The sequence below is a fragment of the Oncorhynchus clarkii genome, chromosome 12 (assembly GCF_045791955.1).
Source record: "Oncorhynchus clarkii lewisi isolate Uvic-CL-2024 chromosome 12, UVic_Ocla_1.0, whole genome shotgun sequence".
Taxonomy (NCBI): domain Eukaryota; kingdom Metazoa; phylum Chordata; class Actinopteri; order Salmoniformes; family Salmonidae; genus Oncorhynchus; species Oncorhynchus clarkii.
In genome coordinates, this window is record NC_092158.1 from 45,165,160 (window position 1) to 45,237,248 (window position 72,089).

A 72,089-nucleotide genomic window follows, 5' to 3' on the forward strand; every position below is an offset into this window, starting at 1 on the left:
CAAAACCATTCAGAGCTCCATTTAAACTCTCTCTTTATACTGCTCTCTCTACCCAGTGTCAGAGGCGTGGCAGCAAGTGCTGCGCTCAGTGTGCGTGTCCCGCATCGTGCCTGTGTTCATCCCTTACCGAGGCTGCGAGTACTTCTACATCCTGGGAGGAGGCTGGCAGAAGAGCACCCTCTGCTGGGCCCAGGTCTACAGTCAGTCAGTTAGTTAGTCAAGCAGGCAGGCAGTCTGTCAATTAGTCAAACAATCAATCAACCAGTCAGCCAGTCTGTCCCATTCCTACCATCTCCTCATATTAGGTACAGTATGTAACATGTTATTTCAGATTATTTAGAGAAACTTTAAAGCCTGAAAATCTCTATATCTGCGTTCAAAATGGCACCATATTCCCTAATATACTGTCCTACCAAGCAAAAAGGCAGTAACAGTTCATAACGTGAACTGATAAAAGTGTATTTTATTTACCTTGGTTTCACAGTAACTTTATGCAGTTACTGCTAACATGATCCCAATTTTCTTCAAAACACAATACAATAGAGGCAGGATACTTGTTCACATGATTAAGCATGTATTTAATGTAGCAAAAATGACTAACTAATTTTTGACCAAATTAGCTGTTACTGCCTTTTTGCTTGGTAGGGCAGTATAGTGCACTATGTAGGGAATAGGATGCCATTTTGGATGCACACTATACTTTCAATGTAACAAAGAAGTGTGAGATGTAAGGCATGTAATAGTAAGGCTGTTTCTGATCTTTGCAGATGAGAATTTCCACATTGGCAACATCTTCCCCAAGTATATTCCAAAAGGTATTTTTAGCCCCTCTTGCATGTGTGTTGCATTTGTGACTGAGTTGAGTAGCTTTAAACTCACTCAAGTTGAAGTACCCCCACCTACACCATTTTATTGCTATCTTTTCAGTGGTGCAGCTGGCTAAGAGGTTTCAAGGGGACGGTCACGTGTGTTTGCAAGATCAAGTACCAGTGCGGACTGAATGAGGAAGCTAAACTGTTGAGCGACAGCGTGACACAGTTAACACATTAGAATAATTTATTATATTTTGTGAAATATTAACTTATTTTTAATGAGGATAGTAACTGTGTTTGTGTTTGCCTGTTTGTGTGTGCAGGCAGTGGAGACTCGTTCACGGCGGTGACCAAAACTCAGGAGAACACCACTGTGACTCTGCAGCTGAGGGCTTCATTCTATTCTATTCTATTATATTACTGTCTTTTTGCTACCTAGGGCCATCTACTTTATGTTTTACCTGTCTTCCTCGTAGCCTACAAGGTGTGTGAACTGCTGACTGCTATTAACTTGCAGATGATTGTTGACACATCAACTACGATTAAGGGGCAGGGCAATTTTCAACTGTTGTTGTCTTCGTAATATATGGCTCTATTGGAGGGGGAGTGGTTTCTCCTCTCCTAGGCAATCAGCAATTAGTACCGTGAGGTGTGCTCTCCACCTCTGCAAGGCAATTAGCAATTAGTGTTAGTACATCAGTCTCCCCTGTTTTCTCAGTGCCAGTCTCACTAGCGGTGCAACTTTCCCTGGGGACGCCTCATATTCTTAAATTGCATTTTTGTCCCCACCCAGTTTTATCATTGCACTGTGATACAAAAAGCAGAATTGTGAGCTTTAGGACCATGCGGACGCCTCGGAGCGGTTGGGTCTGGTCGGCTGTTTGGCTGTATCAGCCAGCTGGATTTAGGACTACACGGACACCACAGAGTATGCGAACAGAAGCAGCTGTTGTCTGTGTGTGTTGTGATTTGTGTAAAATAAAAAAGCAAGCAGAGCAGAAACTGGCCACTCTTTATTTGACTGATGTAATTGGCAAGGTAACTGCTGTTCCACTTAACAGAAAAAAAAGTATTTACTCCCGGTGCTGAGTTAGTAGTGTAACTGACATGTAACTTTAGCTAATGCATTACATGTTTCATCCCCTCTCGACTGAAGGAAATGAAATCTAGCTAGTAGCTACCACAGTCAGTTCAGCTCTAGCCTCTAGCTATCTGTCAGGTAGCAGTATCTAACAGCTGTATGTACATATTTTTTTGCCTTTGTTTTGACCCGTTTCAACAGAAGTAAATTAACTTGGCTAGTTTTCACCAGTTGATGTATCTTAGAGCTAGCCAAAAGTTGGCTAATGTTAGCAAGCTAGCTCACAAACTTTAGCTATTATTTTTGCCTCAATCACACTAGATCTGAATTTAATGATGAAACCAGCTAACAATATTCAGACATCTTTTGACAGAGGAATGTGTGTTTTTGTTAGAGTCAGTATAGTCAATGTAACGTTATTGATCCGTCAGTTTCCCTAACTAATTCCCTACTTTTTACACTTACACGGTGTACACATCTCTATAGGCTTCACTCTCATGGTGCACAATCAGTCCACAACACTATGCTCATCATGTCTTTTAGCAGCGCTTGAAAAAGTACCCAATTGTCATACTTTAGTAAAAGTATAGATACCTTAATAGAAAGTTACTTAAGTAAAAGTGAAAGTCAGCCAGTAAAACCAAATAGAGGTGTTTGGTTTTAGATATACTTAAGTATCAAAAGTAAATGTAATTGCTAAAATATACTTAAGTATCAAAATTAAAAGTATAAATCCCTTAAAATTCCTTATATTAAAAAACAAGAACATGGTGCCATCTGGTTTGGTTAAATGGACATATAGCCATGGCCACACTCCAACACTTAGAGATGATTTACAAATTATACATTTGTGCTTAGTGAGTCCACCAAGCTAGAGGCAGTAGGGATGACCACATATTCTCTTGATAAGTGCGTGAATTTAACTGTTTTCCTATCCTGCTAAGCATTCAAAATGTAACGAGTATGTTTGGTTGTCAGGGAAAATGTATGGAGTAAAAAGTATAATATTTTCTTTAGGAATGTAGTGAAGTAAAAGTAAAAGTTGTCAAAAATATAAATAGAAAAATAAAGTAGAAATATCCAAAATGACTACTTAAGTAGTACTTTAAAGTACTTTTACTTAAGTACTTTACACCACTGTCTCATAGCAGGATAAGATGGTGACAGGTGTCTCAGCAGGATCAGACAGCCAGGGAAGACCAGTCTACAAAGCTCAGGTGAATTTTGCAGTATATTATAACAACCAGTGAATAGATACAAAGTTCCATCTTGAGTTGATGGGTAGGCTACAGTCTGGGATCTGGGAATAATGGTCATTTCAATTATTGTATTCTTGGACAATATAATGTATCAGATATATCAGCAGGATCAGATGGTGACAGGGGTCTCAGCAGGGTCAGCCAACCAGGGAAGACCAGCTTGTGATGGCACTAAGGTGAACCTTTGGAGATGCAACACTTTACTCTCTGTGCAGCAAACACTGGACAAGCCAGAAGCTTCAAAGATTGAAACTATTTTAAGGCAGTCTGACAAACCTTAAAGTTTATTTCCAAACTCTATCAATGATTATAGAGGCTAGCAGATGACACAAAACATGTCAATCAAAAATGTGTGGACGACCTGCGAGACTACTGATGATAATATGTTTGAATGCCCAGTCATGTTCATATAATCTGAGACATAAGCTACTGTAGTTTAAGACCATCAATAGAACTTACTATTTGCCAATGAAACTGAATATCATGCACTCAGAAATGTAATTCCTCTGCTGGAGGTGTAAAACACAAAAGAGGACATATTTGCATATGTTATGGTCTTGTGAAGGCTGGCTGAATTCTGGCAAAGAGTAGGTTATTTTATCTCAGCATGTCTACAGATTCTCTCTGTTTTTGTTTGCTTGGAAATGTTGATACTGGAGACTGTTATCAGAAGAAACTGTGTAACCTAGCATTTATAGTGGCTAAGAAATGCATCGCCTTCAATTGGAAGGTTGGTTATCCTCCCACAATGCCACAATGGATGTCAGAACTGTCAAGTTATGTATCACTAGATTTGATTTATTATAAGATTAAAGGTTTACTATGTAACTTTCATAAGATCTGGATGCCTTATATGGAATATTGTACGGCAAAAGGAGTCTGTATTGAAAACATGCTCACTTCAGGGGAGATACTGTACCTACTGTATTTAGGCAATCCTTAGCTGCTGGCCTGCTCAGTCCTAGCCCTGGGTGTCGGCTTTGCTGTTGGTTGTCACTCTGGCCTTGGCCATTGGCCTAACACAACTGAAACCAATAATGAATGTTTCTCTAAGATCCTAAAGCTGAGTGGGGTGTGTTGAGTTGTAGACCCTATAGGGCAGGACAGGTCGATCCAGCTATATTGTGTGCAAGTTAAAAGAGCTCTACAGTACTATTATGCCTACGATATGAATTATAGTGCCCTCCGTAATTATTGGGACAGCAAAGAATTTGTTCTTCTTTTGGCTCTATACTCCAAAAGTTTGGAATTTAAATCAAACAAGGACTATGAAGTTAAAGTGCAGACTGTCAACTTTAATTTGAGGGTATTTTCATCCATATCTGGTGAACTGTTTCGAAATTAGAGTAAATAGTCCACCCATTTTAGGGGAGCAAAAGTATTGGGACAAATTCACTTGTATGTGTAAAACACAGTAGTAAAAAGTTAAGTATTTGGTCCCACATTAATAGAACGCAATTACTACATTGTGACTCTACAAATTTCTTGGATGCATTTGCTGTTTGTTTTGGTTGTGTTACAGATTATTATTATTATTATTGTTTTACTTATTTATTACTTTTTACCCCTTTTTCTCCCCAATTGGTAGTTACAGTCTTGTCCCATCGCTGCAACTCCCGTACGGACTCGGGAGAGGCGAAGGTCGAGAGCCATGCGTCCTCCGAAACACGACCCTGCCAAGCCGCACGGCTTCGTGACACACTTCTTGCTTAACCCGGAAGACAGCCGCACCAATGTGTAGGAGGAAACACCATACAAATGGCAACCGTGTCAGCGTACATGCGCCCGGCCCGCCACAGGAGTCTCTAGTGCGTGATGGGACAAGGATATCCCGGCCGGCCAAACCCTCCCCTAACCTGGACGATGCTGGGCCAATTGTGCGCCGCCTCATGGGTCTCCGGGATCAAACCCGGGTCTGTAGTGATGCCTCAAGCACTGCGATGCAGTGCCTTAGACCGCAGTGCCACTCGGGAGGCTGTTTCAGATTATTTTGTGCCCAATAGAAATTAATGGTATATAATGTATTGTGTCACTTTTGGAGTCACTTTTATTGTAAATAAAAAATATAATATGTTTCTACTGATAATCCTGAATGAATTGTGAATAATGATGAGTGAGAAAGTTGGACGCATAAATACCATACCCCCAAGACATGCAAACCTCTCACTATTATAATAACAGTGGAGGTTTGCATTTTTGGGGGGGTATGATATTTGTGGGGGTATGATATTATCTACAGACTTTCCAAAACACTTGACTGTGCTGTCTCTGACCAACTCTCTCGCTTACTCTTACTCAGAACAATCTTCTTGACCCTAACCAGTCAAGCTTCACAACGGGTCACTCAACCGAGATTGCTCTTCTTTGTGTCACGGATGCTCTCCACACTGTCAAAGCTGACTCTCTCTGTTCTCTGTTCTCATCCTCCTAGATCTATCCACTGCCTTCGACACCGTGAACCATCAGATCCTCCTCTTCACCCTCTCAGGACTCTGCACACTATTGGATTGCATCCTACCTGGCAGGCTGCTCCTACCCGGTGACGTGGAGAAGATCTGTGTCTACACCACATATTCTCACTACTGGTGTCCCCCAGGGCTTGGGTCTAGACCCTCTCCTCTTCTGTCTCGATACACCAATTCACTAGGCTCTGTCATATCCTCACAAGGTCTCTCCTATCATTGCTATGCAGGTGACACTCAACTACTTTTCTCCATCCCCACTTCTGACACCCAGATGGTGACACTCATCTCTGCGTGCCTGGCATATATCTCCACTTGGATGTCGGCCCACCACCTCAAGCTTAACCTTGACAAGACGGAGCTGCTCTTCCTCCCAGGAAAGGCCTGCCCACACCAAGACCTCTCCATCACGGTTGACAACTCCATGGTGTCCTCCTTACAGAGTGCAAAGAACCTTGGCATGACCCTGGACAACACCGTCGTTCTCTGAAAACATCAAAGCAGTGACTCGTTCATGCTCTACAACATCCGTAGAGGACAACCCTACGTCACACAGGAAGTGGCGCAGGTCCTAATCCAGGCATTTGCCATCTTCCGTCTGGACTACTGCAACTCGCTGTTGGCTGGGCTCCCCGCTTGTGCCATCAAACCCTTGCAACGTATCTATCTATAACTTAGCCCACTTGGTGTTCAACCTTCTCAAGTTTTTCCATGTCACCCCTCTCCTCCGCACACTCTACTGGCTTCCAGTCGAAGCTCGCACAATATATCACACACAATTGCTATATCAAATGAGTTGTAAAGCAGTTGTATAACCTGAGTGCGTACTAGGCCTATTTGTTTTCATGAGAATACACAGTAGGTGTTCCTGTGAGAGGTTGAATGTAAACCCTCCCTCGCTCTCTCTGTGGTTAGGTGGTGCACACAGTGGACTGAGGAAAAGGGTTCTGTGGTGAAGAGGAAGCTGACTGTTGGCAAAGATCCTTTCCTATAGCCACTTCTCGACCAACCAGAGTCCCACATGTTTTGAGCCCCACCTTTTTAGCAACACTTTTGGGGGAGGGGTTGCCTGTTTGGCATGTTATTTTGGCATTAATATGTGTCACATATCCGTTTGCAATAAACTATCAAAATAAAGAACGTTGCACACTCCATGTGTAATCTCCCAGCAATTGAATGGGTATTTAACAACGTTTCGGCATCACTGTGCCTTCTTCAGGGTAATGTCATGAATACTTGAACCAGGTTATGTAGAACCACAGTGCAATTAGCGTAACCAATGACATTAGTGAGGGGTGTGTCATAATGATTAAGTTAATTAAAATTAATTTGTGAAACTATTAAAAAATAGTATATGGCAGTATATGGCAAATTACAGACCTCTATATGCTTTGTAAGTAGGAAAACCTGCAAAAACGGCAGTGTATCAAATACTTGTTCTCCCTACTGTATGACAATTTCTAAGATTTTTCTGAGTTACAGTTCATATAAGGAAATCAGTCAATGGAAATTAATTCATTACACCCTAATCTATGGATTTCACATGACTGGGAATACAGAAGGCCTTTTATAAAAAAGGCATGGGCGTGGATCAGAAAACCAGTCAGTATCTGGTGTGACCACCATTTGCGTGACACATCTCCTTTACATAGAGTTGATCAGGCTGTTGATTGTGGCCTCTTCAATGGCTGTGCGAAGTTACTGGATATTGATGGGAACTGGAACACTCTGTCATACACGTCGATTGAGAGCATCCCAAATATGCTCAATGGGTGACAAGTCTGGTTTGTATGCAGGCCACGGAAGAACTGGGACATTTTCAAGCTTCCAGGAATTGTGTACCAGTCTTTGCGACATGGGGCCAAGCATTATCATGCTGAAACATGAGGTAATGGCAGCGGATTAATGGCACAACAATGGGCTTCAGGTCCCGGTCACGGTATCTCTGCATTCAAATTGCCATCAATAAAATACAATTGTGTTCGTTGTCCATAGCTTATGCCTGCCCATAACATAACCCCAGCGCCACCATGGGGCACTCTATTCACAACATTGATATCAGCAAACCTCTCGCCCACATGACACAATACACGTGCTCTGCAGTTGTGAGGCCGGTTGGACGTACTGCCAAACTCTCTAAAACTATGTTGAAAGCGGCTTATGGTAGAGAAATTAGCCTTGAATTATCTGGTAACAGCTCTGGTGGACATTCCTGCTGTCAGCAGGCCCATTGCACACTCCCTCAAAACTTGAGACATCCGTAGCACTGTATTGTGTGACAAAACTGCACATTTTACAGTGGCCTTTTATTTTCCACAGCACAAGGTGCACCTGTGTAATGATGATGCCGTTTAATCAGCTACTTGATATGCCACACCTGTCAGCTGGATGGATTATCTTGACAAAGGAGAAATACACACTAACACTTACAAAAATGTAAGTTTTATATCAACATGACTCAATACATGTCAAACAGCATACTGTAAGCACACATACAGTAAAAATGCAAACATGTAGTAAATATATTTTACATATGCAAAGGAAAGAAAATAGGCCTATTTGTACTACTGTACTGTATGTTAGATTGTACAGAATAGATAAAGAAACTATCAAAATACAGTAAAATCTAAATCATAAGTCAAGAAACAAATACTAAATTGCGAAAAGAAAATCTGTCATATCTGTTGTTTGGTCATGGAAGCAGTTGTGGACCTGAGCAGCCCAATGGAAATTCACGTTGTCCCAAATTAGAACATACATTTGCTTCTCAGGATCGCCTGGCCCTCTCTGCTCTGGCTGAAAAAGATTGTCATGTAAGGTGTTCAGGAAATTAAGGAGATGGGCAGTGTTGTATGGTCCAAGGGTGGCATGGCAGTGGAGGACCCCATCGTGGCTCATAACTGCGCATATGGTGACATTTTCCTCACGCTGGCCAGGTACATCATTGATGGTGCATTGACCAATGATGTTCCTTCCTCTCCTCCTTGTCTTTGCTAAGTTGAATCCAGCCTCATCTATGAATATGAGTTCCTGGGGGATAGGACTTGCATCCAACTCCATGATTCTCTGAAATAACTGTAAATACTGTAATTGCTATATAGTTAGGTTCACTGGCAACATCAATGAGTCTCTAATGTTTCAAAAATGTAATACTACTACATTGCTTACTTGCACATATTCTTACCATTTATCTTTCACTATTTGGGAACTCCATTCAAATGTCACTCTGTAGATTTGCTTCATCCGGAGTTGGTGTTTCTTAAGGATGCTGGCTATGGTTGATAAGCTCGCTCTGATGTTATGGCAGAGTTTTCAATAATCTGTTGTTGGATTTCCCACAGTCTTATGGCATTATTTTCAACTACCATTTGCACAATGGAAGCCTCCTGTTCGTCTGTAAATAGACACTTTCTACCACCACGTACATGGTGGACGTCTTTCAGTTCTACAAAAACTAAATAGCATGCAGTAGAGTAAACACTACAGTAATAAAGTATACAAAATAAACATGTTACAAAGTAGTATAGCTCCCAATTTCATACATACAGTAATACTTAAAACATTTACTTTTTTTCGCCTTACTGTATGTATTGGAATCTACAGTTTTACTGTGCTTTATGTTGTACTACTGTAAAGTAGTAAAAGTAGTAGATAGGTCCAATGTCAGCAGTACATAATGTGGCAGACGGCAGGGAGAGGTGAGGGGAGTGGTTATTGAGGGGAGATAACTTGCAGTCCGCTGGCTCCACCCCTGAGCCTTATATGGACTTCCTGACCCGACGAGGCGAGGCTGTGGATCGTTAAGCCAGGGAATGCTTGAAGTTAAAGGAGGAAGCAGCCTACACAAAGGGGCAGAGCAATGTGTGTTATGAAGAGTGGAAGAAAGAATAATATATGTGAGATTACCTGTTGTGACCTGGACTGTTGGATTACCCCCAACCAGATTGGCGGAGGACCTGAGTTTTAGGATTACCCCTGGAGGAAGGAACGGACAATAAGAACGGCTTGTGGACTGTGAAGTAATTTGTGAATTCTCTCTTTTTCCCCCATGTGTACAAAAATCCCTAATAAACTACCCATTTGCGTTCTAGTTGTGCTACTGCATGTTTTGTTATTGAACTTGGTGATGTGGAAACCCCACACCCTTGAGCCTGCTATAATACTTATTTTGATTTTGGAATGTCCAGATGATGGGTGCTACGGTGAAGCGGCTCAGATTGGGCAGCACTCTCTGCCCAGCCTCTCAAGGTCAAACCATGGTTGACCACATGGTCCACCATAGTTGCCCAAATTTCATCAGAGATTACTCTCCTTGTTCTACCTCCACCTCTCTCTGACAAGTTTGCTTCCATTGTTCTCCAAACACAAGAGTATTCACATGTGGCATTTTGATCCATACCAAAGGTCTGATTGCAAAGTGAACATTTCTGCCATTAGTGTTTGCACATGTGTAGAGAGAATGTGATCAATTGGTAATTGAGCTTAGCTTGTTGAACAGTGTTGCTTTTCATCTAAACACAATATATTTTAGTTGTGAAGGTTGTGCCAAAGAGAATTGTTTGTTTTGCCAAATGTTTGTTATTGAATTGCCATCTGAGTGAAAAGCAAAACGTGCCAGTAGTATTGCAGATCTGGGTCATTGTGCCTCATGAGCCAGTTTTAGTGTGTAAACAATTGGGAAAAACGGTAAGAGACTTGTCACGAAGCGACTCCTGCGTTGTCTTGGCTGTGTGCTTAGGGTCGATGTCCTGTTGGAATGTGAACCTTTGCCCCAGTCGGAGGTACTGAGCGCTCTGGAGCAGGTTTTCATCAAGGATCTCACTACTTTACTCCGTTAATCTTTTCCTCGATCCTGACTAGTCTCCCAGTCCCTGCCACTGGAAAAACATCTCCACAGCATGATGCTGCCACCACCATGCTTCGCCGTAGGGATGGTGCCAGGTTTTCTCCAGATGTGACTTTGGAATTCAGGCAAAAAGAGTTAAATCTTGGTTTCATCAGAACAGAGAATCTTGTTTCTCATGGTCTGAGAGTCTTTAGGTGCCTTTTGGCAAACTCCAAGCGGGCTGTCATGTGCCTTTTACTGAGAAGTGGCTTCCTTCTGGCCACTCTACCATAAAGGCCTGATTGGTGGAGTGCTGCAGAGAAGGTTGTCCTTCTGGAAGGTTCTCCCATCTCCACATAGGAACTCTGGAGCTTTTCAGAGTGACCATCTGGTTCTTGGTCACCTCCCTGACCAAGACCCTTCTCCCCTGATTGCTGTTTGGCCAGGCGGTCAGCTCTAGGAAGAGTCTTGGAGGTTCCAAACTTCTTCCATTTAAAAATGAAGGAGGCCACTGTGTTCTTGGGGACCTTTAATGCTGCAGGCATTTTTTGGTACCCTTCCCCAGATCTGTGCATCGACACAATCTTGTCTCAGAGCTCTACAGACAATTTCTTCAAACTCATGGCTTGATTTTTTGCTCTGACATGCACTGTCAACTGTAAAACCTTATATGTGTATGCCTTTCCAAATCGTGTCCAATCAATTGAATTCACCACAGGTGGACTCCAATCAAGTTGTAGCAACATTTCAAGGATGATCAATGGAAACAGGATGCACCTGAGCTCAATTTCGAATCTCAAAGCAAAGGGTCTGAATACTTATGTAAATAAGGTATTTCTGTTTTTTATTTTTAAAACATTTGCAAAACTTTCTAGAAACCTGTTTTCACTTTGTCATTATGGGATATTGTCTGTAGATTGCTGAGTTGTTTTATTTGATTTCATCAATTATACAATAAGGCTGTAACATAACAAAATGTGGAAAAAGTCACAGGGTCTGAATACTTTCTGAAGGCACTGTACATTATGTGTGCCATTCTTTTGGAATGCACCTGCTCAACGAGGTGTCCATGGCCTTGATGTGAAACCAACTAAACAGGTGGTTTATTTTGAGACTGAATCACCCTTGTTGGCTGGTCTCCCAGACTCTCTGTGAGCTAAAGATAAGTTTGACATTGGGCAAATGAGGAGGGTGGAACCGCTTACGTCACACCTGAGAGCACACAGACACGGCCGAGCCCAGTATCCTCTGAGTTAGGAGACATTGCGGGGGAATTACCCCTGTTCATGCTTTATTGGTAGAAAGCGATATTGTGCCTTGTCCAGCCACTCCCTGTAACAGACACTCCTTCCCGTCCGGAAATCCTCGGGTGATTGCCGTTTTATTTAAGATCTTAGACCAGTTCAAACCTCTTATGGCTGCATCCCTTGTTCTCAATTTCCGCCTGAAGACATACCCTAATCTAACTGCCTGTAGCTCAGCCCCAGAGGCAAGGATATGCATATTCTTTGTATCATTTGAATGGAAACATTCTGAAGTTTGTGGAAATGTTAATTGAATGTAGGATAATAGAACACAGTAGATCTGGTGGAAGAAAAGAGAAAGAAAGAGCATAAGTTTTCTGTTTTTTATTGTTGTAGCATCATCTTTCACATGCACTAGAATAGCCACACAGTCAGATAGGATGCTGGAAATAATTTTGATGGATAACACAAGAGGGCAAAGTTTCAGACTGAATGGAATGGGAATGGGTGAGCTACGTGACATTTAGCATGAAGTCACCCAGGTGTCCCACACAAGTTGCCCAAATGTACCCAAGTGGCCGAATTGGTGAAATGAGCTATAACTATATACAATAGTGCAAATAACTATATACAACATGTCAAAAAGCAATTCTAACAACTCACAAAAAAAGTTTTAAAAAATATTAGAAAATAATTATTTTTAAAAAACAGTACACCCTTTGGAAGTCCTCTACACAATATTTTGCTGCCTGTGCCATGTCCCATAGCAGTCTCTTTCTGATGTAAAGCAGAGGCAAACTGAACAAGTGGTGCAGTTCATGCGACACAGAACACAACGACGCCTCTATGCTGTGCCCTTTTGGCCCTGAGGCACAGTCATGCCTGCAGTAATGAACTGTGGCATATGAACACCACTGGAGGCAGGAGTAGAGGGGGCAGAGGTAGAGCGGGCAGAGGTAGAGCGGGCAGCTTGGCACCGGGGGCTCCCAGTCGGAGTCGCTGTCACTGTGAAAGAAAACATTTAAAAAATATTTGTATTGTATGAGCCTTTTATCATCACATAAAATAAACAGATATGTATTGTATAGAGCAGAGGGAACCGTCACTAAGGTGAAGTGCTGTTCCATTCAACTCCGGCCATTGTTGTGGGCCTGCCCTCCCCTGAACAGCACCCAATGGCTATTTCATATGGAAATGGAGAGGAGTAGCAGGCGCAGTGGCCATGTGTGTGTTTGCTGTTCTACTCCATTCCATTTGAATAAAAAAATTGAAAATATATATATCTGACATATATATATATATATATACATGTATACACACACACACACACCACACATTTCATTGCAAATTGCAAAATATATATATACAGTGCCTTGCGAAAGTATTCGGCCCCCTTGAACTTTGCGACCTTTTGCCACATTTCAGGCTGCAAACATAAAGATATAAAACAGTATTTTTTTGTGAAGAATCAACAACAAGTGGGACACAATCATGAAGTGGAACGACATTTATTGGATATTTCAAACTTTTTTAACAAATCAAAAACTGAAAAATTGGGCGTGCAAAATTATTCAGCCCCTTTACTTTCAGTGCAGCAAACTCTCTCCAGAAGTTCAGTGAGGATCTCTGAATGATCCAATGTTGACCTAAATGACTAATGATGATAAATACAATCCACCTGTGTGTAATCAAGTCTCCGTATAAATGCACCTGCACTGTGATAGTCTCAGAGGTCCATTAAAAGCGCAGAGAGCATCATGAAGAACAAGGAACACACAAGGCAGGTCCGAGATACTGTTGTGAAGAAGTTTAAAGCCGGATTTGGATACAAAAAGATTTCCCAAGCTTTAAACATCCCAAGGAGCACTGTGCAAGTGATAATATTGAAATGGAAGGAGTATCAGACCACTGCAAATCTACCAAGACCTGGCCGTCCCTCTAAACTTTCAGCTCATACAAGGAGAAGACTGATCAGAGATGCAGCCAAGAGGCCCATGATCACTCTGGATGAACTGCAGAGATCTACAGCTGAGGTGGGAGACTCTGTCCATAGGACAACAATCAGTCGTATATTGCACAAATCTGGCCTTTATGGAAGAGTGGCAAGAAGAAAGCCATTTCTTAAAGATATCCATAAAAAGTGCTGTTTAAAGTTTGCCACAAGCCACCTGGGAGACACACCAAACATGTGGAAGAAGGTGCTCTGGTCAGATGAAACCAAAATTGAACTTTTTGGCAACAATGCAAAACGTTATGTTTGGCGTAAAAGCAACACAGCTGAACACACCATCCCCACTGTCAAACATGGTGGTGGCAGCATCATGGTTTGGGCCTGCTTTTCTTCAGCAGGGACAGGGAAGATGGTTAAAATTGATGGGAAGATGGATGGAGCCAAATACAGGACCATTCTGGAAGAAAACCTGATGGAGTCTGCAAAAGACCTGAGACTGGGACGGAGATTTGTCTTCCAACAAGACAATGATCCAAAACATAAAGCAACATCTACAATGGAATGGTCAAAAATAAACATATCCAGGTGTTAGAATGGTCAAGTCATACTCCAGACCTGAATCCAATCGAGAATCTGTCGAAAGAACTGAAAACTGCTGTTCACAAATGCTCTCCATCCAACCTCACTGAGCTCGAGCTGTTTTGCAAGGAGGAATGGGTATCTCGATGTGCAAAACTGATAGAGACATACCCCAAGCAACTTACAGCTGTAATCGCAGCAAAAGGTGGCGCTACAAAGTATTAACTTAAGGGGGCTGAATAATTTTGCACGCCCAATTTTTCAGTTTTTGATTTGTTAAAAAAAGTTTGAAATTTCCAATAAATGTCATTCCACTTCATGATTGTGTCCCACTTGTTGATTCTTCACAAAAAAATACAGTTTTATATCTTTATGTTTGAAGCCTGAAATGTGGCAAAAGGTCGCAAAGTTCAAGGGGGCCGAAAACTTTCGCAAGGCACTGTATCTTCCCTTTCAGTACTGTTGTTTCCTTCCTCCAGATGACCCTGGCCACCGTAGTAGGAATCCTCTTCTGCTTCATTGTGTATACCTGCTGTGGTCCAGGATTGAAGAACCTGTTTAAGGCCTTATATCTACTAACTGAAAAGATCACAGCCCTATAGTTCACCATTCACTTTATTAAAAACAGACAGGCCGTATTAACATGGAATTTTTATTTCAGAATAGGAGCGGTTCTTTTTTCCAAGGTCTAATGTACAGAACAAATCAAATTCAACAATAAGTCAAAAAAATAATAATTCTACATCAAACAATACACTCACTGGTACAAAATCCTGTCCGCAATATTAGCACTTAAGTTAAAGGAAAACACTTGTCGGTCTCATACATTTTGTTTCTGATTCATACAGGGGACTTGTAGTGAAGATGTGAATGCAAAATACACTATGCATGGACACAGAGCATTACAGATTTGTGGGGGGGGGGGGGTGTCAGAGTTCTTTCTAGTTGGCATGCTGCGCAGTTGAGAAACACAGCTTCAGTGTGTAAGGGTACGGACCACCTGGAAGAAAGGGGAGGGGGAGGTTAGCCAACTGGAAAGATTGTGTCAGTCTGGAATAATACATTAACTAGTCTGGGGTGGATTCCCAAAAACAAAGAATCTTTAGCATTAAGATCATAGTTCCTACATTTACACTTGAGCCAAAATCTGCAGCGTTTACCATGAATTTGATCTCTGCGAACATAGTCGGTAGGGTAGTACCGTGGCTTTGAATGAATCCTGGCCTTAAGGTGATCTTAGCGCTGAAGATGATCATGTTTTTGGGAAAGTCACTCCTGAAGGACAGACTAGTGTATTTGCTCACCGTTGGTATCATTAGCGGTGGTGTTGTTATCGCAGTCGGAGTACTTACTGGGGTTCTTCATCTGGTAGTGGTTCATCATGGCCAGAGCCTCCATGGAATCGTTTATAGACTCCCACTCCAGCAGCCCGGATGAGCTCCTCTCACCTGTCGCGCCACCCGAGGCGAGACACACATTCTAATTTATTGACACTGCAACACCTGACCCATGGGAATTCACTCGAATTTAAAGACCAGATATTCATGCAAATAAAGTTCATATCACTCACTCTTTCCAGTGAAGAGTTTGATGCTGGATGGGTTCTTCACACCAAGTTCCTCACAGACCTGAAAGGATCACCCCCCCACACACAAACTAGGTAAGTAAACTTGTAACATTCAAATCTCCAAGAAAACCAACAACCCAATCCAAAGCTCACAGCCCCCGAATCCTCTCCAGTTGTCTTACCCCATTGAAGACCTCCACGGAGATGTCGGGCTGCCCGTTGAAGAAGTGCAGGACGTTGCTGGGATGCTGGATGCGGTTCTTTGCCGCCTGCTCCGGGGAGGTGAAGCGGTTGTTGCGGGAGCCGTGGAAGTCCTTAAAGCTGCTGGAGCCGTCCTCCAGTTCGTAGGACTGACCAGGCATGATGGCCTGCTGCTTGGACACACTGTGGACGGTGGATGGACAACACTAGTATGAGTGTACATTAACACCACAAACCTGTGAGGCGTCTGTTACTAGTCAGTTTCTGTGGATGTCAATGTGCATGCAGAGTTTGAAAGCAGCACTGACCAGACGTTGAGCTTCTGTCCAAACAGGAAGTTGTTGTTGAGGTGGCTGATGGCACGGTCCACAGCGTAGCAGTCGCCCATCTCCACCATGGCTGCCCCCGGCTTACTCTTCATGAACTTCACCTGAGGACAAAGGGGGACAGGGTTCAGAAACACTATCCTACTACCCACCTCCAACATGGCCACAGATCAGATTTTTCACCAGTCTATACCCCCAACAAGAACAGTCTATAACCTCTGCCTCAATAATACACTGCTCCCCTGTCTGGACTCACCCGCTCCACATTGCCGTAGAGACAGAAGACGTTGAAGACCTTGTCGGCATTGATCTTCGCGGGCTCCAGGCCGTACACCATGACAACAGGGGAGTCAGCGTGGGCGGTGTAGTCACCGGGGGGAGGTGGGCCATGTCCGTACCCAGGTCCCCCGTAGCTTCCACCACGTCCGCGGCCACGCCCTCCCATCGGAGGCCCCATGCGGCGCCCGCCCTCATAGTGAGGAGGAGGGGGCCCGTAGCCACTTTCATCATGGTAGCCGTGATAAGCACCAGTCGGCCCGCCTTGTGAGAGGAATGGATAGACGGAGTGGTGGTTACTGGGCAAACCGATTCAAATAGTCACTGGAGTCCTTCTAGACATCCCAACTCCTATACTTACCATACTCTGGAGGGTGGTCTCCTAGTAGAGCTGGCGGCCTCGCACGCTTGTTGGGGTTGGCATTGGGATCTGAGAGCAAGAAATAGCAATAAAGTTAGCCACTGAATGCTGATTTGACAGTGTATCAAAAGAGGCACAGCTACAAGCTATGGGGCAGTGTTGTGACTAACATGCACGAGAAGCTGGGTTAAAATATTTACTGTCTTAAAACCATACGTTACAAGCTTATGCAGGCCCTCATACTATTTGTTACCATAACTAAAACAAAATGTAACATACTGGAGATTTGTATGAGGATTTAACAGCAGCATAGCGAATGGAACAGAGTCACACTAATGTATTTCTATTATTGCTCAATCATTATCATACGAACTCACACACACCTTGTGAATTGTTCCAATTGCCTTCAGCGTCAGCATCTGTGCAGGTACATACACGTCAAAACCAAAACAAATCATGTACAAACTTGAATATTTGTTTATAGTTTAACCAAAAGCAAGAATATCAAATTAACATTTAATCAGTAACATGTTGCAAAACATAAAATGACATCTAGGAAAAACTAGAAACACCTGACAAATAAACTAATTCAAACATTAACGGGCTACATGTATTAAGATTTGTTTTATTTTTTATAAATCAGAACAATTCTATTAAAATGTACAGTCATTACATTGGTTAAAAGGAGCAGCCCTTTTCCCCAGTTAGTAGTAATGTGATATAGCACTAATAATACATTGAATATCACTTAGTAGCTAAGCTTAATGTTTATTTGATTCTAGCATGACTTGAGTTTCATAGCCTGACAAATGCATAGCACCCCACCCATGGACAACAGTCTGAAAAGCATTTGACAAAAACATGGCCTAGAATTGTATACGTGTGAGTAAATATATTACATTGGCTAGCTATAATATGGAGCAACAACCACAGAGACATTTCCTCAAATGTCCAGTGAATTGTGATTTTAGAAACTACTTTAACTTATACATCTAACAGTGGTCTGCATCAAAATATGAGACTAGAAATTCAATTCTTTCTTCCCCTTTTCATAGAAGTTGCTGTGAGACAACACATTTCTAAAGCAATATTACAGAGGATAGCCTAAAGAGCACTAGCAGCAATCTCAGTGAGGAGATTCCAGAACTAATTTGATAAGTCAACGATTTACATATGGGGTTGACAAAGTCAATCACAACAAGCAGACATTTACATTTCAATCATTCTCTATCACCTGGTCAGCCACATCTCTTTACGTGTACTTACAGCACCAGACACGGAGAACACAGGATGCAGAAGGCTGGTCAGTGAGGATCCCACCCACCAAACCTGTGACTCCAGCTTCAACTCACTGTTTCCACATTTCCCCACCAGAGAAAGAGTATACACCAATCTTCCACGCTTTGCTCCAAGTTGGTTGCTTTGTTTTTAAGTGTTGCCATTTGAGGCACATTTCCAGCTTACCGTGCTTTGACCGCAAAGCCAGAGGACATTTGCACCGTTTGAGGCGTGTCTTGTCGTCAGACACAGAGCCAAACCTGCATCACACGGGAGGCGTTAAGAGGCATCACTACAGGCCAGTTCAGAAAGGGAAAAAACAACGTAGTAGAATCAACACAAGAACAGCACAGAGAGAAGAGGGGGAGGGTACAAGGGAAAAAAAACAGAGCACCCAAGTCCATCAATGCAGAGAGAAGTTTGGGAAATGCTGAGGTTTCTATCAGTTTGCCTCTGTGCTTGTATGCTTGGCGGGTGTTTGATGCTTGTGTCTTCGTGGTTCCCGTTTGGGTTTGTGCAGTGCGTCTTCTCATGTAAGGGGCCGCACAGTGTGCTGCTTGTTTTTTTTGTACAATGGATGTGGTCCCCCCAATGGCGACGTGAGGCATCTAGTGCTTGGCAGTAAAATCATCTGGAATGGCATTGTCTGCGTGGTGGTGTGTTGTCATGGCGATTCAACTTGGTGTGTTGTTGCCATGAGTATTCAGCTCGGTGGTGTTTTGTTCAGCACAAGAGGGGAGAGTGATATCAAAAGGAAGCCCACACACCCAAGTCAAGAGACGGGACGGCATAGGGGTAGTTTGAGAAAAAGTGTTCCCGCTGCCTCTGTATATTGTCTCAGTATGTAGTGTCATCTGTTCCCTTCTCGGGCTGTTAAGTGTGTTTTGAAAACTCCTCTGTTGCTCGCTTAGTGGTTGGTGTCTGACAGTCGGATCCCGAGGGCTGGGAGGAGTGGCCTTATCGGCCACACACCAGACTCCTGCCCCCATCAAACAAAATGTGTTGTGTCAATAGGTGAGATCTTCAGCGTTCTGGAGATGGGATATGCTGTACTTGTAAGAGGAGGATGGATGGATATCAATCTATCAGATCAGTCTGTGGTGGTGGATAATGCTGGGTGTCTGCTCACAGACTCTTGGGAGTCTCAGGCCCTCACCATGATCAAAACAGGACGGCTATTTTCCCCAAACCAAAAGTGGGATAAAAAAAGGAACATGGTTTTCCTTGCAGAAGTGGAGAGAGTAGTGGTGGAAATTTGGATTAGGAAGAAAATCAGGTTGTGTGAATTCCAGTGTCTGCTGCCCTCATTGTGTCCGATGTTAACCGAGGAACTGGTTGGTTTGGAATGCCTGTGGGTGGGTGCTGTTGTAGCTGATGTGTCTTAAGCTACAGCATGTGTCTGCTTAGGGCTTTAGGTGAGTCTGTATGACTGTGCACAGTGAGGACACGAGGAGCAGCGCCGGTCGCACTTAACACCTGCACATTAACAGGGGCTGTCTAAACACTGCCGGTATTTTTTCTCTCTTACACCTCCTGAGTGTCAAATGTCTGAAATGAAGATGTGGCCATGGTGTGGATGAAACTACTAAGACCAAAACACATCGTGGCTAAAATATGAGAATCTGATAATCAAATGGACTAACATCTCAAATAGAAATGTGTTCACTTTTGCATAAAGGGATCAGGGCATACAGCTAGAAGCAAGGCAAATGGCATACTGCAATTTTACTGTGTCCCATTGGATGGCAAATATTATCTGCTGTAATTGGTTGAACTAAGAGAGCAATGTTAGATTAATGTATCTACCAAGCTTCATACATTACTGGAACACCATGATTTTATTTTGGCACTCATGGCAGCACACCATATACAAATGGAGAGAAGGCCACAAGAAACCCTGCCTGGATTCAAAACTGCCATCTACAAATAGTCAGAATGAACAACTGATTGACAGGTCGTAAACTGGACTTCTTGAAAGTTCCAGGAATACCATGGATTCCTTTAACACTTGCCTCTGCAATGTTACCATAGAGATTCCTAATGAAATAAACATTTTAATTAAAGGCCACCCCAAAGGCAGGGAAAGCTGGTCCATGCGAGCTACAGGGTCAGAGGTTGCTAACACACACTGGCTGGAACAAAAACCTACTGACACTTTAGCCTCAAGGAACAGATTTTAATGCCAAACCTGACTTTAGCCATGATTGGTCAAACTAAAAAAAGAACCATAAGTGTTATTTTTCAACAACAAAAAAATCTCCAATATGGTTTTGAGATTAATGGGTGCAGGGGCATTCCAAGCAAGACACCTAGGGTGTAACACGGTGCTTGGGTGCAGACAGGAGCTTGACGTGAGGGAGTGAGGTGTGACACACACTGCGGGGAATGTGAACCTGTGTGACGAGAACCTAGGTGCTTCAATTGTGACATAACGAGGCATTCATCAGTTTAGCCAAGAATGCATGCAGTGGTCTGAGATGCAGACGATTCACAGTGCAGGAGCATGTGCTGCAAAATGGCTACCCCTCGAGGTCACTCCTTGTGCCCTTACTGTCTGTCGTGTTGTGAGAGAGCGTGATGCGTCACAGAAGTAGTGCCTCAACCGCATCACTGCTCATCGTGGCCAAAGTCACCATGGAGCAGGGCGTTCAAAGGTACTACGCCCGGAGGCCTGGGACCCTACCCATCCCACAATGCCATAAGAGCAGGAGGGGAAGAGAGAAGGGGATGGGGAGGGATGCGGGGCTGTGTTTATTTTACCGTGGCCACTCGGGTTGGGGTTTGTGTAGTCCCAGGTGTCCTGGTCATTTTTGAACACGTTGAGGCGGGTTGGCTGTAAAGAGAGACATTTGAGCATTTGATTATTTTGCCCGTTGCAGTGTTCCTTCAGTGAAATTACCTTAGTGTTTAGATGGACAATTGAAGATAAGAATGTAACCACTCACCTTGGCATACTCAATCTTCAGTGTGCAGCAGCCAGAGTAGATGTCTGCCCCATTTAGAGAGGCTTTCGCCCTCTGGGCACTTTGTACAGCATCAAATGTATGGGAAGTCAAGGAAACTATGGGTAATAAATGCATACTATGCCTCCTTTCCACATTATGTTTCTCTTGTAATTCAAAGCTCTATTTACGAAACAATGAGCACTTGATACACAATTAGATCTATGTCAAGCACAAATATTTACTAGCCACCACTTGCAAATGACAACAGTCAGTGGTGCTGACAGGAGCTTTAACTGTGGCGTGAAGTAAGGTTGTGTGGCATGCACAGTGGAGAATGTGAACCTGTGTGTGGTGACGAGATCCCCGGCACGATACGACATTTTCAACAATATAAGATTTTGAGCAAAGGATATTCCACCATGGCCTGAACGCCATTCTTCCTGAAGATGACAATCCTTTGGACGGGCCCACAGTTGTTACAGACTGTGTACAGCACATCCTGCAGAGCAAAGAGACAAATGGTATGACTAACAACCCAATGCAGGGAGCCAAACAATTGTGCCTTGTCATGGCAACGAAACAGCTGACTTGCATAATAGTGGGTGTGTTACCGAGGTGATGGGGTAGATGGGGTTCATGATGGTGAGCAGCAACACGTTATTGACGCTGCGCGAGTCGTCTGGGTCTCCGGGCCGGGAGATCTTCTGGCTGGTGGAGTAGTTGATGAAGGCGGGGTGCCCGGCAATGTAGACCTGGTTCTCGGCTGCATAGGTCACAGCATTGCAGGATCCATTCATGTCCTCATACTCCACCAGGGCCTGGCGCTTCTTGGGCATCATGACCACATAACTGTGAAGAGAATGGAAGATGGAATAATTGGGTTTCCATGCACTGCATGATAAACCTACAGTAACAAAATACTTCACCAATGAATTTGGAATGGTGCAAAATAAAAATCTGGTCAAAGAAAAGGATAATTACCTTATGGTCCCAAACTCCTGCAGGGCTTCCACTAGATCTGCCTCCATGATGCCATCGACAAGGCCCCTGATGTGGACCACTGGGGAAGGGAGTGTTTTATGGGGGTCATCATAGCCCTCCTTACAAACAAGACCAAAAAGTTGATTAGAGAAAACCAGTACAGATTACCAATGCAATAAAGACATCCCCAGGGTGTATGTTACCAATTAAAACCAACCTGTATTGATGACAGAGCGACACAGGAACCACCCAAGAGTACAACACAAATCCAAGCTAGCTAAAGTAAACAATGATGGGGTTGGCAAGCAAAGTGTGTACTAAATAGAACACCAAATCATAAACACAATTTAAAGGGTGGTGGGCTTTGTATAAAGTGCCTGATCTTCTTGAAAAGCCAATCCCGTGTATAAGTGAGTAGAATGGATGTCAGCCTGGGGATTGTCAGCTGTCTAACTAACTTAAAGTTAAGTAGAAAATACTCGGAAACAAGTGCACAAAACGGGGTGGGAATAATTTGTGGAACGCTCCAACAGGAATCTGTCCCAAAAACGTTGTAAATAAAGTTGCCAACAAGCAATGCATATAAAGTTGTATATCGGCAGAATAAGATACCAGGTAAGGAGTGGGCAATTTTGTTGAGTTTTTCCACTCACAAACAACGCATACAAAATAGCACGATCAATTCACCTTGCTAACTCGCTGCCGAATAGGCATAACTCACTACGTAGCTTATGCTTCATGTTTGTCCATAGGTTACCAGTGAGGACAGACATTTTTCGGAATAAACGTGGTGAGTGAAAAACTTTGAAAAAGCACACTCCCTCCCTACCCGGTATCTTATTCGGCCGCTTTACAACTTTGTATGCGTTGTTTGTTGGCAACCTTGTTATTTACGAAGTTTTTGGAACAGATTCCTTTTGGAACGTTCCACAAATTATACCCACCCCACAAAATGAATTAAATTGTCACCAAGTATTCCCGCTTGGATAAGGTTGACTAAACTAACCTCCATCATACAACGCTAACTAACGTTCGGAACCTAGTTAGCTAACGCCTACTATCCTCATTAGCCGTACATCTTCGACGATACAATTATGCAAGATAGCAATGTTGGCTACGTTAAATACCGTTTACAAAACTGGAGAAATACATAGCTAACTAGTTTAGCTAGAAAAAAATACCGGTTGTGCGGCTAGCTAGTTACCTTCAGCTAACGTTAGCTAGTTCCGTCTGGCTCAGGCTAGCTAGTGTTCAGCATTCATGTTGTTGCACACTCGAAGTTCCAAAATGCTGGTGGTAGGAAATGTTTTACTGATGCATGCACTTTTCATCCCCAACGAAGTCGCCAGTCAATACTTACCGTCGTCATCCCGTCTTCGGTTTTCTGTCTTTTCGTTGCTCTGCCACCCTCGTTGTAATAGCGACCTGCTGCAGCAGCCATGTTGTCTTCTTCTTCTAGAATATTATGGCAAACATTATAGGTGTATGCCGCCGCCTACTGTACTGGAGTGTTTTGTCATCGGGAGTACACTACACGATCTTGGCCCTATTTTTAAGATCGGAGACAAAATCACCATGTTGTTGCCTACTCCGGACGGGCGCTCGTTAAATGTGAGCGGGTCAAAGACGCAATCAGAGGGCTTCCGATCTCGTATGTGAGCAGGCGCAGATTCCCCGTAGTTTCAAACATGTTTGATTTTATCGGACAAAAATCTGCAAGGATCTTGTGGAGTGAGATGTACAACGACAAGTTTTGAAAACGGCGATCAGAAAAAGTCAAAGAGAGCTTGCCAGAGAAGAGGCCAGTGCAGCGGTCTAAGGCACTCAGTGCATGAGGCATCACTACAGTCCCTGGTTCGAATCCAGCCTGTATCATATCCGGCCGTGATTGGGAGTTCCATAGGGCGGTGCACAATTAACTCAGCATCGTCCCGGTTTGGTAGGGGTAGGCCGTCATTGTAAATAAGAATTTGTTCTTAACTGACTTGCATAGTTAAATAAAAAATAAAATAACCAAAGCATCAAATCGTTACAGCTCTGAAGTGCACAAGCAATGTTATTCAATTCAAAATGTTGACTAGACATTTCAACTCTGTGTGGCAAGCGTAAATGTCTGACTGAAAACGTTAATGAGGCTGCTTTGATCCACAGCTCGTTGTAGCTACGTTAAATCGTATCACATCATTGTTTTAGCGAGACAACGTGCAATCGACAATCCTCACGACTAAGCGAAGAACGTTGTAGTGTGTCATCCCCGTCTGTGCCACATCTTTTAGTGTTGGCAAGACAACAAAAAAATACAGGAAATACGGTCGTTTAATGTGAGAGGCTCAGTGACGTTAGGATTTTGATGGTCATGTTGTGTACACCCGGTTTAAATGTTTTAAGAACCAAACACTAGAGAAACTAAACCCTAATATCTAATCGTATACTACTTGTATTGCACCGACTCAGATGACTGAGGATTGTCTAAAATAAATGGATAATAAGATAATAGTTTGAACTGTATTGTTAGATTTCAGTGCAGCCTTTGAAGTTATTGATCATAATTTGTTATTGAAAAAACTCACTTGTTATGAATTTACATAACCTGCCATCACATGGTTGGAGAGTTGAAGAGAATTTGACTTGTTCTCTTCTTGTCTTTTTAATAAACATTTGTTTGTTGAAAATGCATAACCACTTGTATAATATATTTGCATACACTTCAAACAGACATACATACCCCACCAGACACACCACTATGGGTTTCTTCACTGTACCCAAACCAAAAACAGATTTAATGCATCACTCAGTTATGTATAGAGCCATGCATTGTGGAATGATTTGCCACCAGAGGTTACTCAGGCAAAAAGCAAGCTTTAAAAAATACATTATATCACATCATCTCTTTCTAAAGATCTAATTTAACTGTATATAAGAATATGAATATGTATGAATAGTGTGTAAATAGTATTTTTGTTGTCTCTTGTCTTTCCAATATATAACTCTTACAGTGCCTTGCGAAAGTATTCGGCCCCCTTGAACTTTGCAACCTTTTGCCACATTTCAGGCTTCAAACATAAAGATATAAAACTGTATTTTTTTTTGAAGAAAAGCAGGATGCTGCCACCACCATGTTTGACAGTGGGGATGGTGTGTTCAGCTGTGTTGCTTTTACGCCAAACATAACGTTTTGCATTGTTGCCAACCTTCTTCCACAAGGTGGCTTGTGGCAAACTTTAAACTACACTTTTTATGGATATCTTTAAGAAATGGCTTTCTTCTTGCCACTCTTCCATAAAGGCCAGATTTGTGCAATATACGACTGATTGTTGGGATCTCTGCACATCCAGAGTGATCATGGGCCTCTTGGCTGCATCTCTGATCATGATTTCAATATTATCGCTTGCACAGTGGCTTTAAACTTCTTCACAACAGTATCTCGGACCTGCCTGGTGTGTTCCTTGTTCTTCATGATGCGCTTTTAACGGACCTCTGAGACTATCACAGTGCAGGTGCATTTATACGGAGACTTGATTACACACAGGTGGATTGTATTTATCATCATTAACTGGAGAGAGTTTGCTGCACTGAAAGTAAAGGGGCTGAATAATTTTGCACGCCCAATTTTTCACTTTTTGATTTGTTAAAAAAGTTTGAAATATCCAATAAATGTCGTTCCACTTCATGATTGTGTCCCACTTGTTGTTGATTCTTCACAAAAAAATACAGTTTTATATCTTTGTTTGAAGCCTGAAATGTGGCAAAAGGTCGCAAAGTTCAAGGGGGCCGAATACTTTCGCAAGGCACTGTATATTGTTGATTTTTTAAAATGGTAAATGGTATATATATATTTGAACCATAAACACACATATTTGAATGTAGAAACCCTACCCATAGGCTGTTCATACAAAACAACTGTTTATCAGCCATTTTCATCTTTGAGAAGAACATACAGTAAGACTTTGCCACTGATCATTTAAATCCCTACTCTTTCTGGGGTCCAGAAAAATTAAAGCAGATATATACAATTTTATAAACATTACAATACATTTTTACAACATATTTCACAACACATTGTCAACTCCAAAATCATCATATACACTGTGTCCCATTTGAACTCGAAAGGAACAATTAAATAGAAGGCCAAAACACAGTTAAATAACCTCACACCAATGCCCAATCTTTCCATCTTCATCAGTAGCCCTTCTCGCCACATAGTATTATAGGCCTTTTCAATGTCAAAAAGACAGTAGCCATTACTTCTTTCGTGACCAGTGTTTTTTTTTTTTTTTTTACACTTATTTGCTCACCTTGACTAATACATCCAGGGTAGGTCTACCTTTACAGAAACCACTTTGACAATGACTCTATAAACCTCTGTGCTCCAGGAAATAGCACAATTTATTGACAATCATCTTTCTATCAGTTTACATACAGTGGGGCAAAAAAGTATTTAGTCAGCCACCAATTGTGCAAGTTCTCCCACTTAAAAAGATGAGAGAGGCCTTTTCATCATAGGTACACTTCAACTATGACAGACAAAATGAGACATTTCTTTCTCCAGAAAATCACATTGTAGTATTTTTAATGAATTTATTTGCAAATTATGGTGAAAAATAAGTATTTGGTCAATTACAAACGTTTATCTCAAAACTTTGTTATATACCCTTTGTTGGAGGTCAAACGTTTTCTGTAAGTCTTATTGGGACACAATCATGAAGTGGAACGACATTTACTCCTTCGTTGCCCGGGCGGTGTGTTTGGATATTTCAAACTTTTTTACAAATCAAAAACTGAAAAATTGGGCGTGCAAAATTATTCACCCATAACCCCTTTCCAGTAATCTAATCATTTCAACCTGTTGCATAAAGTCAGTAAAAACAAACCTGTTTAACAAATCTAAAACCTTTAAAAAGTTGGTGCTGTCTCATCAGTGTAATTGTAGAAAAGGCCCATGGAGTTGGTGGAATAATCCTTTAATTCATTGCCATTTACTCAGCTCAGATCTCAACTCCATAAAAGGAGGAAATTGCCATCGCCTGATCTCGCTGCTTTCTCTTCCTTAACTCCATCTGATCCAGAAGTTCTGTGCGTCCATGAATCCACACTACTCAGTAAATATACCACTTTATGGTTAACGGAATTCCTGCCTCAGTCTCATCCATTCCTCTGTCACCTGACACCTGTTCACCTTCACTGTCAGTCATCCTACCTGTCCAGCTACCCACACAGATTCCACTAATCTTTCAGTAATAGTCAAAACTAACTTTTTCCCACTCTTAGCTACAATGTTGGCATGTCCCAAAGTCAATACTGTTCAGCTTGTACATTAATGATCTTCCTTTCTTCTGTCTGTACTGGGTCAGAAGTTCAAATGTATGAAGATGATACAGTGATAAATGCATGCAAATAACAATCAACAAGCTACACAAGAACTCACTACTGTAATGGCCCAGATGACAAAGTTGCTCAGGGACTCATATTTCCATCTCAATGTAAAAAAAACACAGTCTGCATGTTCCTCACAACGAGGACAACTGATGGCACTGAGCCAGATGTCTATGTGTCAGAGGAAAAGCTCCAGGGGGTATCTGATTTTAAGTACCTTGGCATCATACTTAATTAATTCCAACCTCTTTTAAAAAGCAAATGAAAAAGGTAACTCAAATAACCAAATTCAACCTAGCTAATTTCCAATACATATGAAATGTTTGACTACAGAGGTAACAAAACTGTACTTCAAACCTATGATACTCCCCCACTTAACATACTACTTGACTAGTTGGGCCCAAGCTTGCTGCACAACATTAAAACCCATTCTGTCTGCAAACAGGCTCTCACAGTTCTTGATAGGAAGCCAAATAGATATCATCACTGTTACATTCTCAGAAAGCATGAGCTCCTGAGTTGGAAAAATATTGTGCAATACACTGACGCCTGTCTTGTATTCAATATTCTAAATGGCCAGGCTCCCCCTCCACTCAGTATTTTTGTTAAACAGAAAACCCAAACATATGGCAGCAGATCCACAAGGTCCGCCATGAGAGGTGACTGTATAGTTAAGGAAAAGCACCTTTAGTCAATCTGCTTTCTCTGTGAGAGCTTCCCATGTCCGGAATAGCCTGCCATTAGACACACGCAACTGTGATTAATGTGCACTGTCCCTGCAAAAATATAAATAAAATCAAACTCAAACTGCAGTCCACTTTAATGACCTGACATTGTTCCAAGTAATGGAAACAGATTATAATGTTAGAATACATTAACTTCCTGCTCAAATTCCCTGGTGTTACCTAAACAATAAAACCAAGCAACAATAATAACAATCTATCACAAAACGTTTCCGATTCAACTATTCAGACCTGAATCATTTACAGCCCAATACAGTCCAGCGAGCACAAACAACTCTCCTATTCTTACCAGTAGGAAAAAATATAACCCCTACTCAAACAACGTTCTGGTTTACCTCTATCGTAATAACAAACTTTACAACCTTCTCTTCTCTTTCGGCTTCACTTTTATGAAATGTCCAAGACTTTAAAAATAACATGTAATGTGCCAAATTAGTCAATCCTTAAGAATAAAAAAACACATTTCGGTGGGCACAACTCTATTGCAATTACCTATCCGCTATTATTAGAATTCATTAGATTTAGGTAACTGTCTCTTCTTTGATTTACTTATTTAAATATGACTCCATTCTCAATATGTTATTCCAGCAGACCATTTAGGCAACAGACAACGTATTACCTCGAAATCGCCTCACTTTTTATGTTGAATGAATTTGTCTTTCAATTTGAACTAAGCAAGCTATTAAAACGTTCAGTTTATATCTTAAACAAACACTAGCGGCCATATCTTTCCAGGCAAAACATACCAATAGTTGAATTACAATCAGAAACACAGATTTTAGTCAATACCATATACCCAATGTTATTGAAATGACGAAGAAACCCCGCAAATAATATAATGGGTGGTAGAATGGGTGGTTTAAATTGTATCTACTTATATTCCCAGTATTAGATGATCAAATCTCTAGTAATCGATTATACACACATACAATTTATCATATTTTCATATATTCACAGAATCCATATAAAACGTATGAAATTCTGAGGTACTCACGACAACCATTCCATTTGCTCTTTCAAGGACTCTCCATAGCTACGAAGCAGCTCTCCAAACATACTCCCAACAGAAAGAGAAAAAAAAACGTATGTTTCCCGGACAATGACCATCCTGTTTTGGGATCCTCAACGGTTCTCTAACCTCCCAGAGACCATGTCAAAATCAAGCTTCTCGGGAACTATATCATCCCGCTCTCAATACCACCCTGTGATATTCTGTGATGGGCAGTGAAGGAACAGAACCCAACGATAACGTTATATCAAAGCTTATTATCCAAATGTCAATAATCAGATTAAGCATATTTCTATATGTTACTATCCAAACTCAGATTAAGACTCATTTCCGTATTCACACAACTCTCATATCACAGTCACACAATGAAATTCTCAAACATACCTTATCAGTTAGTTGTTTTTCAACAATATTTTAACCTGCAGGAATATTTTCAGATTTATATCTCATGATTAGTTCCTGGGATAATGCAACTCATACATTTACATCTTTCAATACTTCTAAAATGGGGTACAGGTTTAAAACAATTACAGGTTTAAAACAAGTACAGGTGCACCTTACTATCTTATACAATATTATAAATGGCCAAAACTAGTTGACACAGATTCTAGATATTTAACGCTAAATTACCAAACCCAGGGCATACCTGGCTAGCACATTTAAAATAATTGGAATTCACCACTTCTGAGGATCACGTTTCAGAATGAGGTCCTTCTTTCAATAGGGTTTCACCAGGTACCGTGCTTCACACAGAACCCACAGTCAATCTGTCCCTTCACTCCTACAAACTGCACCAATCCCCACTGTGATCAATTCAGTGTCAGGACGGCTCTAGGTCGCAAGCAACTGACCAGTGGCAGAGTATCTTTGAGTCCACAAACGCTCAGATCACTCTCCTCTGACTCGGCCCTGCTTACTCCTCAAAGGTTCCCCACTCACACATGAATACACACTCAGAGCCTACGTAACAGAGGCTTTTTTTTAAACTCGACTGTGTGGTTCGCTCACCTGTTTTAAAAAAAACGAAGTTTGTGATGTGGTATCCACTCGGCTCGCTGCCTCTCATATCAAAGGTGGGTCCATCTGCTCTGTTCCCGAAGTGTGGTCTCCCTGAGATCCCAAGATTGAGGGATCCCTCGTGGACGATTTACCCAGGTCGTCAGGAGCGATCACCAAGTGAAGATTCACATCCCATTCTCGTCACTAAATGTGGTGGTTAATTTCTTTACTATCAAATGAGGAGAGACAAACTTATCACACAATTCAGACTTGTACTTAAACTGAAACTTTATTAGTGAAAGCTTTGCAATAGCGATGGCTGGTCGACGAATCACCGTCTCTGATGATCCGTTGAGAGCGCCGAGACAAAAGTACAAAGGTCTTTTATAGCCAAGATACACCCCCTTCAACCTACATGACAAACAGCAGATATATAGAATGGGTCACAAGGTTAAGATTTGTATGAAAGATACCTATAATACGTAGCAGACAGTATCTGCTGTGGCAACAGTTTTCATTGTGTCTGTCTCTCCGACTCCAAACTCGAACCATCTCTCCCTGGTACGGTAGAGAACAGAAACATTAACTCATGCTCTGGAATGCTCTTTAGGTTTTATCACCCAAAAGACATTGTAAATCTCCTGTCAGTGTTATCTCCCAAAGGCCCATCCTCAGTAGAACATACACACAATAGTTAAGAATACTCTATTCTGTTGAATAAAACAACCGTTTGATGCAATAACAGTATTATAACATAATCTTGCAATTTTGCCACCATACTTCCCGCACATGAAGGATCCTTCCCAGGCGTTACAAAAGGCAATATAACTACACATTTCTATCTAGAAGGTAGAACCTCTACACTCCAGATTCTATTAAATAATCTCAGGAGAATATTTATGACCTCATCAGGATGATGCTTAAACATTGCATAACATAATTTATCATAACCTGGGCTGTACATCCAGAGCCTATTAGGGCTAATCACATCTCATGCCATGTGAAATCAGCATCCAACGATGAGTCAACAATATTCCTCTTCTTAAACACATTAGTATGAGCATTTGAAATCTGACGCTTGCGTTGCTTGTACACTTCGTTCAAAGTAACCCCACTATGTACATTAGCAAATGCTCTCCCCAACATGTCATAGTTTTCTTTATCTGATACAGCCAGATTATCACCGTCACCAAAACTGGAATTCGAGTGTTTTTACTTCTTCCAGTCATTTTCTTCAACTTGGACCAAACATCTCTCAACTCCGTACCCCTGCCTATTGTAGAACAAACTGTCTCCATGCATTTCTCTTGGCAGACTTAACGACCCTATGCACCAAAGCTCTCTTCCTTTGGAAATCAATTCGATTTTCAGGCGTCAAAGTCATAATCTGTAGACCCTATATCTTTCTCGAATAGCCAAAGTACAATCTTCAGGCCACCAAGGAACTACCTTTCCTTTCTCACCCACTTCACTCACTGGTATATGTAGGTTCGCTGCACTCAAAATCAGAGAAGTGACAGAGGCAGCACAAACATCAACATACCTCTCTAAAAACAACTCTCCAACAGAGTTTAAACAATGTTCTCCAAACGTTTCCCAGTCTTCTTTAGGAAAGCCACATCTTCTGAACTATCTGGAATAGTGACATCAAAGTTCATGGTACATAATCGGGAAATGATCACTCCCAATAGTAGAATCATCCAATACCTTCCATTCACACATGTCTGCAATAGCGTTAGAAACCATTGTGAGGTCCAGGCAGGATGTAACCTCTCTGACAACATCTATTCTTGTATCGCCATCCATCGTTAAGACATACTAATGCTTTTTCTTCCATCATATCTTTGACAATCATACCATTAGCATCAGTATGTGGGCTTCCCTATAAAGTAGTATGTGTATTAAAGACACCACACCATATCTCACTAGATCCCAAGTATCCTGACATTTCATCAAACATTGCTATACAAAGTTTTTGACAAGGATTGTTTAAATTGACCAGCTTAATATTATTACCTGTACTGGGGATGTCAACCATCACACATTCATATTCAGGTGGAACAGATATATTACGATATGCATTTATGAATGTAGCGCATCCACCACCCTGACCAGTTGTTCTGTCAGATCTGACTGAAACTCAATCAGCCTTCATTAAAGGAAGGAGTATTCATAACCATATACAATTGGTATTAGATAACCTACATTACAGTAGAACTCATTACAGAGTTCATAGAAGGTATTAGATAACCTACATTACAGCAGAACTCATTACAGAGTTCATAGGAGAATATGGCTTTAAATAGTCTTTCGCTTTTTTCAAGGCTTTTTACACTTTAGAGACTAACTTTTTATTTAGAACCTACTTTGGGTTCGGGGAGAATTTCTGTAAAGTGATAAGGTTGATGTATAATGATACTAGCAGTTCGGTGGCTATGAGCAAAAGAACATCCACTAATTTCTCTATTGCTAGAGGAATTAAACAGGGTTGTCAAAGCTCCCCTCTTTAACTTATTTTAGCCACATATTCCTTAGCCTTATTTCTTAACAAATCTGATCATTTAAACAGGATTCATATTTTTGGTAAAGATAGAAATATCAGTCAATTTGCAGATGATACTGCCCTTTTCCTAAAGGATAGGGGGGCTACTCCCTTGAGGTGGGATAATGTTTATTCATTTTTTATATATTGAACTGCAAAAATGTTATAAATCCCTCAAACTTGTAAAACTTAAAATGTCTAAAGTCATGAAGTCATGTCTCTGAATGTATGTTGCTATCTCATTGCCTTATCACATCTAAATGTGTCCTGAAATATTCTTGTTATCTTTTGTTAGATTTCTCTTCACCCATTTTCATTGTGCACACTGTATTGTCCCTGTATTGATATGTAGTATTGTGATATTATTGTTGCAATAGAAATTCTCATTTTTAAAAATTATGACAGGAGCTGGAGCACACGTACAGTGGTGGGAGTGATCCGTCAATCTATCACAACAGACCAATCGTGCAAGAGTGATAGATTTTCCCGTCCAATCACCACAAACACTAGTAGGGGATACTAGTGTTTGTGGTAATTGGACGGTAGAAACATTGTTAGAAAAGGGGTAGGCATTGGAATGGTAGGTAGCTAATGTCATATCACATAATATAATGAATACATCTGTTCTACACTGCTCAAAAAAATAAAGGGAACACTTAAACAACACAATGTAACTCCAAGTCAATCACACTTCTGTGAAATCAAACTGTCCACTTAGGAAGCAACACTGATTGACAATACATTTCACATGCTGTTGTGCAAATAGAATAGACAACAGGTGGAAATTACAGGCATTTAGCAAGACACCCCCAATAAAGGAGTGGTTCTGCAGGTGGGGACCACAGACCACTTCTCAGTTCCTATGCTTCCTGGCTGATGTTTTGGTCACTTTTGAATGCTGGCGGTGCTTTCACTCTAGTGGTAGCATGAGATGGAGTCTACAACCCACACAAGTGGCTCAGGTAGTGCAGCTCATCCAGGATGGCACATCAATGCGAGATGTGGCAAGAAGGTTTGCTGTGTCTGTCAGCATAGTGTCCAGAGCATGGAGGCGCTACCAGGAGACAGGCCAGTACATCAGGAGATGTGGAGGAGGCCGTAGGAGGGCAACAACCCAGCAGCAGGACCGCTACCTCCGCCTTTGTGCAAGGAGGAGCACTGCCAGAGCCCTGCAAAATGACCTCCAGCAGGCCACAAATGTGCATGTGTCTGCTCAAACGGTCAGAAACAGACTCCATGAGGGTGGTATGAGGGCCCGACGTCCACAGGTGGGGGTTGTGCTTACAGCCCAACACCGTGCAGGACGTTTGGCATTTGCCAGAGAACACCAAGATTGGCAAATTCGTCACTGGCGCCCTGTGCTCTTCACAGATGAAAGCAGGTTCACACTGAGCACATGTGACAGACGTGATAGTCTGGAGACGCCGTGGAGAACGTTCTGCTACCTGCAACATCCTCCAGCATGACCGGTTTGGCGGTGGGTCAGTCATGGTGTGGGGTGGAATTTTTTGGGGGGGCCGCACAGCCCTCCATGTGCTCGCCAGAGGTAGCCTGACTGCCATTAGGTACCGAGATGAGATCCTCAGACCCCTTTGTGAGACCATATGCTGGTGTGGTTGGCCCTGGGTTCCTCCTAATGCAAGACAATGCTAGACCTCATGTGGCTGGAGTGTGTCTGCAGTTCCTGCAAGTGGAAGGCATTGATGCTATGGACTGGCCCGCCCGTTCCCCAGACCTGAATCCAATTGAGCACATCTGGGACATCATGTCTCGCTCCATCCACCAACGCCACGTTGCACCACAGACTGTCCAGGAGTTGGCGGATGCTTTAGTCCAGGTCTGGGAGGAGATCCCTCAGGAGACCATCCGCCACCTCATCAGGAGCATGCCCAGGCGTTGTAGGGAGGTCATACAGGCACATGGAGGCCACATACACTACTGAGCCTCATTTTGACTTGTTTTAAGGACATTACATCAAAGTTGGATCAGCCTGTAGTGTGGTTTTCCACTTTGATTTTGAGTGTGACTCCAAATCCAGATCTCCATGGATTGATAAATTTGATTTCCATTGATAATTTTTGTGTGATTCAACTATGGAAAGAAAAAAGTATTTAATAAGAATATTTCATTAATTCAGATCTAGGATGTGTTATTTTAGTGTTCCCTTTATTTTTTTGAGCAGTGTATTTACCAATTTCTATGCAATCTGTGTGCTTGTTGTAGAATCCCCAGCTACCAGTACCAAAATGTTTTTCCTCACCAAAATAATAGTATAATAATCACAGATTTAAAATACTAATCAATTGCTAAAAGTTTATTGCTATAATGTACCATTTTTTGTCTGGGCTAAAGGGGATGGGCAAAGGTTTCCCTGTTTGTTAAAAACTTTCTTTAAACAACAGCTAATACATCTTAAAAGCTCCCAGCCACCGAAGATATTCATGCCAGGTGGGGTCTGAGAAAGGACTGAAAAACTCCAGCAACCTGGGGATTCCAGCCAACCGAGCCATGTTCTCTCTGCTCCCATCCAGCCGGCGGTACCGGAGCATCGGGTCACGGACCAACAGGCTCCAAAAGAGCTTCTTTCTCCAGGCCATAAGACTGTTGAATAGCATAAAACTGTTGAATAGCTAACTACCCCCGCCCTCCCTCTCTCCCACAAACTATCCACACTGACTACCTGAAAGGACTTTGCCCATCCTCAAGTCTCTATCATTCAGCCACACCCACCTACACTGACACTTCACATTCATGCATACACACTGACTGACGTGCCCAAAGTAAACTGCCTTTTGCTCAGGCCCTGAAGCCCAGGATATGCATATAATTGGTACCATTGGAAAGAAAACACTCTGACGTTTGTAGAAATGTTAAAATAGTGTAGGAGACTATAACAAAATAGATATGGTAGGAGAAAATGCAAAGAAAAACCAACCATAATTTTTTTTTAAGAGAGGCTATGCTCTAGAACGTTTCGGGAAGTAATGTAATCCAGCTCTCCATATGCAATTCCTATGGCTTCCACTGGATGTCAGTAGTCTTTGTTCAAGGTTTCAGGCTTGTTTCTTCCCAAACAAGGAATAATTATGAGTTTTAGTAATCAGTCTGTGCACACGCGACGAAGAAGACGCGCACCTGCTAATATCGTTTTCCTATTGAACATAAGTTACTTCTTTCCGTATTAAATATAATTGTTTAATTACATTTTAGGGTACCTAAGGGTTAAGTAGAAATGTATTTTGACTTGTTATAACAAAGTTTAGCGGTAGCTTTTTGGATTCCTTCCTTTCAATGGTGCCAACTAAACAGACTTTTTGGTATATAAAGAAGGATTTTATCTAACAAAACGACACTACATGTTGTTGCTGGGACCCTTTGGATGACAAATCAGAGGAAGATTTTCAAAAAGTAAGTGAATATTTAATCGCTATTTGTGAATTTATGAAACCGGTTGAAAAATATTTGATGTGGGGTGCCGTCCTCAAACAATCGCATGGCATGCTTTCACTGTAAAGCCTATTGTAAATCGGACAGTGCAGTTAGATTAACAATACTTTAAGTTTTTAACCGATATAAGAGACTTGTATGTACATAAATGTTTAATATCCATAATTTTTATGATTATTTATTTGAATTGCGCGCCCTCCAGTTTCACTGGAAGTTGTCCCGCCAGCGGGATGCCTAGCCCTTTAAATTAAATAAAAATGAATTGTCAGAGTAGATATCCCAGGACAAATTAGGTAGCAACAGCAAGCTAGCTAGATAAATGGCCATTAATGAATTTCATGCATTTCGACCTTTCACAAAATAATATAGGTGGTTCAGAGTTGCGTGCATCTGGTGTGGATGGACAAAATCAACATGCAGGCGTGTGCCTGTTCAATTCAGCATGTGAGCTTTGCAGCTTGCAGCACTGGTACGCAAAGCTCAGAAGAAATATCCGACCATGGAGAAGCACGAGATTTGACTACACTCAACTTTCTAGAGTTTTCACTGTTAGTTAACACTATCAACATTTCCCTTTACTGTGGCAATTGTGATCAAATCAACGCAATATTAACCATTTTCAATGTAACATACAGAAACAAAATGAACTATGCAAGAGATTTTGTTGTAGGCAGAATGCATTGGAGTAGGATTCTATGTGCACGACTCAGCCCATACTCTACACAGACACAGACAGGTGCAGTGTAACCAATCAGAGCTGTAGTAGGCCTATATGCAAATAGACTATGCATATAGACTATACAATATAGATCTGTGCCATTTACTATGAACTGGACTGTTTACTGCTGTGGTAGTGAGTAGATAAGCTTGTTTTAACAAGAGCTGCATGTAGCCACATTCTGTTCATAATGTTTGCTAGTTAGAGCGTCAGTGTGTTAATAGCCCAGTTATAGATAATTTGTAGTCAGCAATAGGGGAGTGATTCCTTCCTACAAGAGCACAAAACTTGTACGTTTCTAGACATCTTTGAAAAGCAAATACGGTACAAGGCTTATTTTTATCTTAAAGGGGCAGTGTTGTATTTTGAGGCTTGATTAAGCTAAGTAGCAAATAGGCAGAGGGTAGCATCATTTATCTGAGTCTCTGTAATAATGGTATGGGAATAATAATGCATTTTATTTTTACTCACATCGGCTACAGAGAGTGTGATCACACAGTCGTCCGGAACAGCTGATGCTCTCATGCATGTTTCAGAGTTACTTGCCTCGAAGCGAGCATAGACGTAATTTGGCTCGTCTGGTAGGCTCGTGTCACTGGGCAGCTCGCGGCTGTGCTTCCCTTTGTAGTCTGTAATAGTTTACAAACCCTGCCATATCCGACGAGGATCAGAGCCGGTGTAGTACGATTCAGTCTTAGTCCTGTATTGATGCTTTGCCTGTTTGATGGTTCGTCGGAGGGCATAGAAGGATTTCTTATAAGCTCCTTGAAAGTGGCAGGTTAGCTCAGTGCGGATGTCGCCTGTAATCCATGGCTTCTGGTTGGGGTATGTATGTAATACAACACCCCCCTGAAATGGACAAAAATGAATGGGATCATATTGGCACTGTACGAAACATATACACAATGGACAATACCACTCAATTGGACGTAGTTTCAACTGGGAGTCTCGTGAGTGAAAACATCCGAAGATCATCAAAGGTAAACGACACCACACCCACTTTTTCCAACTCGTTTAGAAGCCAACTATCACATATTTCAGAGCAGGCACAAAATTCACAGCGCCTTCTGTTCAAACCATAATAAAAACATAAAACACGTAGTTACATTCTAGCTGCGGGTCCAGTTCTGACATTATATGTAGGCCTAGCTGAGGTGACCCCGAATCCCAAGTTTCAACTCGATAGGTCATTTGGAGCCCGAGTAGCGACCTTAATTGGTGTTGAAAATCCACATTTTCCGGGCATTGCTACGGGGTCCTTGAATGAGCTATCGGACAGAAATGTTAGGGTCCGTCTCTATGGGCCGAGGTGGTTTCAATGCACCTAGTCTTGCGACTCGGGGACATTTCTAAATGTCGTCATTGCCGTGTTGTCAAAATGAATTGAAGTTATTGCAAATGTACGAGGCTGTTTCTCGGTCTGAGAACCTTCTAGAGCCACATAACTCACTGTGCACTATCGACTTGAGCTCTATAACAGGTTTCTAAAGTTTCAGAGCTCTAGGTCTGACGGTTCTTTGATAGTTTGAACAAAGGTAACTATTGCAGGCTCTTGGAAATCTGATGGGATGAATGACTCATTTACAGTTCATGAGGGTTGCCTAATCACACATATGAAGTTTTGAAAAGATCTGACCTTTTTAACCCTTTGAAACAGTCCCTTTGACACCATTTTAAGGCACTTCCGGTTGACACAGGAAGCTATAAGTAAACACATATCTTGATTGGGGTAGGCTCTTACAGAATCCTGAGCTTTAAGTTGTTATGTTAAGAATTGACTGATCTACACAGGGTTGAATGCAGTGATTTTGTGAAAACTTTATATGTTATGTATATTAAAACACTTTTAGGGTGAATTTAATCACTTCCGGTTGCTCCAGGAAGCTTAAAATCAACACAGGTAGACCTCATAGTGGCCTGATGGATTGTCCTCGAAGACAGGTTCATAAGGCATTCATAACCCACATAGGCTTCAGGTTGAATTTAGGGTTGCAGGCAATGTATTCCTATGGGGAGAGAAGTCAGTGAAAACTGTTTGATGTAAACACCTTATTTGAACTGTTAAGAGTTAATGCTACACGGTCAAGGCTAGATATACACAGATCGGGAGGACCTCAGGAACGTACCTGAGGTCGAATTGTGCTTCTAACCCTAATGGTTCTCTCACTGTCTCCAATAAGCAATTGAAATTTAGGACCAAGCTTCATTTTGGGCCTACTTTTTCTCATGGTCGCTGCTCTTAGAACGAGCAAGCTACGGTCAAGCGGGGCATCTCGTTGAACTCGGCAAAGCCTAGAGATTATGGTAATGCCATTGCAGACTCTGTGTGTCTTTAAGCACCGCACTTTGTCACTCCATCCTTGCTGTGTGTGTGTGTGTGTGTGCGATGTGTGTGTGTGTGTGAGAGAGAGAGCTTTTCTTTGACATCTGTTGGAAGAAATTACTGATTGACAGTTCATGAGGGTTGCCATCTAATCACACATATGAAGTTTTGAAAAGATCAGACCCTTTTAACCCTTCGAAACAGCACCTATGACACCATTTGAAGGCACTTCCGGTTGACACAGGAAGCTGAAAGTGAACACATATTCTCCTTGGGATAGGCACTTATAGAATTTTGAGTTTTAAGTCTTTATGTTAAGAACTTACTTATTTACAGAGGGTTGAATGAGTGTGTGTTATTTCAGAAAATCACAGAAATCTCGCAGAGCTCCGATACACACTTAAAAAAGATTTGTCTGAACACGCTGCAACTGGATCTGTAACTTTTTTGAAGAAAAAAAACACCTTTTTATGAACATCACCAATTGTACATTGTACGATTTCTCTTAAATTGCAATAGATAAATGGCTGGTTATTTTTTTCCTGACACCGTAGGTTCATGTCCTTTGACGTGAAGCGGTCAAATTAGCGCTGTATTTTTGTTTTTGACCTTTAAGAGGCATTAGAAGACGTTACCAATTCAACCACATCTATTGCAGGATAAATCCATGTTAAAGTTTACATAGCTGGATGATACATTTTACTTTATGGGTTGGTTATGGGTCTCCCTTTTCCATAATAGGGTCATATACTTACAAATATAAACACATGCAAAAATATCAATTTTACTGATTTAGTCAGTATAAAGAGTGTGCATGGTGGGCATATGCCAGCCCACTCAGAATGAGTTTTTCCCCACAAAACAGCTTTATTAGATAGAAATACTCCAGTTTCATCAGCTGTCCGGTCTCAGACGATCCCGCAGGTGAAGAAGCCAGATGTGGAGGACCTGGGCTGGCATGGTTACACGTGGTCTGCAGTTGAGGCTGGTTGGATTTACTGCTAAATTCTCTAAAACGACGTTGGAGACAATTTCTCTACCATAAACTAACATTCACTTCTCTGGCAACAGCTCTGGTGGATATGCCTGCAGTCAGCATGCCAATTGCACATTCCCTCAAACCTTGAGACATCTGTGGCATTGTGTTGTGTCAAAGCTGCACATTTTGAGGGGCCTTTTATTGTTCCCAGCACAAGGTGCACCTGTGTAATGTCTATGCTGTTTAATCAGCTTCTTGATATGCCACACCTGTCAGGTGGATGATTTTCTTGGCAAAGAAGAAATACTAAACAGGGATATAAACAAAATGTGAACATTTGAGTTCAGCTTTTAGTCAATTAAACATTTCTGGGATCTTTTATTTCAGCTCATGAAACACAGGACCAACACTTTACATGTTGCATTTATAATTTAGTTCAGTCTAGTTTTTATCCCAAATGGTTCTGGACACTACAGCCCAGAAGTACTGACCCTCAGACTTGTGTGAAGACAGATTTTAAGGATGCCTCCTGGTCTGATAATCAGCCCTGTAGCTGCCATTTTCCACCACAAACGTGGAAGGCTGATGCAATGGCTTGAGACGCAGCCCATACAAAAACCACCTCTAGCTTAAACAGACTGAAAATGGACACAGGTGAGCAATCGACTTAGACTAAATCCACATCAGACAATCATGAATCAGATTACTAGTGTAAAGATTCATTTTATTAAAAAGATACCGCCATTTACATTGAAAATGAAATAAAACCCTAAATCATTCTGCTTTTAGTACAGCTATGAGTACACTTCAATGCACTCGACTGGAGCTGATATATTGCCAAATATGTCAGAAAAGGAAAGAAAATTGCCATTAACACTGGCCAAAGGCTAACAAATTCAAAATGCACAGGAAGCTAAAAACATCACCACTGTAAAAAGAGCCATTGAAATGTACAGTTCGGGAATTTGTTGTACATACAGATGAAATAATAATGCCAAAGCCAGAGGATGAACACCAAGGGATAAATAAACTAAATGACAGGAGAAAGAAATCAAAATACATGGACAAAGGGGTTAAATGGCTTCAAGCCCTGAGGCAAATGGGGATAGGGGAACAGCAGGGCATGGAGCGGTTTCACCCCCATGGTCAGTCAGCATCAGGTATGGGGCTTTTCCTCTGGCTGGGAGACCTGGATCGGCTGAAACAAGGCAGGAAGACAATTAGCATTTTCAGTGGAGCACGACCTTTAAAACAAAGCATGAACATTGGCGTAGCTATTTCATCAGCTGACTGCACCAGGCACTACTCCTAATTCAAATAATCATTGTGTTTAGATACTGGGGACAAAAAAAAACAAAAAAGGTAGAACCTGATAGTTGTACAAGCATCTGGTAATCATCATAACTAAAATAGCTAGTAATCTGGGATGCGACCTGGAGAAAGACATCTGTGGTGCAAAAGTGTCTCCAGTACCAAATGCATGAATAAAAGTCTTACTTCTGTGCCACATGAAAGAAAACATATGCAGGGCAGCATTTCCCAAATTCAGTCCTTGGGACCCCAAGGAGTGCACATTTTGTTTTTTGCCCTAACACTACACAGCTGATTCAAATGATCAAAGCTATGATGATTGTTTAAAATCACCTGTGTTGTGATTGAGCAAAAAACTAAAACATGCACACCTTGGGGTCCCGAAGACCGGGATTGGGAAACCCTGGTGTAGGGGTATGAGGAGATTCTCAAGTTTAATACCTCTTCTTCTTGGTGGTGGCCGAGCGGGACCTGGAGCGAGATCTGGAGACGCTCCGCGCCCTGGGGCGGGACACTGACCGGGAATGGGAGCGAGAACGGGAGCGACTGCAGGAGAAACAGCATTAGCGTCAGTGGGCAATGAGGGGTCTGCACAATATGGCATGGACCAAATATTGCGATTTTACTTGCAATTATAGATCAAAACAGGTACGGTTGGAATCACAGAAATAGAATGATCATTCTAATTTTAAAGGTTGGAATGCAGTTTAGTTTGGCATGATAACAAATGAAGGGAGGAAATGGTTGTGACAGTAGGAATCAAAGTGTTGGTCACTGATTCCCATGGGACCTTAATTAGATAAATGTACACGCAGACAGATTTTAGAATATTATTCACCCTTTCCTCAGATTAAGAACAATGCTGATATACTCCACCACTGGTCCCAGCCTGTATTAGAGCAAAAGTTTCCTAGCAAGATTCACCCTCAATAAATTTTGCTAGCCATCTGGTCACTAGCAATTAGCATTAGGGGCCATTGTTTTTAGGCACATTTGGAGCTTGCTAAGAAGACCACATCACTTGCTCTCTGCAAAACACTAGTTATACAAACAAATAGTATAATAGAACACTTGAATTTATATTAAGAAAAGTGGAAAGCTGCATCGATTTTGTTTGGGATAATCTGTTGACTGCATGCGTTTTGGTCAATGCATGCTGAGTGAATCTCAAGCATGAGGAACTGTCTGCTGGAGTGACAGGGGGCGGGGAGTGGTGTGTGGGATTGGGAAGCGGCCAAAAGAGGAGAAAACTCCCAACTCTAGCAAAAAAAATTGAAAGTAAAAAAACACATTAAAATAATGTTAGACAGCCTAAACTCAAACATGAGCGCACGATTTTAGAATGCATGGTTTTGAATTATAATGATGCCTAATCAGGCTGACAGTTTTGACACGCATCTCAACTAGAACGGGTCTCTATTTTCACTTTTTATCGCTGAAGCCACACAAAACAATACGAATGTTCCCATTAATTCTTTTTGAGCTCATTTGAATAGGAAGATAGTCGAGGCCTTACCATACATGCTAAGCTAGACCTATTCATCAATTTATGGAAACGATTGCCATCTGTAAAGATTGGAGATAATAATATCCTGCTAGCATAGTCAGTACTCCGCCGGTCCTTTCCACCCAGCTTGCTTCACCTCCTGATGAGTTTTTCACTTACGCGGTACTTAAAATATTGCAGCCTCTTGCAATATGGATATTGCACATCAATATCGCAATTTCGAGTCAAATTTGATTTAATCGTTCAGCCGAGACTGGTTTGGTTCTTTTTTTGTACTAGCACTTATTCCACTTCAAGCACTAGCTAGGTTTCCATAAATGTGGCAGATTTGCTATTTTTTTATATTGGCATTTTACTAGCAGTGGTGTTATAACATCAAACCAACTTCTTGCGAATAAAAGGCTGTGCGTAATGAAGTGCACACAAAAAGCATAACTTTCATTTCCTGAATAAAAAGCAAATGCTATGCATTTCCATCCCATTTTTAACTTGGTTTTGGCACAAAGTCTGTTTTAAACAGCAAATGTGCCCATTCTGGTATTGGCATGCGCTCTAGCCAACAACTTGCAGATACAGTGCAGAGGGTAGGCTACATGAGATTACAGATAAGAGCAAGAATCTACATTTGTCAATTGGCAGCCAATCACCAATGATCCTCCATCTATTGCAAAGGAGCATCAAGCTCATCACAGTGCACTTTTACCACACTGAAGTTCAATGTATTTAATCTGTAGCCTAATAAACTGTGCATGCTTTTTAAAGTCGTCGTGGGAGGACCACATCGCATAGCATCGCGTGACCGGTTATTCTATCAACAGTCGCAGAATCTAATCACCTACAACAACAAAAACTATCCACCCTTGTCTAGCATATTTTGTTTCATCAACATTTTTAAACAATTTAACGTTTCCACCAGGTCTGTCTTCAGTTTGACAGGTACTTGACTCAAATAGTTTGATGGAAACCTGGTTACTGCCATTTAAGAACCTGTCTCATTTCTAGTCAGAATGTAGATTGCGTTTACTTTAACCTGTGCAAAAGTTCTGTATTATTCTCCCAAGGAATAGATTTCACAACAAGGGAGATCTGCCATGATACAGTAGTCCATTCTTGAGTGCCATATTGGTTGGTTTACAACATTGATTAAAACCACCTTACAGGAAATTCACATAACACGATAATTTGGATAGCCAAGCAAGTGTCACCCTCGTGAGTGCTAACAAGCAGGCTTGGTAGTGCTAGGTATCAGCAGCCATTGCGTAGTACTTGCATAAAGTTCAGCTTTCCCCAACTTGTCCTCGCCCTGCACACTTACATCCTCGCACTGCCTTACATTGAAAACTCTATTAGTTTATCACCCCCATCAGGTTGTGGCAAAGCCCTGTTTAGAGTGGGGCAGTTGCGACACATTTGTTTAATTTCAAGAGCAACACTGGCTTTTCGAAACCGCAGTTTGTCGTCAGTAAAATGAAAAGCACGCATTTTCTTTACTTTGTACTTTTTTACCCCTTTTCGTAGTTACAGTCTTGTCCCATCGCTGCAACTCCTGTACGGACTCCGGAGAGGCGAAGGTCGAGAGCCATGTGTCATCCGAAACACAACCCTGCCAAGCCACACTGCTTCTTGACACACAGCTTGCTTAATCTGGAAGCCAGCTGCACCAATGTGTCGGCGAAAACACTGTAGAACTGGCAACCTTGTCAACGTGCACAAGCCTGGCCCACCACAGGAGTTGCTAGAGTGCGATGTGAAAAGGACATCCTGGCCGGCCAAACCCTCCCCTAACCCGGACGATTCTGGGCCAATTGTGCGCCACCTCATGGGTCTCCCGGTCACAGCCAGTTGTAATACGGCCCGAGATCGAACCCGGATCTGTAGTGACGCCTCAGGGCACAGCCTTAGACCGCTGCGCCATTCAGGAGGCCCTGCAATCATGCACTTTCGATCAATCATTACTTTCAGTAGCATCAACTGTCGCAGTAAGAACTAGACGACAGGCCTACCATGTTTAAAGACAACTTCATGACTGACTATCATTTACCTTACTGATCTGCGCACTGGAGTCCTGGACCGACGGACTGGGGTCCTGGATCTGCACACGGGACTTCTGGACTTGGAACGTGCTGGGGACCCAGATCTACCGTGCAAACACAATACCCTCTGTCATGTCATCTATTCAAAGCAGCTCTAGCCGCTATATGTAAACTAAGGGTTGGGATGGTAGCTACAAATTACACAAGTCTAAAAATATATATACAACAAACAGTCAAAAAATATAGTATATTCACCGATTTCAGCAGTAGATTAAATCTTACCTGCTTCTGCGCTTTGAGTATGATGGGGATCTATTACGCCTGTTAGAGGGAGATAAGGGAACTCATGAAGCTGATAATAGCAATTAAGAGAACTCTTAGGCCGCATTTACACTGGCAGCCCAATTCTAATCTTTTGCCAAATTACCAGCAAAAGAGAAGACCAATTGGCAAAAATATCAGAATTGGGCTGCCTGTGTAAAAACAGCCTTATAATATCAGACACAGGTCCAAGGTCAGCTAGAATAATAAATAATCAAATAAAAACATTTCATAGGAGACTCCAAGTCTCTTCAAGTCAACTTGCAGGGGTCCTTTTGTGAAACAGAATCACTCACCGGTCACGGTCGTTGCTTCGGCTGCGTGAGCGGTAACGCCTTCCCCTGGACCTTGAGCGAGATCGTGAGCGGGACCTGAGAGGAGGATCATTGATCAACATACAGTATATGTATGGTTTCTACACAAATGACATTATCTTGGAGCCACCATGTTGTTGAATGTCATTCAACGAAAGTGACATTCCAATTAACGGTGAAAGAAACATTCTGGAGTAGGCGGCCTCTACACTGTACCTGCTGCGGCGACGACCTCCTCCCCTCTTGCTAAAGCGAGAGCAGTCATATGCATAATGGCCACTCTCGCCACATTGGTAGCAGCGGTCGTTGGGGTCGAAGTGCCGACGGCTGGGACGGCCGTAGCGTGACTTGCGAGACATGCCAGTTGACAACTCCACTCTTATGCGAGAACCACAGAGAACTCTGAAAAAAGACAGTAGATTAAGAATAGATGGCATATATAGCCTGCTAGCCAGTGTCAGGTCTTGTGAAAGTGGTAAGGTCTGCAAAAAATTGAATATTGAAGACAGTGTTATAGATTAAGCCCTATGAATCCACAGAATAACGGGCTGCTGTATGCAATCTCACATGTACTCACTTGCCATCCATGCCCTTCGTCGCATCCTCAGCATCTCTGGGATCTTCGTACTCGACGAAGGCAAAGCCAGGAGGGTTCCTGGCCACCCAGACGCTGCGCAGAGGTCCATAGTAGCTGAACGCCCGCTCCAACTCCCCCTTAGCAGCCCCGTTGCCTAAGTCACCCACATAGACCTTGCAGTCAGTGTTGCGCGAGGAGCCACGTGATGACGAGTGGGACATCTTAAAATCTGAAACTAGATATGAAGGAGTGACATTGAGACCTTGTGTAACACCATATAGACCTTAAGGACTAGCATGGCCTGTTGCACTGGGTAGGAAATAATGACCAACTCATCATTTCATGAAAATACTTGCAATTTATCCAGCTGCTCATTATTTTACAGGAACAATTAAATAGTTTCAGCACATGCTACAAGTGAGGCTGGCTAAAGGTTAGCTAGCCCAATAATGGATTAAAGAGCCTAAAGTTACTCCTAGTCCAAGGACCTTACATGTTGTGTTTAGAGGAAAATTGGCAATGGTAACCAACAACTCACTCTAAACGTATTGCGGCATTGTCCTATACCGAACGAAAATAAATGCAACTGAAACAAATAAATGTGGCACTATGGATGTCATATGACTGGGAATACAGATATGCATGTTGGTCACATACAGTGTGGCAAAAAAGTATTTAGTCAGCCACGAAATTGTGCAAGTTCTCTCACTTAAAGATGAGAGAGGCCTGTAATTTTCATCATAGGTACACTTCAACTACGACAGACAAAATGAGAAAGAAAATCCAGAAAATCACATTGTAGGATTTTTAATGAATTTATTTGCAAATTATGGTGGAAAATAAGTATTTGGTCACCTACAAACAAGCAAGATTTCTGGCTCTCACAGACCTGTAACCTCCTTTAAGAGGCTCCTCTGTCCACTCGTTACCTGTATTAAGGGCACCTGTTTGAACTTGTTATCAGTATAAAAGACAGCTGTCCACAACCTCAAACAGTCACACTCCAAACTCCACTAGGGCCAAGACCAAAGAGCTGTCAAATGACACCTGAAACAAAATTGTAGACCTGCACCAGGCTGGGAAGACTGAATCTGCAATAGGTAAGCAGCTTGGTTTGAAGAAATCAACTGTGGGAGCAATTATTAAGAAATGGAAGACATACAAGACCACTGATAATCTCCCTCGATCTGGGGCTCCACACAAGATCTCACCCCGTGGGGTCAAAATGATCACAAAAATCCCAGAACCACATGGGGGGGCCTAGTGAATGACCTGCTGGGACCAAAGTAACAAAGCCTACCATCAGTAACACACTACGCCGCCAGGGACTCAAATCCTGCAGTGCCAGACGTGTCCCCCTGCTTAAGCCAATACATGTCCAGGCCCGTCTGAAGTTTTCTAGTGAGCATTTGGATGATCCAGAAGAAGATTGGGAGAATGTCATATGGTCAGATGAAACCAAAATATAACTTTTTGGTAAAAACTCGACTTGTCATGTTTGGAGGACAAAGAATGCTGAGTTGCATCCAAAGAACACCATACCTACTGTGAAGCATGGGGTGGAAACATCATGCTTTGGGGCTGTTTTTCTGCAAAGGAACCAGGACAACTGAGCCGTGTAAATGGAAAGAATGAATGGGGCCATGTATCGTGAGATTTTGAGTGAAAACCTCCCATCAGCAAGGGCATTGAAGATGAAACGTGGCTGGGTCTTTCAGCATGACAATGATCCCAAACACACCGCTCAGGCAACGAAGGAGTGGCTTCGTAAGAAGCATTTCAAGGTCCTGGAGTGGCCCAGCCAGTCTCCAGGAGTCTCTCAACCCCATAGAACATTTTTGAAGGGAGTTGAAAGTCTGTGTTGCCCAGCAACAGCCCCAAAACATCACTGCTCTAGAGATCTGCATGGAGGAAAGGGCCAAAATACCAGCAAGTGTGTGAAAACCTTGTGAAGACTTACAGAAAACGTTTGACCTCTGCCATTGCCAATAAAGGGTATATAACAAAGTATTGAGAAACTTTTGTTATTGACCAATACTTATTTTCCACCATAATTTGCAAATAAATAAATAAAAAATCCTACAATGTGAATTTCTGGATTTTTTCCCCTCATTTTGTCCGTCATAGTTCAAGTGTACCTATGATGAAAATTACAGGCCTCTCATCTTTTTAAGTGGGAGAACTTGCACAATTGGTGGCTGACTAAATACTTTTTTCCCCACTGTACCTTAAAAAAAATAAGTTGGGGTGTGGAGCAGAAAACTAGTCATCTGGTGTGACCACCATTTGCCACATGCAGCGCGTCATCTTTGCATAAAGTTGATCAGGCTTTTGATTGTGGCCTGTTGAATGTCGTCCAACTTCTCTTCAATGGTTTTGCAAAGTTGCTGGATATCACCAGGAACTAGAATGTGCATTCTTACACGCTGATCCAGAGCAACCAAAATATGCTCAATGGGTGAGTATGCAGGCTATGGATAACTGGGATATTTTCAGCTTCCAGGAATTGTGTACAGATCCTTGCATTATCATGCTGAAACAGGTGATGGCGGCAGATGAATCGCACGACACGACAATGGGTCTCAAGATCTCGTCACAGTATCTATGCATTCAAATTGCCATCAAGAAAACTCAATTGTGTTTGTTGTCCTTGCTTATGCTTGCGCATACCATAACCTCACCTCCACCATGAGGCACTCTGTTCACATCAGCAAACCGTTTGCCCACAAGACAACATACACATGGTCTGCGGTTATGAGGCTGGTTGGATGGCCTTTGAATGACGACAACACTTTTGCCAGTTCTCCTGTTTTGTCAGAGTCCTGATTACATTCACATTGCTATGTTTTGAAAAGAATCTAGATAAAAATAAAAAAAAACATTCACTCAATACACTCTGGGTCTTTACAAAGTGCAGGCCAAGCCATTCCATCAGAAAGTGGTATCAGACAGCTAGACATACCTACCTACATTTGGTAAGCAAATAAATTGCATTTAGTTCAAAGATGAGACAATAATTAATCAGAAGACAACTATAATCTTTATGTACATTTTAATAGTAACAGAATAAATACTAGAATAAATGCTGATTAAATAACACTAATTCAATTTACACCCAACGTAGGCTACTACTACACCTTTAAGAGCTAAAAATGATTTTGTACCCCCATGTTGTGATTCTCACACTATTCAAACCCCACAATCGGAAAAAGCGTTTCTGAAGCTCTCTTAACATATAAGACATATTGCATACCAAATAATCTGAACTAAAAACGCCACAGTGGAATTTCTGTGCATCCTTGACAATCCCAATCAATATCCAAAGACCGTTTCTTCTGCAAACCCCCACCTCTTCTCTCTTTTGTGGCATCAATGTGAGGATTTATGGCAGGGGACACGGTATTGCAATAGCCTAGTGTGTTGTGCAGGAATAATGACAAGCAAACCTGAGATGCTTCGTGTTCACAATGCTCTAAAAAAGGCAACCGGGCAGAGGAATTCAAGCGAACCTAACCCAGACCACCTATCGAGATGGTTTTAGTTCGGTTCGGGGGCTCTTTTGAAAGGTCGGAGTTCCTTTGGAGTGTTCACTCTGCACAAAAAAATAACGGCACCGAGTTGACAAAAACTGTCTGAGAGGGAACAAGTGTAAAAATGCCCTTAGTTAACGTTAGATAAACGGGTAAAGAATACCATGCCGGTCTCGAGACTAATGTACTTTTACCCAAATAACGTAGTTAACATTACCGTTGTTTGCTAACGTTACAAGTGGCAGTAGTTAACTAGCTATAGTAGCCGTTACCTAAGATGAGACCAATGCACACAACTAGTTAGCTAGCAACAGTGAAGTGGGCAATACAGCACTTTGCGCGTAGAAACTAGGCCGCACACCATTGCATGGTTTCACTCGGTTTTGTTCACCAAATAAGGCTATAACGTTACAAATGGGAGAAATATCACGATAAACACAAACTGGTTTGAAAACGTACCCTAAGCATTAGATTCTTTCAAAAATGTGATTTCAGACAGTTCGCCGAAAACGCAGCTTGGATCGATATACAATGGCTGCCATACTCACTTGATGCAGCTAGCTATGCTAACGTTAGCTACCCGCCTCCCCCGTTCAGCTAGTGAATGAACACCGTTTCCCAGTTGGCCTCAGTCAGCTGCAAATACTAGTAAAAAAAAAAGCGTGATTCATTTTACGAGTTCATAATTTGTGTTTAGTGTTACGCTGTCTTCGTTTCCTTAGCATAGTAACAAGCCGGGCACTCACCTTTTCCACGCTCCCCCCCTTTCCCGTATTGACCTAGCTAACTGCTCGCACAAGGCAACAGCACGTTTAACATATAACCCAGGGAAGGAAGTACCGCCAACCAGAGAGCGAGTCTCTTTCGGTTTCATGGAGGAGGGATTTCCTGAATAGTAACATACCATTGGTTCCTACAAGCTACGATGCCGGGTGCGTGCACACGTAATCTTCTTCGTCGATGGAGTTTAAACGGCGGTTAGCATCCAATGTTAATGGTGCATTACCGCCATCAACTGAACGGGGAATTGAATAAGAAAAGTTTTGAAAAAAACATTACGGAAAGGGGGAAAACGACATCATACAAAATTAAACAGGTCAACTAACAAAACCCATCCCACTTATTCAATCACAGTCCACTCCAAAATACATCCTACACAGGCCCAGGGGCCTCCCGAGTGTCTCAGCGGTTTAAGGCACTAGATCTCAGTGCTTGAGGCGTCGCTACAGACACCTTGGTTTGAATCCAGGCTGTATCACAACCGGCCGTGATTGGGAGTCCCATAGGGTGGGTCACAATATGCCCCAGGGTCGTCCAGGTTTGACAGTAGGCGAATAAGAATTTGTTCTTAACTGACTTGCCTAGTTAAATAGTCTTAAAACATGCTTCTTCTGCTCTGCAGACACACACAACAATCTAAATAAGACCAATTATTGTGACTCTCACCTTCCAGCCTCCACACATTCCAGATTTTCCTCTAGATATTAAACAGATTTCCTAAGTAGCATTGATCCAAAAGATAGTAGCTACTAACAATTGGATACCACGAAATTGGGGAGAAAAAGGGGGTAAAATTAATCTGATTACATTACTTTTAGATTATTATTTTAGATTACTTATGTTACCAATTGAACCACATCTATTGCAGGATAAATCAGTGTTAAAGTTTACATAGCTGACCATACATGGATTTTCAACTTTACTTTATGGGTTGGTAATGTAGGCTTCTTCTAACCCATCGCTTTCTACTACATATAATAATACAATTAAATTATATCTTTACATTGAAAACCAAAGTCTGTCAGAATTCCAGTCATTCCAATACATGTTATACCCCTTGATCTTCAAGAATAGGACTTGGAAATATGGAAGTATAGATTAGCCAAATTGTTTTACCTGAGCATGAACCCAAAACTAAGGACTTATTAGCCAGCCTTACTCTGTTGTTTATGATTTTGTTGTCATGGAGAACTGATTGGGCTCATTGATTTGAGTTGAAAAATAAATGCTGCACTCATGGAATGGCATGCTTTGAGCACTACTGAAACATGCTATTTACATGTGAAAAATGAATGCCATGTGCTGCATTTGCTATAGGCCGATTGCTTACCTTTTTGTTGGTGACACTTTGATATCTTGATAATATGCAGCTGTTTAAAGGGCAAATCCACAAATGAAACAATAACTAAACGGTCGCCCCATGTATGGTTTGGTAAAAAGCTGAGGAATGGGCCAGGAGAAATGTTACCACTCATTAATAGACAGAGCTATGGATGCAAGGACTGACTATCCATTACGTAATTTTTTTTGTTTTTAAAATGTTATGAGGCTATACAGTGTTTGTTAACTTTTACAATGTTTACAAACATTGGAGTAAAACAAGCTTCTATTTTGGGTTCAAAAGTTTTAAAACACCTACTCATTCAATGGTTTTTCTTTATTTAGCTATTTTCTACATTGTAGAATAATAGTGAAGACATCAAAATAATGAAATAACACATATGGAATCATGTAGTAACCAAAAAACTGTTAAACAAATCAAAATATATTTCATATTTGAGATTCTTCAAATAGCCACCCTTTGCCTTGATGACAGCTTGGCACACTTTTGGCATTCTCTCAACCAGCTTCACCTGGAATGCTTTCCCAATAGTTTTGAATGAGTTGCCACATATGCTTTTCAGGTTTAGAAGAAATGACTGCTAAATGCTAACTCGTGTTATTATGAGCTGGTAGCATAGAGAGCTTACAGAAATTGGTGGTGGTAGTCAAAGTCATTTTAACTTTAATGCAGTTCATTTGTGATGATGACATGAACGTATATTGGGGTTGACATGCATACAACCAATATACTCCGATTTTTACCATAACATATTGTGAAATACACATAAAAACAATAGCCTAAATGTAGGCAAATTTAGCTGGCAATGAGGATATTCTAGATCTTTCCCCACGCGTTTCCATGGTATTACCATTATTTTGGTCGTTCCACTGACTTCTTTACAGCATCTAATGGAAAACATAATACCATCCAGGTCATCAGGAGGGATCAGCCAATGAATTATACTCATGCACAAACATTCCATAACTGCAGATGGCAGTAAATCATCAACCTTGACTTTATACATGTTCAAAGAAGTTGTAGAAGAAAATGAACTACATCCATGGCGCTGCCCATGCTCTCACAGATGCCATAATGCGACGGGAGAGGCTATACAGACACTGGTGCCCAAATTGATGACGCATGTCATGCAGTGGAGAGGAATGGATTTGGTTCAGTCAATCAGTTATGCTGGCAACAACAGAATATGACGCTAGTTAAAACTTGTAAAAGAAAGTGAAGTCTATTTCGATGGGTGAGGGAGAAAAAACTTGTGGTATTGGTCACCATCTGGATGTCACCATGACATGCAATTAGTTGATGTAATGAATGTGAAACGGTGTTGTATCGAGGTGCTTGCAGCAGTTGCTTCCCAACGCAGCTGTATCACATGTCGCTGGTGGTAGTTAACGTGGCAAATGTCTTCCACCCCACTTCATTTTATTTTGAGTAGTATGGTAGGTAGCCTACACGAGAAATAACTTGTAACATTGGTAGTAACCATCTGGATGTCACTGTGATACAGTTTATTGCGCAATGGTGTGAGTTTGCGCTGCAAGCCAGCAACACAACATGGGGCATGTGTCCTTCACTCCCGCTTGACGGCCGGGGTGACAGCTAAAGCACCTACATTGTAGCGATTTTCACCAATTTGTATTTTTTTTTTACTCCAATAAAAACGGAATGCTTCTGAACACTCTCCCTACACTACACTACAAGTTTCAACTTCGGCAGACAAATTTCAAATTCTTGCTGGAGTTTTTAGCCACAAGCATAATCTAGCTAGCTGGGAAGGGCTCATCGGGACAACTGACGGAACCGAAACCCTCCGTCGCAACTCGAGCTGTATGACATTCCGTATAGCCTCTCCCTAATGGGACAGGTACATGTTGTGTCCTCTAACTATCTCTATGGTTAAAATAAACAGGTGGATGAATGAAACATCTTACAATAGGGTACCACAGTGTTGTCGTTATAATACCCATCAAATCTATCAGTCAAAGTAACACGGAAATGGTTCCAATAGTTTTTCAACATACATTTTTCTCATAGGGGATTTTAAAACCACTTAAAAAAGGTATGTGTTTCATGTAGGCTTTCCATGGCATGACATTTTGAGAACTGAAAATCTCCCTCGGTCAAGGTGACATTTATCAATCAATTCAGCTTTATTTACTCCTGGATTAAAAAATGCTAATTATCAAATTACTGTAAATATCATGCAAGACTACAAATCCATGCAAGCTCTTCCACTTCATCCAGGCAACACCTTGGCTGTCAACTAGCTATCTTAATCTAAAACGATATATTGAACATTTTCATTACTGTTCCATATTACATTTTTTTTAAACTAATATTTGTTGGCTTGTTTAGGAATTTGGTCTTGTGAATACTATCCTAGTAGCAGTCAGATATTTACAATGTGCTACTGTTTGAATAGGCTAGTTTTCTGCAAATAAGCTAGCTACCTAGTTCAGCGTTTCCCCAACTCCCCAACAGCTCACCTTTTTGTTGTAGCACTGGAGAAGCACATCTGATTCAATTCATCAATGGATTGATGATTAGTTAACAAGTTGAATTAGTTGCGCTTTTCCAGGGCTAAAAATGTAATGTGTACTGTTGGGGGTACTCGAGGACTGGAGTTAGGAAAATCTGACATAGATGATATTGGCAACATACCCTTATTTTGCCAGATCCTCTTCTCCTTCAGCCAGTGGAGGACTAATATTTAATGTCTGCCAACTATATGAACAAGGTGAATTCTATTTCAGATCATGGTGTAATCAAGTATTTAACTGAACACATTTTGACATCTTCTGTTGCAGATTCCAAGCCAGAATAATTTATTGCAGAATGTATCCATAATCATAAAGATTATTTGACAAGAATGCACCTAGTCACCTATCAATCACATCAAACACATGAGCTCCAACAATTGCATTGTTTTAATTACATCTAAATAGTAAAAAAATCATACATACAGTGCCTTTGGATGGTATTCAGACCCCTTGATTTTTACACATTTTGTTACGTTACAGCCTTATTCTAACATTGATTAAATAGTTTCCCCCCCTCATCAGGGGGGTTGTCCTGTTGGAAGGTGAACGTTCTCCCCAGTCCGAGATCCTGAGTGTTCTGGAGCAGGTTTTCATCAAGGATTTCTCTGTACCTTGCTCTGTTGATCTTTGCCTCGATCCCGAATAGTCTCCTAGTCCCTGCTGCTGAAAAACATCCCCACAGCATGATGCTGACACCACCATGCTCACCGTAGGGATGGTGTCAGGTTTCCTCCATATGTGACGCTTGGCATTCTGGCCAAAGAGTTCAATCTTGGTTTCATCAGACCAGAGAATCTTGTTAATCATGGTCTGAGAGTCTTTGGGTGCCTTTTGGAAAACTCCAAGCGGGCTGTCATGTAACTTTTACTGAGGAGTTGCTTCTGTCTGGCCACTCTACCATAAAGGCCTGATTGGTGGAGTGCTGCAGAGATGGTTGTCCTTCTGGAAGGTTCTCCCATCTCCACAAAGGAACTCTAGAGCTCTGTCAGAGTGACCATCGGGTTCTTGGTCACCTCCCTGACCAAGGCCCTTCTCCCCCAATTGCTCAGTTTGGCCGAGCTGCCAGTTCTAGAAAGAGTCTTGGTGGTTCCAAATGTCTTACATTTAAGAATTATGGAGGCCACTGTGCTCTTGGGAACATTCAACGCTGCACATTTTTTGGTGCTTTTTCACAGATCTGTGCCTCGACACAATCCTGTCTCGGCGCTCTAAAGACAATTCCTTCGACCTCATGACTTTGTTTTTGCTCTGGCATGCACTGTCAACTGTGAGACCTTATATAGACAGGTGTGTGCCTTTCCAAATCATGTCTAATCAATTGATTTTACCACAGGTGGACTCCAATCAAGTTGGAGCAACATCTCAAGGATGATCAATGGAAAACAAGATGCACCTGAGCTCAATTGCAAAGGGTCTGAATACTTATGTAAATAAGGTATTTCTGTGTAAAAAAAAATATACATTTGCAAGCACTTCCATTTTAGTATAAGGCTGTAACGTAACAAAATGTGTTAAAAGTCAAGGTGTCTGAATACTTTCCGAAGGCACTGCATGCCTTTTATACATAACATAACATATAAACGTCTGACTATAAGTAAAGATTAAATTATTTGTTAATCATTGCCATAAACCTGGGACATCGAAGAGCACCATATGAACTATCCATGAGCACACAGATTCTTCTGATTTTCCATTACAGGAATTAGACCAGCACAAATAACACAAACGGTAAAACAGCATATCCACAACATTCCTAAATCCCGTGATTCTTTGCTCGCATTATGGGACCAACTTCCGGCAAAGTGTAAACAACCGGCGGCAAGCAACTTTAACATTACATGATCAGCAGTCGCAAAAGTTGGGAGCATACTAAAACAACTTTAAAACAAGGCGACATTACTCTCCCTCACCCCTATACCATCGAAGGATGGGAGGATAATGTGAAAAAGTGGCCCCGAATTACCTACGGTAGTATTTTTATGTTATTTCATTGAATCCATCGCTAGCGATGGGCAAGCCATGAACTACCTGAAAGGCTCCGAGGCTTATCAGTACCTGCACAGTAGCATGGTGGGATGTGTGTTAATGAAGTCGGAAGGGGACTACATCTATTTAAAAGCATATGTTGAGCCTAGACAGTGTTAGGAATCAGTACCATCATCCTTGGGTCGTTGTTACTGAGTTATAGGAAGTATAAATTAAGATCATATAGCCATGCAGCAGCAATATTATGGAAGGTCATCACACTAGACAAGACAGTTGTAGGATTTTTAGATATGAGCCTGAAGTGTTAGTTGTGTTATGGTTTCAATTAGTATTTGTTGGACTTGTTATGGAATTAGCACAATACCTGCACCATCTATAAAATAGCAGTAAACTGTATGTGTTGTTGTTGGCATTTGATCATCTCAATATTTTTTTAACGCTATGAATGAAATATACATCATCATTGCAGTCTATTTTGGGAGTTATTGTCCTCCCATGCTTTTGGGAGATAAGTTACATTCTATTCTCTTTTCTGCGGGTTGAGAATGCAATGAAACAGGGACAGACATGGTTATTTTGCACTGATGTGCAAAGAACATGGGATGCAGGTCCATGCTGTTTGCTACCTGTCCATGCTGTGGTTCTCTGACAAACGGTGAATACTTTTAATTATCTGATTATTAGATCAATATTTCATTTTATGTTATATTTAGTATTTTATACCCAGTTTTCATTAGTTATTTTGGATCCAGTGATGCCGATAGCCACAGTGCAGGGACCGCTAGATTTGTCCCTGGATCCCTTTAGTAGCCTTTTAGAAGCCTATTTGGCTAGCACGCAAAATAGCTGAATTGAGTAAAGGGTGTTCTCCTGCTTCTACATAAAGCAGTGAAAACTCCTTAAACTCTATCGGCCGACCATAAGGCCAGTAAATGCATTTTATGTGACATGTTCACAGTCATCCCAGTGAAGGACCTATCTGAAAACTTCACCTGTGTCCAATGTCACAAAATAAATGCTGCCAAGAGGATGATCATTCCTTTACTTGAGGAAATTAAACATCTGGATGAGCGTCTAATTTAGAATAAGGACGCCTCACATTTAACCGCATTTGTTGATGCCTCTTTTCAAAAAGACAACTGTAATGGAACTTTTATGGATCTTGAGCATTTCCCCACCTCACGGCCTTCTAAACCTAGCCAAAAGTCGGATGCTATCAGCTTTACTCCTGGCGGACGTACATGGAGTGTGATGGGATCTAGGAGGAGGAAGAGACCCACACCCCAGCGTTCCGTCTTGTTTCTCGCAGCGTCATGACAAACTCTCAAATCGTTTTCATCCACTGTCCCCGCTGTCTTCCTCAGGGCATACGGACACCGGGTACGCAGATGCTGTAGCTTCTACAGTGACGACCGCCTCCACTACGGGCTACACTATGGGCTCTCTTGTTCAGGGTGCCGTGTGGCTGCCGCCTCAACATCCGATTTCTGCGGCTCCTGCTGCTGATAGGAGATACGGTAGCGGGGGGATCCGACCTGAGCTCATCATTGGAAGCTCAACAGAAATGTGAAATCCTGGTTTTAGATGTGACCATGAGCCAAAACGTGCATGTATTTGTTGCTGGAGCGTACAGGCCTCCTGCTGCTTTAGTTGATGCGACTAGTTTCATAGTTTAGCATTTTAAAAATGTTCTATCTTCTGAACTGGTGGTCTTAGGTGACTTTAAACTTATCTTGATCTTAATCTAACCCAGCTAATCACAAAACCCACTAGGTTAAATGTGAGAAATCTAGATAGATCCAGATGATTAGATTTAGAGACAGCATAATTCTGATCCCCATATTATTAGGATACATTTTTTCTTACTTTTCTCTCCAAGCGTTTATGCATGAATTGTACTTTCGGAACTTTCCTCCAAGTGTATACCTGACCCTGAATTAGCGCTTGAGCATTTTTCATCTATGTTTATATCACTGGCAGATAAACATGCTCCTTTTAAACGCTATAGACTAAAAAACAGATCAAATCCCTGGTTTTCTACAGAACTTTCCAATATTTTTAGAACAAGAAATCATGCCTGGGCCAAAGCTAGGCTAACTGATGCTGTTGTGGACTCGTAGCTTTTCAGGCAACTGAGAAATAAATGCAAGTCCTTAGAAAAAAAGGCTAAATCAAGTTACTTCCCAAATTCTATCTCTGACTCTGTTAAGGCACTAGTTAAAGCACTAAAGCGTGGAAATTCCTCTCTTTCCCTACACAAGCAAGTTATACTGAATTCTGACATCATTATTGGAAAAAAAATTGATAGGTCATGCTTTTAATCAACATTTTATGTCCCCCATAAAAAAAATCAAGTTTAATACACCCGGGTCAGTCAGTAAATTGCTCATCCCTCTCCCAGCCGCTGGTCGTCTTGAAGGAGGACCAGACAACCCCCAATGAATCCTTCTACTCTCTGGAGCAACCGTCTGCTTCTGATGTAAAAAAAATGTACTCGGGCTAATATGCTTGAGCCCTTCTTTATACAGCTTTCTGCTCCATTGATTGCGGAAGCATTAACACATATTTTTTACTTGACAATTATATTGAGTACTATCCCCAGAGCTTCCTTTACATAAAGGTGGTGATCAGAGTGATCTAAATAATTATCGTCCCATTTCCAAACTCTAATGCCGAGCAAAAATCTTGGAATCATTGATTAATTTTCAGCTTAGATCCCTTTTAACTGCTACATCTTTTCTGAATGTAAAACAGTCAGGGTTCAGACCAGGTCATAGCACCATCTCTGCTACCTCCATGGTTTTAAAGGATGTCATAAATTGTTTAGATACAAATGAACACTGTGCTGCCCTCTTCATTGACCTGTCCTATGTGTGGATCACACCTTACTTACTCAGAAACTCTCTACGATTGGCTTAGATCGGGCTGCATGAAGCTCGTTAGAAAATTATTTAAAAGACAGAACACAGTGTGTACTTACTGATGCCGTTAAATTAGGATTTCTAGATATTACAAAAGGTGTCCCACAGGGTTAAATTCTTCGTCCAGATCTTTTCACTATTTACAGTTGAAGACAGAAGTTTACATACACTTTAGCCAAATACATTTAAACTCAGTTTTTCACAATTCCTGACATTTAATCCTAGTAAAAATTCCCTGTCTTAGGTCCGTTAGGATCACCACTTTATTTTCAGAATGTGAAATGTCAGAATGATTTATTTCAGCTTTAATTTCTTCCCATCACATTCCCAGGGGGGGGGGGGGGGGGGGGCGTGTGACCCCGGGGAACATGCTTTTTTTTGCCGCAGGGAGTAGTTTTTTCCCCACCAAACAAGAGCATACAGCACAGAGCAGGAGATATGAAGTGCAGATAACAAACCCTTAAGAGACACCATGAAAAGAAAGGCGGAGAGAGACAGAGATAATGAGACAAAGGTAAGTCTCCCGAAAGCTAAGATGAGGAAATATGACGAAGCGTATGTAGCGCTCGGCTTCACTGTGACTACGGTGGGAGACGAGGAAAGACCGGTATGTTTACTGTGTGTAAAAATGTTGGCAGTGGACAGCATGAAGCCAAATAAATTAAGGCGTCACTTAAAGACATTACACCCCAATCACGCTGATAAGCCGCTTGAAAACATGCCGAATATGACATTGCTAATGATCTTAAAGAACAGCTGGTAGATAAACTCAAAGACAAACGTTTTGCCTTACAGTTCGATGAAGCAACTGACAGCAACAAAGACTGTTTATCGCTTATGTACGTTTTGACATGACAAACTCCCTGTGAGAGGATCTACTTTTTTGTAAATATGTCAGAGACAGAGCCACAGCTGAAGAGCTATTCAAAATGCTGAACTGCTTCCTGACTGAGAATGGGCTAAAGTGGGAGAACTGCATTGGTGTTTGCAGTGATGGTGCACAGACCATGGCAGGGATGAGAAAAGGACTTCGGGCACTCATCAAGAAGGCCTCACCTAATGCTGAGTGGACACACTGTGTTATACACAGAGAAGCACTGGCATCAAGGCACCTTTCCTCTGAATTAAGTGAGGTTATGACTGACATTGTAGGTGTAGTCAATTTTATAAAGACCAGACCACTAAAAACAAGAGTCTTCTCTGCTATCTGTGAGGAGATTTGAGCTGAACATCAAGCTGTGCTATTTCACAGTGAAGCAAGGTGGCTGTCACGAGGAAAGGTATTGTCCCGAGTCTTTGAGCTCAGACAGCAGATAAGAATATTTTCGGAGCAGGAGCACATGTATGACCTCGCAGAAAAATTTAGTGATGAGAACTTCCTGGCAAAACTGGCCTACCCGAGTGACATCTTTTTAAAGATAAATGAACTAAATCTACAGCATCAAGGGAAAGATAAACACCTCCCTCAGGTCACAGACAAGATCAGCTCTTTCACTCAAAAGCTTGCATTGTGGGGCAGGCGACTTGATGAAGGAAATAATGATTCATTCGAGAACCTGCATGAATTTGTTGACACTACTGACTATGATGCCACCTCAGTGATTCCATATATTAAGGAGCATTCATCACTGATGGGATTCTTTAAAAAGTATTTCCCTGAAAACAGTTCCCAATATGACTGGGTGAGAGATCCTTTCAATGCATCAGCTCCAACTGGTTTCAGCTCTGCAGAGGAGGACCAGTTCATTGATATGACATCTGACTCCACATTGAGACTGAGGTTCACATCACAGACACTGAGTGAATTCTGGCTGAGTGTAGAGAGGCAGTATCCACTTAGGGCAGAGGGCCATGGGCATTCTTCTTCCTTTTGCAACATCTTATCTTTGTGAGACTGGCTTCTCTGCTGTTGCTGCACTGAAGACCAAGTACAGGTCCCGGCTAAACATTGAGCAGAAGCTGAGAGTTGCAGTATCATGCTTCAAACCCCGCTTCGAAAAGCTGTGCTCTGCAAAACGTGCTCATTGTAGCCATTAATCCTGACTTCCTCATTTTGATAAAAAAATCAGCACAAATTGTTTTATTCATTTAGGTTTTATAGGTCAAAGTGTTTCATATATTGTGCTCCTGAGTTATTAATGTTGCTGATCAATTTGAATTTATTATTATTTATTGATTATATTTAATTTTATTTTTCAGAATCAAATGGTCAAAAAATGTTTACAGTTTAAATAAGGATTACATTTTTTTTTTTTTAAATTTCAGGCAAATTTATGCGCTTTAAGTCTTTTCTGTTACAGACTAAAAAACAAGTTGATCTATATTTCTTTCTTTTTTCTTTTTTTGTTTACTTTAATGTTAATAAGGATACAATGTTATGCAGAGGTCTACTTATAACAATTTTATAGAATTGTGGTGGCGTAACAGAAAATAATTGAGAAGCACTGCCTTAATGCAACCTCTGTGTCAGATTTCAAAAAAGCTTTACGGAAAAAGCAAACCATGCAATAATCTGAGTACGGCGCTCAGAGACCAAACAAGCCAAAAAGATATCCGCCATATTGCGCAGTCAACAGAAGTCAGAAATAACATTATAAATATTAACTTACCTTTGAAGATCTTCATCGGAATGCACTCCCAGGAATCCCAGTTCCACAATAAATGTTTGTTTTGTTCGATAATGTCCATCATTTATGTCCAAATAGCTATTTTTGTTAGCGCATTTTGTAAACAAATCCAAACTCACGAAGCGCATTAACTAGGAGCAGATGAAATGTCAAAAAGTTCCGTTACAGTCTGGAGAAACATGTCAAACGATGTATAGAATCAATCTTTAGGATGTTTTTAACATAAATGTTCAATAATGTTCCTTCGGAGAATTCTATCCAAATATACTAATAATATGCATATATTAGCAACTGGGACTGAGTAGCAGGCAGTTTACTCTGGGCACCTCTGGGCACCTTATTCATCCAAGCTACTCAATACTGCTCCCAGCCACAAAAGGCAGCATTGGTCTATCTGTACAAAACTGTAACTTTCATCTGTACCCAGATGACTCTGTTGTATACGCTACTGCCCCTACGGCAGCTCAGGCTCTGCATCTTCAATCTGTTGTTAATACCTTGTAGTAAGCCTTGGTTGATCTGAAGTTGATACCTAATGCTGGTAAAACCAAGAACATGTTATTTTCCAAATCATGTAATAATGTAATGTGATTTGTGCATAAGTACGTTAGATGGTGCCCGCATTGATATTGTTCCCGCCTATAAATATCTGGGCATCTGGATTGACAAAAAGCTATATTTTAAAAAGCATGTTGACGAGTTGGGCTTCTTCTATAGGAATAGGGCTTGCATTTCATTAAATAGTAGAAAACTGATCATTCAGTCTACACTATGTCAGGACTCCGGTAGTGTGGCAGACCACGCAATGGATTTTCGCACTTTGGCGGTTGAGAGTGCCTGGAACCCGGAAGCCCTGTTCAACATGTTCCTTCATGGATTATCGGAGATGATTAAAGATGAGCTCACAGCCCGGGAGCTGCCCATGGACCTTGACTCCCTCATAGCCTTGACCATCCGGATCGATGGGCAGCTACGGTAATGTAGGCGGAAGAGGGAGTCTGTTCCCTGTTGGCCTCGCTCCTCCTTGATTTCCACCTCTTCTCCGAGGAATCCCGGAAATCAGAGGGCTGTTGAATTGTCTCCTCTGGAGCCCTTGCAACTGGGCAGGGCTAGATTGTCTCCTGAGAGCTTACGCAGACTAACCATCAAGAGCTGTCTGTATTGTGGAGCTAAGGAACATTTCTTAACTACGGAGCTGGGAATCCTTACACAACCCCTCCCCATTCCCATGGATGTCAGAGCGCTGGATGGGTGCTCTATTGGCACAGTCACCGACATTAACCTGAGAGTGTCAGATAATCACAGTGAGTCTATGCAGTTCCTGCCCATTGAATCCCCTTATGCACCTGTGGTTTTGGGGTTTTCATGGCTCCAGACACAATCCTCTGATTAACTGGGCTACTGGTTCGATCATGGTTTGGAGCCAGTTCTGCCATGCGCATTGTCGGGGCGGCTTTATTCCCCGTCGGGTCCAGAGACCAAGACCATGGAGAGGTACATTGAAGATTCTCTTGCTGCAGGGGGTATTCGTCCATCTGCCTCCCCCACCGGCGCAGGGTTTTTCTTTGTGGAGAAGAAAGACAAAACCCTGCGCCAGTGTATCGTCTACCAGGGCCTAAATGACAACACGGTTAAAAACCGTTACCCTCACCACTCATCTCCTCTGCTTTCGAGCATCTGAAGGGGGCAACGATGTTGTCTAAGTTGGACCTTCACAATGCCTACAATCTGGTTCAGATACGGGAAGGAGACGAATGGAAGACAGCTTTTAACACGGCTAGCGGGCACTATGAATACCTTGTAATGCCATTTGAAATGACCAATGCTCCTGCAGTGTTCCAGGACCTGGTCAACGATGTGCTCTGTGATATCTTGAACCGGTTGTTGTTTGTCTACCTTGATAACATCTTTGTTTTTTCCCGGTCAGCTCAAGAACATGTCCCCCACGTCCGACAGGTCCTTCAGCGTCTCCTGGAGAACCAGCTTTTTGTTAAAGCAGAAAAATGTGTATTCCATCGCTCCACCATCTCCTTCCTGCTGAAGACCACTTGAACGGATCCTTGGGAGAGGTGAGTGCTGAGAGGGGTTTGCTACTTTCTACCACCACTTCATCCGGGGTTACAGCACCCTGGCTTCCCCCCTCTCAGCAGTCACCTCTACCAATATTCCATTCACGTCGTCTTCAGCAGCTGACCGGGCATTCTCGGACCTCAAGCATCAGTTCACGACAGCTCCCATTTTAGCCCATCTGGACACGTCCTGTCAGTTCGTGTTGGAGGTCGACGCCTCGGACGTTGGAGTGGGAGCCGTACTATCCCAGCGTTCTGCCCAGGACCAAAAGTTGCATCCCTACACTTTCTCATTGATTCTTCCATTTAAGAATGATCGGGGACCTTCAATGCTGCAGAATTGTTCTGTACCCTTCCCCAGATCTGTTCCACGACACAATCCTGTCTCTGGGCTCTACTTACAATTCCTTCACCTCATGGCTTGGTGTTTGCTCTGACATGCACTGTCAACTGTGAGACCTTATATAGACATGTGTGTGCCTTTCCAAATCCTTTCCAATTAATTGAAATTACAACAGGTGTACTTCAATCAAGTTGTAGAAACATCTCAAGGATGATCAATTGAAAGAGGATGCACCTGAGACAATTGTGAGTGTCATAGCAAGGGGTCTGAATACTGTTTTGTGTGTAGATTAATGAGGAAAATGTTTTATTTAATCCATTTTAGAATAGGGCTGTAACGTAACAAAATGTGGAAAAAGTGAAGGTGTGTGAATACTTTCCGAATGCACTGTACTCCCACACGGATACACACATAAAACACACACACACACATGCATATGGACGCCACACACACACACATTCACATTCCTTCACACTCTTCACATACACTGCTGTTACTGTTTATTATCTATGCATAGTCACTTTACCCCTACCCACAGTAAATACATATTACCTCAATTACCTCGAATAACCCGTATCCCTGCACATTGACTCGGTACCGGTACCCCTTGTATGTAGCCTCGTTAATGTTATTTTATTGTGTTACTATTTTTCCTTTCGTTTATTTAGACATTTTTTCATACTTACTTTTTGAAAACTCTGCATTGTTGGTTAATAGCCGTAAGTAAACTGTTCGGCGCATGTGAAAAAAAGGTTATTTGATTTGAGTGTTTCTGGGTAAGTCTCTAAGAAAGTTCCACACCTGTATTGTACAGCCTTTGCCCATTACTTTTTTCAAAAGTCTTCAAGCTCTGTCAAATTGGTTGTTGATCCTTGCTACACAACCATTTTCAAGGTCTTGCCATCGATTTTCAAGTAGATTTAAGTCAAAACTGTAACTCAGCCACTGAGTCCTGTCTTTTTGGCAAGCAACTCCAGTGTATATTTGGCCTTGTGTTTTAGGTTATTGTCCTGCTGAAAGGTGAATTCACCACCCAGTGCCTGGTGGAAAGCAGACTGAACCAGGTTTTCCTCTAGGATTTTGCCTGTGCTTAGCTCCACTCCATTTCCTGACAATTACAAGCGTACCCATAACATGATGCAGCCACTACTATGCTTGAAAATATTGAGAGTGGTTAGTAATGTGTTGGATTAGATTTGCTCCAAACATAACACTTTGTATTTAGGACAAAAAGAGAATTACTTGGCAACTTTTTTTGCAGATTACTTTAGTGCCTTGTTGCATTTTTTTAAACCTTTATTTAACTAGGTAAGCCAGTTAAGAACAAATTCTTATTTTCAATGATGGTTTAAGGGGTTAACCGCCTTGTTCAGGGGCAGAATGACAGATTTTTACCTTGTCAGCTCAGGGATTCGATCTTGCAACCTATGATGCATGTTTTGGAATATTTGTGTTCTGATTTCTTATTTTCACACAATTAAGTTAGTATTTGTGGAGTAACTACAATGTTGTTGTATATATTATATTATTTGAATATAAGGAACACAATTGCCTTTGATCAATGGCAATTTTAATGCACAGAGATACCGTCATGAGATCCTGAGGTCCATTGTCGTGCCATTCATCTGCCGCCATCACCTCATGTTTCAGTGTGATAATGCACGGCCCCATGCCGTAAGGATCTGTACACAATTTCAGGAAACTGAAAATGTCCCATTCTTCCATGGCCTGCATACTCACCAGACATGTCACCCATTGAGCGTGTTTGGGATGCTATGGATCGACATGTACAACAGCGTGTTCCAGTTCCAGCCAATATCCAGCAACTTCTCACATCCACTGAAGAGGAGTGGGACAACATTCCACAGGCCACAATCAAGAGCCTGATCAAGCTGCAAACCGAGCTGCAAACCCTACCTTTTTTTAAAGGTACTGTATCTGTGACCAACAGATGTATATCTGTATTCCCAGTCATGTGAAATCCGTAGATTAGGGCCTCATTTATTTATTTCAATTGATTGATTTCTTTATGTGAACTGTAAGTCAGTAAAATCTTTCAAATTGTTGCATGTTGCGTTTATATTTTTGTTCAGTATAGTTGATTTAAAAACCAGTTAATCCAAAAATGGAAGATACATGTTGCAAAATTGCCATTTGAATGTAATATTCTATAGTCCTGTTTTCACATTAGGCAATACACTTGCACTACCCATCAAAATTGACCCATAAAAAATGTAGAAATCAAATTTCCATAATTTCCCTCCCATGTGTGATCATTGAAGACATCTTTCACATTCATTGATGCAAAAACATATTATTCAGATGTAATTTCAACATAGGTTGCTTGATGTCCTCCTCCATAGAGAGTCCTAATAAAGATCTGCAATTCATTCACACCTGATGTTCTGTGTGTGTTAGGTAGGGGATGGACCTGGAGGGGAGGAATCATCACATGCCTGTTCACCATCATCAGTGGCCTGGGCTTTCTCTACCTGCTCCCTCAAAGAAACCTCAGGAGTCAGGATACCCTAGAGACCCACTTATCCACTCCCACGTCATCACACCGCACTTGACCTTTCTTAAGGCCAGGCACCACTAGCAAAAACAATTCAGATTTGGGGATTTTTTGCAACTATAACTTCTATACTTTCATAAAATGTACAAATATATCTGTAATAATGTATATCAATTATTGATTTGTATAATTTATCCCAACTCCGTCAACTACATCACCGCCTGGTATGGCAACTGCTGTGCATCTGACCGTAAGGCGCTACGGAGGATAGTGCATCACTGGGGCCAAGCTTCTTAACATCCAGGACCTATATACTAGACCGTGTCAGAGGAAGGCCCCAAAAATTGTCAAAGATTCCAGTCACCAAAGTCATAGACTGTTCTCTCTGCTACCACACGGCAAGCGGTAGCGGAGCACCAAGCCTAGGACCAAAAGGCTCCTTAACAGCTTCTACCCCCAAGCCATAAGACTGCTGAACAATTAATAAAATGGCCACCCGGACTATTTAAATTGACTTGCTCCCCCTTCCTTTGTTTTTACATTGCTGCTACTCGCTGTTTATTATCTATGCATAGTCACTTTACCCCTACCTACATGTGCAAAATAACTTGTCTAAACTGTACCCCGCACATTGACCTTGTTATTGCTATTTTTATTGTGTTACTTTCTATTTTAATTTGACTATTTTTACTTTAGTTTATTAAGTAATTAAAAAATATATATCTTTCTTGAATTGCATTGTTGATTAAGGGCTTGTAAGTAAGCATTTCAAGGTAAGGCTGTACACCTGTTGTATTCGGAGCATGTGACAAATAACAATTTGATTTGATTTACACCTAGCATACATTTTGTTATTGTTAGCATGTTTCATGTAGAACTTCAAATGGTATTTTTTTAAATCTCCATGTTGAATCACATATCATTCAAACGCTTGTTTTCCGGAGCATATCGTTAGCTAGTCCATACATGGCTATATCTTTTGTAGACGTAGTGCTTCATGCTGAAAGTTGAGTAATTTCCTGACATCTGATTGGTTACTGGCATTTAAAGGCCCTTTCCAGCAACCTGATTGTTCCTTGTTTGAAAATAACTCCCCATGAAGAATCAATGTAAAGAGAGACAAAATTAGAAAATCTCAAAGAATATACTTAGTTTGTGAATAAGAATAGGCTACCTCAGTAAGTCAATGTGAGAAAAGCAGTGAAAGAAAGAAAATAAACTCAGCAAAAAAAGAAACGTCCCTTTTTCAGGACCCTGTCTTTCAAAGATAATTAGTAAAAATCCAAATAACTTCACAGATCTTCATTTTAAAGGGCTTAAACACTGTTTCCAATGCTTGCTCAATGAACCATAAACAATTAATGAACATGCACCTGTGGAACGGTTGTTAAGACACTACAGGCGGTAGGCAATTAAGGTCACAGTTATGAAAATAAAGAGGCCTATCTACTGACTCCACTGACTCTGACAAACACCAAAAGAAAGATGCCCAGGGTCCCTGCTCATCTGCGTGAAAGTGCCTTAGGCATGCTGCAAGGAGGCATGAGGATTGCAGATGTGGCCAGGGCAATAAATTGCAATGTCCGTACTGTGAGACGCCTAAGACAGTGCTACAGGGAGACAGGACGGACAGCTGATCGTCCTCGCAGTGGCAAGCCACATGTAACAACACCTGCACAGGATCGGTACATCCGAACATCACACCTGCGGGACAGGTACAGGATGGCAACAACAACTGCCTGAGTTACACCAGGAACACACAATCCCTCCATCAGTGCTCATACTGTCCGCAATAGGCTGAGAGAGGCTGAACTGAGGGCTTGTAGGCCTGTTGTAAGGCAGGTCCTCACCAGAAATCACTGGCAACAACGTCGCCTATGGGAACAAACCCACCGTCACTGGACCATACAGGACTGGCAAAAAGTGCTCTTCACGGACAAATCGCGGTATTGTCTCACCAGGGGTGATGGTCGGATTCGTGTTTATTGTCGATGGAATGAGCGTTACACCAAGGCCTGTACTCTGGAGCAGGATCGATTTGGAGGTGGAGGGTCTGTCATGGTCTGGGGCGGTATGTCAGCATCACCGGACTGGGCTTGTTGTCATTGCATGCAATCTCAATGCTGTGCGTTACAGGGCAGACATCCTCCTCCCTCATATGGTACCCTTCCTGCAGGCTCATCCTAACATGACCCTCCAGCATGACAATGCCACCAGCCATACTGCTCGTTCTGTGCGTGATTTCCTGCAAGACAGGAATGTCAGTGTTCTGCCTTGGCCAGAGAAGAGCCCAGATCTCAATCCCATTGAGCACATTTGGGACCTGTTGGATTGGAGGGTGAGGGCTAGGGCCATTTCCCCCAGAAATGTCTGGGAATTTAAAGGTGCCTTGGTGGAAGAGTGGGGTAACGTCTCACAGCAAAAACTGGCAAGTCTGGTGCAGTCCATGAGGAGGAGATGCACTGCAGTACTTAATGCAGCTGGTGGCCACACCAGATACTGAAACTTACTGTTGATTTTGACCCCCCTTTGTTCAGGGACACATTATTCAATTTCTGTTAGTCACATGTCTGTGGAACTTATTCAGGTTATGTCTCAGTTGTTGAGTCTTGTTAAGTTCATACAAATATTGACAAATATTTACACGTTAAGTTTGCTTAAAATAAAGCAGCCATCAGTGGCTTTTATTTATCATGTCACAAATTAACCAACTTGTACATGATTTGATTTGCCCTAAGTGTCTGAACACTGGACTGACAATCACCATAGACCCCACCAACCAGGGATTCTGTAATTCTGTTATGATAGAATGTGCACACTGTGAAGGTTATTGTGATGCCTTTAGGATGAGTGTTTACTCTTCCTCCAGGCTGCAGGAGTGCTCCAGGGGAGATGTGGCATTTTAAATAAATGTGAGGATGGTTCTTCTAGCCCACGAACTTGGACTTTGTTATGCAACGCAAAAGAAAATAAGCTAAGTCCTAGGGATTCCTTCCTTGCATCTCTGCTCATATCAGAGACATGTCAGGAGAGTGATAGGTAAATAAAAAGGGAGGGAAGCCCATTATTGTCAGGTGACTTGCTGTGTATAAATATTTTCCCTTGCTCCAGCAAATGTAATCAAAGTGAATCAACAGAGTGATAGGAAAACATAACTATACAATGAGACTTTCACATAGGCCTATAGGGTCATAGGGGTGTAGCCTACTGTGATTATTTAGAAATGAGCTTTAAATAAAGTAAATACATGCTGATATGCTACTATTTACATAGGGTAACATGCTGATATTTAGTCCTGCAGTTCTGACTATAATGTCGACAGACATAATAAGTACTTTCCCCTCCATTTTAGTTGCATAGATTCAGAGAGCGCTACATTCAATGGAGAGTGCTGCAAAGCTAATTAGAAGAGCATAAGCAGATATAGACCCAGACATAGCAGAATTGCTGAAGGAGGATGAGGATGCCATTGTGGAAATTCTTACACACTTACTCAAAGTCAATCTTAAATTAATAAATGTTTATTTGTCAGTGCACTGGAAAGGTTCCAACAAACTTAATGTGCCATAGTGAATGTCTGGCAGAAGCTCTGCCTGGGCAGTCCAGCGGTTGTGTCATGCCCTGACCTTAGTTATCTTTGTTTTCTTTATTATTTTGGTTAGGTCAGGGTGTGACAAGGGTGGTTTGTGTAGTTTTTGTATTGTCTAAGGTTTTTTGTATGTTTATGGGTTTTTTCTAGTCTAGGTGTTTTTATGTCTATGGTTGCCTAGATTGGTTCTCAATCAGAGGCAGCTGTTTATCGTTGTCTCTGATTGGGGACCATATTTAGGTAGCCATATTCCTTGGATTGTTTGTGGGTTGTTATGTCTATGTGTAGTTGCATGGCAGCACTAGTGGTTATAGCATCATGGTCATTTTGTTAGTTTGTGTAAGTGGTCTTCGTTTTAATAAAATAATGTATTCATCTCACGCTGCACCTTGGTCTCATTGTTATGACGAATGTGACCGGTTGGCTATACACAGACAAGTTATATTTGCATGATTTAGCATAATTATTGAATCATTATCGTTTTGTTTCATCCATGTGACAGACAAATGCTGGTTAATAACATGTGACAGACTGAGACCTTGAAACTGAGATCTTTCGTTCTTTCTCAAAACAAGATCTGGGTGTACTGAAATGGCAGCTACTGATAGTGAGGATTTGTATGGTCAGCCACTTGCATGAACACAGAAATTGGTTATTTAGAACAGCACATAAACAGAACACAGAAATTAGTTATAAGAATAGCACAATTGTTAACATTTCCCTTACAATGCCATCATAGTGTCACACCCTGATCTGTTTCACCTGTCTTTGTGCTTGTCTCCACCCCCCACCAGGTGGCTCCCATCTCCCCTCATTGTCCCCTATGTATTTATACCTGTGTTTTCTGTGTATGTTGCCAGTTCGTTTTGTTTGTCAAGCCTACCAGCAGTTTTCCCCTTGCGCCTGTCTTTTAAAAAAATAGTTTCTGTTTTCTAGTTTTCCCGGTTTTGACTGTTCTGTCTGTCCTGAGCCTGCCCGCCGTCCTGTACCTTGCCCCTACCCTGAGACTGCTTGTCGTTCTGTACCTTTTGGACTCTGATCTGGATTACTGACCTCTGCCTGCTCTTAACCTGTCGTTTTGCCTGCCCGCTGTTCTAGTAATAAAACATTACTTTTACACTGTCTGCAACTGGGTCTTCCCTAAAACGTGGTACAAAGACATTAATGTATCTTTTGATGGCACTTGGCATGAGAGGATTCACTTCCCACTAAGGGATAGATGTGTGCATTGGTGCTGGTACCAGCGAGCCCTAGAAAATGGTGAAGATCCACCCAGTCACAAAAACCACGGAGGCCATACATTTTTAATAGTGGTTGCCCAGAAAGTGGTGCATGTATATCATAGGATGTCAAATGATAACCTTCTCAAAATAATGTTTCACGGAGGAACCCAAAATGCAAATTAATGTCTGAACTCTGTAATATGGTCGCAATGCCCCAAAACTGTCTTCATGGGCAAAAGCCACATTGAGGGAGCCACTGCTATATCAAATCTGATGGACAAAT

At 41.8% G+C, this 72,089-nt stretch overlaps 2 protein-coding genes across 7 annotated transcripts; both read right to left on the minus strand.

Annotated features, from left to right (window-relative positions):
- Window positions 1–14,814: 14,814 nt before the first annotated feature.
- On the minus strand, window positions 14,815–23,643 carry LOC139423233 (heterogeneous nuclear ribonucleoprotein L-like). Of its 4 annotated transcripts, none has more exons than XM_071175026.1 (14): window positions 23,509–23,643; window positions 22,149–22,267; window positions 21,779–22,016; window positions 21,581–21,666; window positions 21,168–21,264; window positions 20,983–21,055; window positions 17,328–17,363; window positions 16,945–17,013; window positions 16,564–16,847; window positions 16,290–16,411; window positions 15,963–16,164; window positions 15,784–15,841; window positions 15,566–15,661; window positions 14,815–15,213 (listed from the first exon to the last, which is right to left on the minus strand). In XM_071175026.1, exons 1-14 carry the CDS (start codon window positions 23,587–23,589, stop codon window positions 15,155–15,157), a joined length of 1,620 nt encoding a protein of 539 aa, XP_071031127.1. In that variant the 5' UTR covers window positions 23,590–23,643; the 3' UTR covers window positions 14,815–15,154. The 4 variants fall into 4 exon arrangements, with proteins under 4 accessions (XP_071031127.1, XP_071031125.1, XP_071031126.1 ...); XM_071175024.1 differs by having other exon boundaries at window positions 14,975–15,213; window positions 15,518–15,661; window positions 21,168–21,262; window positions 21,579–21,666; XM_071175025.1 differs by having other exon boundaries at window positions 14,975–15,213; window positions 15,566–15,670; window positions 15,781–15,841; window positions 21,168–21,262; window positions 21,579–21,666.
- A 17,345-nt stretch (window positions 23,644–40,988) lies between these two features.
- Window positions 40,989–50,745, minus strand: LOC139423234 (serine/arginine-rich splicing factor 7-like). 3 transcript variants are annotated; one of them, XM_071175028.1, is made up of 9 exons: window positions 50,621–50,691; window positions 50,459–50,519; window positions 46,345–46,579; window positions 45,984–46,169; window positions 45,750–45,824; window positions 45,415–45,453; window positions 45,141–45,236; window positions 42,034–42,138; window positions 40,989–41,479 (listed from the first exon to the last, which is right to left on the minus strand). In XM_071175028.1, exons 3-9 carry the CDS (start codon window positions 46,563–46,565, stop codon window positions 41,428–41,430), a joined length of 774 nt encoding a protein of 257 aa, XP_071031129.1. In that variant the 5' UTR covers window positions 46,566–46,579; window positions 50,459–50,519; window positions 50,621–50,691; the 3' UTR covers window positions 40,989–41,427. The 3 variants fall into 3 exon arrangements, with proteins under 3 accessions (XP_071031129.1, XP_071031130.1, XP_071031128.1); XM_071175029.1 differs by having other exon boundaries at window positions 50,423–50,519; window positions 50,621–50,671; XM_071175027.1 differs by lacking the exon at window positions 50,459–50,519 and having other exon boundaries at window positions 50,621–50,745.
- Window positions 50,746–72,089: the final 21,344 nt, after the last annotated feature.

Coding starts and splice junctions, on each gene's coding strand:
- LOC139423234 (XM_071175027.1), bottom strand. CDS start 46,565: ATGTCCCACTCGTCATCACGTGGCTCCTCGCGCAACACTGACTGCAAG. Junction 45,825..45,983: donor GGAGGTCGTCGCCGCAGCAG/GTACAGTGTAGA, acceptor TCCTCCTCTCAG/GTCCCGCTCACGATCTCGCT. Junction 45,454..45,749: donor CGAAGCAACGACCGTGACCG/GTGAGTGATTCT, acceptor TCCCTCTAACAG/GCGTAATAGATCCCCATCAT.
- LOC139423233 (XM_071175023.1), bottom strand. CDS start 23,589: ATGGCTGCTGCAGCAGGTCGCTATTACAACGAGGGTGGCAGAGCAACG. Junction 17,014..17,327: donor CAATTGGAACAATTCACAAG/GTGTGTGTGAGT, acceptor TCTTGCTCTCAG/ATCCCAATGCCAACCCCAAC. Junction 15,842..15,962: donor CCGTGGAGGTCTTCAATGGG/GTAAGACAACTG, acceptor TGATCCTTTCAG/GTCTGTGAGGAACTTGGTGT.